The sequence below is a fragment of the Stegostoma tigrinum genome, chromosome 6, assembly GCF_030684315.1.
Source record: "Stegostoma tigrinum isolate sSteTig4 chromosome 6, sSteTig4.hap1, whole genome shotgun sequence".
Classification (NCBI taxonomy): domain Eukaryota; kingdom Metazoa; phylum Chordata; class Chondrichthyes; order Orectolobiformes; family Stegostomatidae; genus Stegostoma; species Stegostoma tigrinum.
This window is the reverse complement of record NC_081359.1, coordinates 1,737,360-1,798,302: the sequence shown is the minus strand read 5'-3', so window position 1 is coordinate 1,798,302 and position 60,943 is coordinate 1,737,360. Positions and strand designations below refer to the sequence as shown.

Sequence of the window (60,943 nt, the reverse complement as noted above, 5' to 3'; positions counted from 1 at the left end):
CTGAATTGTATCGCATCTCAAGCCATAAAACAAAGTAATTTTATTAAGGAAGAGTCTGCAAACGTACTCTTTCCGAGCTTTCTTAAATCCTTGTAGACAGTAATCATTTTGGTAGCTAATGGCGGTTCCCCTGAAGATATGTTTAACCGGCCCGACTTCCCAGACCACACACATGGCAGATGTGTTTTCTGTAATCTTTTAGTTGGAGCTGGTGAATACAAGGCAATATATCAGGGAAAATCTATCACCGTGGGGACTGCTCTCAATTGTTACCGTTTCATTTCACGTTTGTATATTACAGATATGACGAAGTGTTTCAAAAAGTGGATTTGATTTATTTTGGATGCGTGATGACAACATTTGGTACATTTTAAAGTTTTCGCTTGATGGGACAAGGCCATATTGGTAGTGGTGAGATCGACCAAAAGTGGGAAAAAAAATCACTCCCTGTACCCCTCCCCTCCAGACAACAACGGATACGGAATGTACCCATTTCTAAATGGAATTATTTACCACCTTTCTTTAAAATAGAGCAAAATTAGTATGTGTTATAGCCCCATAACTTATCCTGGTCAAAAATGGTATAACGGGAACACGGTTTCTGTCGGAAGAGGCAAGCATTAATATTGTTGCACCAGATCGTTGGATGTTGCCGAATCATGTTTTAAAAATATTTTAATAAATGCTTTCCACCAATATTATTTCATGAAGCTGTGTTTTCCAAAAGTCTCTTGTGATTTTATGATCATGTCCAAATAATAACCCCCTTAAATCATAGCCTGTTCCTTATGGTTACAATGAATCAGTTACTAAGGCAAAGTTATAACTCAAATTCAAAAGGATGCCGTTTTGGACCTGCAATTAAAGTGTAGGTCACATGATATCATGCATTACAGATGTGAAACAAATGATTATGGTAGAAAAACTCTCAAAAGGAACAACTACTCAAAGAAATCACAGCTATCAGGAAAAACTAAAGCAATGATTGGAATTATTCTCTACTCCCAACTTCAACTTCATAACAGATTTTTTTCACGTTTGTTTGTATTATTTATCCTTTCATGCTTTGACTGAGAAGACAAATTCCTTCAGCCAGAGAGTGGTGAGCCTATGGAATTCTCTGTCACAGCAAGTAACTGAGGTCAAAACATTGAATGTTTTCAAGAACGAATGAGATAAACTTCTTAGAGCTCAAGGGATCATGGGGTATGGAGAGAAAGTGGGAACATATACTGGGTTGGATTATCAGCCGAGACCATATTGAATGGCGAAGCAGATTCAAAGGCTGAATGGCCTACTCCTGCTCCTGTTTTCTATGGTACTATATTTAATCATCATGATCGTCCAGCATTGCTAAATTTTAACTCTCACAAATAAAGGAAAGCTTGTAAAATGATTGCAAATGCTGAATCTGCAATAAAGGACACAAAGGCTTGGAAATTTTAAGTTTCTGTATGTTACTGTTGTGTCGAATGGATGCTGAAGCCCCAAGTACATTAGGCAGGAAGCATGCTGCAGTATATTGGAGCCATGTCCTGCAGAACACATGCCTGAACTATTTAAATCATAGAATCAAAATACGGCAAAGACAATAAGGACAACCATTTGGCTCATTGATAGGAAATAGCAAGAACTGCAGCTGCTGGAGTCAGAGTTAATACAGTGTGGAGCTGGAGGAACACAGCAGGTCAGGCAGCATCAGAGGAGCAGGAAAGTTGACATTTTGGGTCGTGTCTCCATTTGACTCATTGCTCCTGGGCTGGTTCTTTTGAACAGCATGCCCTACTCATTACTGTTCACAATATTGTAAAGTTTTTTTTTCACAAGCCCCTGCACCTCTTGTCACAATCCCTAAATCTGTATCCTCCCTACAATATCAGGTAGAGCAGTTTTCCTTTGTCTATCTTTTCTAATCCTGTCATACACTTGTGTACCTCTTATCAAATTTCACCTCAATCCCTTTTGCACTGAGGGCCATAACCCCAGTTTCTCCACCTTAACTAATTCCTGGAACCATTCTGGTGATACTTCTATTTATGAAGTACAAGATTCTACATATTTTTCCAACTAATTTCCTCAAAATGCCTGCCTCCTTCAAACATTTATCTATATGAACCTTCATGCTTTTCACATTCTTATACAGTGTTTGGAATTGTAATGTTTATATTGCTTCTCTAAAAAGGCTTCTTCTCATTTCTCCCTATTAAATTCCATTTGCCAGCTGCCATGTATTTGTCTGTTCTCCTGACCTATCTGTGTCCTGTTGCAGTTTATTTGTATCTTCTTCATTGTCTTCCACATCTGCAAGTTTTGTATCATTGGCAAATATTGAAATTTTATCTTGTTACTGAGTCTTCTGCCACAGTTTTTGCTTATTTATTTTATTAAAGCATTAGTAATTTTGAACACATCAATGAAATCTCCACTTAACCTTCTTTGCTATAAAGAGAACGTCCCCAGGTTTTTCAGTCTTTCCATTTAACTTCAGGGGCGCATCCATAGAACTCAATTGAATCAGTTCTGAAGAGTCAAATTTGACTTGAATCATTAACTTTGTTTTTATCTCACCATGGATGATGCCAGATCTGCTGAGATTTTGCAGCACTTGTTGTTATTATAATAGGTCGCTTTTTTTCTATATTCTCTTGCAGGACATGGGCATCATTGGAAAGGCTGGCCTTCATCTACAATCTCTAACAATTGAATCGTTTGTTACACAATTTCAAAGAGCAGTTAAGAATTAACCATATCTCTATGTGCTTAGACCAAATCCAGAAAGGAAATTAGCTCTCCCCGGGAAGGAACTTATGACCAGAAGCCTTAAGGCTGAGGGATACAAAGGAGAGCTACAACCAAGAAATCTGGAGTGTGAAGGAAACTGCACAGATTCCAAAATAAAACAAAAGCTAGCCAAGCCCGAAAGAGGAACTCATCATGCTCTTGCGTGGTTTGGAGGTGGGTAAAGAAACTAATCTCTCTCGAGAAGTCTATTTTTCGTGTTTGACTGAAAAGTAGCTAGGACCTCTTAAGACAACATGGAAGCTTGCTAAAATTACAAAATCTGGAAAGCTATGTGAATATCTTGATGATACTAAAACTCAGTATTTTCCCAGAAATGGTTCAACCATGAGCCAAGGTGTTGTTGGTTAGTTGAAAAATAATTCAGGAAAGTGATCACATCAGGACTGTCGTGAGCTGACAGAGTAGATTTGTAGGAATATGCCTTGCTGATGCTAGTTGTCTCGGTGAAACTCAAAGATAAAAACTGTTATCAGTCAGCACTACCATACATAAATACAGAACCACTTATAGAAGTGGAACTGTGCAGTTAGGCAGTGTCACATTTGTGTAGGGAATGATGCCTGTTCTTCTGATTGTATCTTCTGACTACTTAAAGTGAAATTTACTGTCTTATTTGAAGCATCATTTGTCTCCTCATCCATATGAATTTTCATTGATTCTGATTTTTGTTAAAGTAAAAGTTACAAAAAGTGAAATCCTGCTGGTAAAGTCCTCATTGGATGGCCATTTGATAAATTCAGTTTCTTTGACTTACAGATTCTCCATGGGAATGAAATACAATTTTCAGCGAACCTTTGAAATGACACCCTGTATACTCAAATCTAGGTCATTAAGTTATAACAAAAATGAGCATGGTTCTAATTCCTGCACCTGGGGAATACCATTGTATACTTGCGCCAGTCTGAAAAATGATTCTGTGCTTTCTGTCTCTTAGCCAAGTTTATATCGACACCATCACTGTGCATTTAATCTCCTGAGTTTTACTTTTATTAACAAGTCTATTATGTGGTACTTAGTTAAACAGCTTTTGAAAAATAATATGCACATCAACCGCACTATTCAAATCAGTACTCTCTGTAGGCTCATTTAAAAAAAACAACCTAATCATATGATTTACCTTGAATAAATCCATGATGACTTTCACTTATTAACACACAACTTTTGTAACACCATTAATTTTGTCTCAGTTTACTGTGTAAACTCTTTTCCCACCACTGATGTTAGACTCACTGACCCAGTTGTCCTTTTCTCCATTTTTTCCTACGGGGATAATATTTACAATTCTCTAGTTCTCTAGAACTGCACCCACAGGTAAGAATGGCAGAATTATTGTGACCAGAATCTGCAACTTCTACAATAACTTTCCCCCATAATTTAGGATGCATTCCATCCAGACCATTGGTATTTTCATTATAGAGATAGACAATAAAAATGCTGGCCAGCCAGCAATATCCATGTCCCACAGTGAATAAAGCAAAAGTGAAGACTACCAGACTTCTAAGCAGCTCCTATGCCTCAGTTTTTATCCTATCCAATATCTGCATTACCTCTGCATGTGTGCAAATGACCAAAATGACCCTAAGCCTGCACAGATGTGGTCCATGAAGTCAGTTGGCTGTGACAAGCTGCAGCAAGCCTCTACATACCTGTGCATGACACTGCTATGTTCCACGTGCTGTGATGTTCACACCAGTGCATGTGCACATGGCCCACTGATGCTAAGGAAAGGCTGGAAGAGTAGGCTGCAGTGAGCTGGAGTATGGGGCTGATGAAATGAAATGCCATCTCTCCAGCAATGTTTACAGAGTAGCTCTTTGTCACCACCATGCATCCAAAGATGGGGGCCATGACAGAATTTAACATCATGCTTGAAAATGAAATAGTTCAATCTGAAGCAAAAGCGCTAAGTTTGTATAAGGGAAATTATCAAATTAAAAAACCCAAATGGCTGGTTAGGAAAATACATTAAAAGACATGACTGTACATGTACATGGGTCATAGGTCTGTAAAGAACCCTTACGTGGCCAACAACAGCTGTGTATTCCTTCGAGGTGCAAAAACTTTGACAAACAAATGGAGTTCAGGCTTGTATAAGATTAAAAGAAAAACTGTATAAAATTGACAGAAGTATTAGTAATTCTAAGGATTGGGAGGTTTTTAGAATTCAGCAAATTAATACCATGAAACTACTAAAGAAGGGGAGAATAGAATATGAATGTAATTCTGCGATAGCAGAAAAAATGAACTGAAAAATCTTCTGTAGAAGGGTAAAGAGGACATCTTTGACTAAAGTGAACGTGCATCCGTTCCAGGCAGAGTCAGGAGAATTTAAAATGGGTCATGAAGAAGTGACAGAGAAACTAAATTATTACTTGGGATAACAAGATGTAGAGCTGGATGAACACAGCAGGCCAAGCAGCATCAGAGGAGCAGGAAGGCTGATGTTCTTCTTCTGAAGAAGGGTCTAGGCCCAAAATGTCAGCCTTCCTGCTCCTCTGATGCTGCTTGGCCTGCTGTGTTCATCCAGCTCTACACCTTGTTATCTCAGATTCTCCAGCATCTGCAGTTCCTACCATCTCTGAAACTAAATTATTACTTTGTCTGTTTTTACTGAGGCAGATACCAGAAACTGGCCAGAACTAGAGATCTAAGTGCATAACAAGAATGAGGAGCTGAAGGAAGAGAACGTTAATATGAAGATTTATATAGGATTTATAAAATGGCAGGGCTGAAAGCTGATAAATCCCAAGGACTTGATATTCTACATCCCAGAATGTTAAAGGAGGTAGTTATAGAGGCAGTCAATACATTGGTGATTTTCTGCCGTAATTCTATTGATTCTGGAATTCTTGTAATACATTAAAAAATAGCAAATGTGACTCTGCTATTTAAGAAGGGAGTGACAGAGAAAACGGGAGACCATAGACATATTAGCCTTAGTAGCAGGGAAATTGCTAGAATCTGTTATAAAGATCAGGTAAACAGGCATTTGGATAGTAACTATCTGATCGGGTATAGTCTGCATGGATTCTGAATGGGAAATTTTATTTAATAAATTTGTTGGAGTTTTTGAAGACATCATAAACAAAACCGAGAAAGGAGAGCTATTGGGCATTAGTATACTTAAAGTTTCAGGAAGCTTTTCAAAAGTCCCGCACAGGAGGCCAGTTAGAAAAATTAAAGCATGTGGGATAACAGGTAATGTACTGCTATGGATTAATGATTGGCAAATGACAGAAAACAGAAATAAATGGGTCATTCTCGACTCAAGAGACTGTGATTAGTGGATTGCTGCAAAAATCAGTACTTTGGCCCCAGCTGTTCATAAGGAATATCAAAGATTTTGAGTTGGTAACCAAATGTTACATTTCAAATCTGCAGATGATGAAAAGCTAAGTGGGAATTTATGTTGTGAAGAATATTTAGAGAGGTTTCAGGAGTATATGGAGAGGCTTGGTGAGGGGGAAACTTATTAGGAGGAACAATGTGCAGTGCATTTCTTAAATGGTAAAAGATTCGAAATTGTTGATGTACAAAAAAGGCCTTGATGTCTTTATCGATAAGTTACCGAAGGCTAACGTGCAGGTGCAACAAGTTACTAGGGAGATTAATGGAACATTAGCCTTTATTGCAAGAGGATTTGAGTACAGTAGTAGTGAAGTCTTGCTTCAGTTGTATAGGAATTTAATTAGACTGCACCTGGTGTATTGTGCACAATTTTGGCTTTCTTCTCTCAAGAAGATATTATTGTCATCGAGGGAGTGCAGTGAATGTTCACCAGAGTGAAAGGTTCCCAAGATGGCAGGACTGTCCTATGAAGAAGCTGAGCAAACTGGGCTTGCATTCTCTATAGTTTTGAAGAATGAGAAGGGATCTCATTGAAACTTACAAAATAATTAAAGCAATAGAGAATGTAGATAAAGTACTTCCCTTGCCCTGGAAGAGAGGACACAATTTAAAAATTTAAGGAGGATGTCCCTTAGGTCTGAGATGATGAGAATTTGTTTTACTCAGTGGACAGCGAATCTTTGGAATTCTTTGCCACAGAGGCCTGTGGAAGCTCAATCTTCGAGTATGTTTAAGGTGGAAATTGATAGCTTGCCGATCACGAATGGTGTACACACTCGTAGGACTGGGGTGGTAAAGGTGTTTAGATCACCTCTGGACTTTCTGTATTGAGCTTGGTCCCCTTCTGTATGACGAATGTTTTCTGGAATTATGATCAGTAGTGCATTCGACTCATGGTGCTGCAGTTCTTGGAGGATAACTTGCTCATTTTGGTGTGTCCTACTACCTGACTTACCACCAGCCACTCTGACCAATAGTAAGGAAGAATCCTTCACCACTGATATTCAAATCATATTTAAATCTCTTCTTTACAGAGAACAGCCCCAGCTTCTCTAACCTATCCAAATGACAGATGGTCCTTATTATGGAGCTATTCTTGGGAAACTTTTTCTGTGCCCTCTCTAATGCCTTCCCATTCTTTGTGAATTGTGATGCCCAGGATTTGGCATAATTGACACTTGATAATTTTGAGATTTTATAAGGCTCTAGTTAGGCCCCATTTAGAATACTGTGTCCAATTTTGGGCCCCACACCTCAGGAAGGACATACTGGCCCTGGAGTGTGTCCAGCGGAGATTCACACGGATGATCCCTGGAATGGTAGGCCTAACGTACGATGAACGGCTAAGGATCCTGGGATTGTATTCATTAGAGTTTAGAAGGTTGAGGGGAGATCTAATAGAAACTTACAAGATAATTCATGGTTTAGAAAGGGTGGACACTGGGAGGCTGCTTCTGTTAGGTGGGGAGACTAGGGCCTGTGGGCACAGCCTTAGAATTAGAGGGGGTAAATTTAAAACAGAAATGAGGAGTCATTTCTTCAGCCTGAGAGTGGTGGGCCTCTGAAATTCATTGCCATGGAGGGCAGTAGAGGCCGGGACGTTAAATGCCTTCAAGGCAGAGATTGATAAATTCTTGATCTCACAGGAATTAAGGGCTATAGGGAGAGTGCGGGTAAGTGGAGTTGAAATGCCCATCAGCCATGATTAAATGATGGCATGGACTCAATGGGCCAAAGAGCCTTACTTCCACTCCTATGTCTTATGGCCTTATAATACTCAGTTGAGGTCAAATGAGTGTTTTATACAGGCTTATCGTAAATCTTAGAACAACATCTCATTTTCCACTTGCAACCTTCAGGACTCATTAACAAGTTCAATAATTTTAGAGCTAAACACCTTCCTCCGTGTCATTTACCCAAACCCACACCACAGGCCCTGTTATCACATGGGCTGCTTTCAGCACAGCCAACCCATTATTGGGTTTCTCCTTCCTTGGCTCACTACTTGTTTATCGCTTGACTTTTCCTCCCACTCGCTCTGTCTCCACCTATTGTCTCACTTTATTATCTAACCGTTACCCCCCCCCCCCCACTGCACCTCTACACCTGCAGCATCCATACCGTCTTTTTCTAGCTACCTCTAGCCTCATCCCATGTCCAACCTTCCCCCTCATCCCTGCCTCCTTGACCTCACACAACCTGTCCATCTTCTCTCCCACCTCACTAACCTCTGATCTCCCTTACCCCTCTCCATTTCTGAAGAAGGGTCCCAACCCAAAACATCAGCTTTCCTGCTCCTCTGATGCTTTCTGGCCTGCTGTGCTTCTCCAGCTCCATGCTGTCTTATCTTTGACTACTCAAGTAGCAGCTTTGTGTGCACAACCCTTTCTCACAGCAGCAAAGGGACTAGGGTAGTAATTGTCTTGTGAGGATGTGTAGAGAATCATGGTAGTTATTGTGGTGGAATAGATGGTATTCAATGTGTCGCATGTGAGGTGTGTGGAAGTGAAGTTTGTAAAGGTGATGAGTGGGAGGAGTAGTGAAGTACGGTTTTGTGGATGTACAGAAATGAAGAGAAGCAGGAGAGAGTATTGTAATGGGTGAGTATGCAGTTGGTGAGGCTGTTGAATTTCTTGCTGGACTGCAGCCACGTCCCTGGATATAAGCAGTGTGTACTGGTCTCTCGAGGAAGTTTGTCAAGAGCATTTTCTGCACTCTGGGGGTGGAAGAGAATTTCCCAACTCCTATCCAGTGCCTGTACAAGGACATCCATGGAAGATGCTGTTAAAGCCTATTGGGTTTCTCCAGCACTTGCTGCTTTTCTTAAAAAATAACTTTTGATTATAGCATTAGCTGCAATCAAATGGTTTCCTATTATTTGGCAAACAGAACGCACCAACTTTGTAAGAATAGCTGGGGCCCATGCGGGTGCCCATGACCACCCCCTTAGTCTGTAGGAAGTGGGAGGAACCGCTTTGCAGAACACCTCCGCTCAGTTCGCAACAAACAACTGCACCTCCCAGTCGCAAACCATTTCCACTCCCCCTCCCATTCTTTAGATGACATGTCCATCATGGGCCTCCTGCAGTGCCACAATGATGCCACCCGAAGGTTGCAGGAACAGCAACTCATATTCCGCCTGGGAACCCTGCAGCCTAATGGTATCAATGTGGACTTCACCAGTTTCAAAATCTCCCCTTCCCCAACTGCATCCCTAAACCAGCCCAGTTCGTCCCCTCCCCCCACTGCACCACACAATCAGCCCAGCTCTTCCCCCCCCACCCACTGCATCCCAAAACCAGTCCAACCTGTCTCTGCCTCCCTAACCTGTTCTTCCTCTCACCCATCCCTTCCTCCCACCCCAAGCCACACCCCCATCTACCTACTAACCTCATCCCACCTCTTTGACCTGTCCGTCTTCCCTGGACTGACCTATCCCCTCCCTACCTCCCCACCTATACTCTCTCCACCTATCTTCTTTTCTCTCCGTCTTCGGTCCACCTCCCCCTCTCTCCCTATTTATTCCAGAACCCTCACCCCATCCCCCTCTCTGATGAAGGGTCTAGGCCCGAAATGTCAGCTTTTGCGCTCCTGAGATGCTGCTTGGCTTGCTGTGTTCATCCAGCCTCACATTTTATTATCTAACCTCTGATGTATCATTGTTCTATTCTCTCATGAGATTACCATGATATGTTTACAATGTAAACTCAGTCAAGGTTTATAATTATGTCATGTTACATTTATTTATTTTGATGAGGCAAATAGTAGAATTGTTTCATGTTAAACATGTTTAGTTTGTGAGGGAAGTGATAGATGTTTTGGTTCGATCCTCCAGGTAAACAGTGAAGAATGATTAGTTAGATTTTTTTGGTTTTATTTATTCTTGTTAAATGTACCTAGGTACAACGAAAAGTGTAGTTTTGCATGTAGTATAGGCAGATCATACAATGCAAAGTATAAGGGTAATGGAGCAGAGTGAAGAATACAATGTTACAGAGAGGATGCATTAAGAACGAGATCAACCTTAAATTTAAAATTTGGGAGGTCCACTCAGAAGTCTAATGACAGTGGGGAAGAAGCTATTCTTGAATCTGTTGATACTTGTGTTTAAACTTTAGCATCTTCCGCCCAATGGAAGAGGTTGGAAGAGATTATAACCGGGGTGGGAGGGCTCTTTGATTAAGCTTCAGTGAAGAAAAAGAACAGATTTAACGTTTTGGGTCTGGTGATCCTTCATCAAAGCTCAGTTTTGACAGACCTGCTGAGCTTTTCCAGCAACTTCTTTTTGTTCCTGATTTACAGCATCCACAGTTGTTTCAGTTTTGATTATGTTGGCTGCCTTCCTGAGGCAGCGAGAAGTATAGAAAAAGTCAGAGGATGGACGGTTGGCTTGCATGATGCATGGAGCTGTGTTCATGACGCTCGTGAACTTGTAGATGGAGTTGCGATGGTATCTGGCCACACAGTCATGAGCATACAGAGAGCATAGTAAAGGGCTGAGTAAACAGCTCTGTGGGACATCAGTGTCGAGATTTATCGTGGAGGTGGTGTTGATCCCTATTCTCACTGATTGCAGTCAGTGGGTCAGGAAGTCAAGGCTTCAGTTGCAGAGGGTGGAACAGACTAAGGTCTTGGAGTTTGGAGATTAGTTTGTTTGGAATTATGGTGCTGAAGGTGAAGTTTTCTCAACAGTCTTTTTGCTATGTTTTAATATATGTTCTTGTGTCCATCCAGACAGTTTCTGTAGACCACGGCTTGTTTTCTGTGTATTTTTCAGTGCACTATTTGTGTTTATTTTCTCTATTATGTCGTAGAGAGCTAAAAACAAACACACACTTGTGTTGTGGATTAGTTGCATATTATATAAGCCATTCATCTTTCATTTCACTTGACTTTTACATGATCATTTCATGTTAATGTAACCCCTCCCTCTTTGTCTGCCCTTCACTTTTGTTATTGTTGCCTGTCCCCATGTGTGCTATTTGTTGTCTGTGTTAATTTGCTAACTGGGTAATCTGTTAATGAGATCTTCAAAAAGACCAAAAAGTCCTGAGGAACTCATTCAGTGACATCCGATGACTGAAATGATTAGCCTGTATAACAACCACAAGCATCTTCCTTTGTGTTTAGTGTCGCTTTAACCAGTGTAGCAATTCTCCTGATTCACAGTGTCATAGAGTAATAAAGTTATAGGGAAAGGGAACAGACCCTTTGTGTTTAGTGTCGCTTTAACCAGTGTAGCAATTCTCCTGATTCACAGTGTCATAGAGTAATAAAGTTATAGGGAAAGGGAACAGACCCTTTGTGTTTAGTGTCGCTTTAACCAGTGTAGCAATTCTCCTGATTCACAGTGTCATAGAGTAATAAAGTTATAGGGAAAGGGAACAGACCCTTTGTGTTTAGTGTCGCTTTAACCAGTGTAGCAATTCTCCTGATTCACAGTGTCATAGAGTAATAAAGTTATAGGGAAAGGGAACAGACCCTTTGTGTTTAGTGTCGCTTTAACCAGTGTAGCAATTCTCCTGATTCACAGTGTCATAGAGTAATAAAGTTATAGGGAAAGGGAACAGACCCTTTGTGTTTAGTGTCGCTTTAACCAGTGTAGCAATTCTCCTGATTCACAGTGTCATAGAGTAATAAAGTTATAGGGAAAGGGAACAGACCCTTTGTGTTTAGTGTCGCTTTAACCAGTGTAGCAATTCTCCTGATTCACAGTGTCATAGAGTAATAAAGTTATAGGGAAAGGGAACAGACCCTTTGTGTTTAGTGTCGCTTTAACCAGTGTAGCAATTCTCCTGATTCACAGTGTCATAGAGTAATAAAGTTATAGGGAAAGGGAACAGACCCTTTGTGTTTAGTGTCGCTTTAACCAGTGTAGCAATTCTCCTGATTCACAGTGTCATAGAGTAATAAAGTTATAGGGAAAGGGAACAGACCCTTTGTGTTTAGTGTCGCTTTAACCAGTGTAGCAATTCTCCTGATTCACAGTGTCATAGAGTAATAAAGTTATAGGGAAAGGGAACAGACCCTTTGTGTTTAGTGTCGCTTTAACCAGTGTAGCAATTCTCCTGATTCACAGTGTCATAGAGTAATAAAGTTATAGGGAAAGGGAACAGACCCTTTGTGTTTAGTGTCGCTTTAACCAGTGTAGCAATTCTCCTGATTCACAGTGTCATAGAGTAATAAAGTTATAGGGAAAGGGAACAGACCCTTTGTGTTTAGTGTCGCTTTAACCAGTGTAGCAATTCTCCTGATTCACAGTGTCATAGAGTAATAAAGTTATAGGGAAAGGGAACAGACCCTTTGTGTTTAGTGTCGCTTTAACCAGTGTAGCAATTCTCCTGATTCACAGTGTCATAGAGTAATAAAGTTATAGGGAAAGGGAACAGACCCTTTGTGTTTAGTGTCGCTTTAACCAGTGTAGCAATTCTCCTGATTCACAGTGTCATAGAGTAATAAAGTTATAGGGAAAGGGAACAGACCCTTTGTGTTTAGTGTCGCTTTAACCAGTGTAGCAATTCTCCTGATTCACAGTGTCATAGAGTAATAAAGTTATAGGGAAAGGGAACAGACCCTTTGTGTTTAGTGTCGCTTTAACCAGTGTAGCAATTCTCCTGATTCACAGTGTCATAGAGTAATAAAGTTATAGGGAAAGGGAACAGACCCTTTGTGTTTAGTGTCGCTTTAACCAGTGTAGCAATTCTCCTGATTCACAGTGTCATAGAGTAATAAAGTTATAGGGAAAGGGAACAGACCCTTTGTGTTTAGTGTCGCTTTAACCAGTGTAGCAATTCTCCTGATTCACAGTGTCATAGAGTAATAAAGTTATAGGGAAAGGGAACAGACCCTTTGTGTTTAGTGTCGCTTTAACCAGTGTAGCAATTCTCCTGATTCACAGTGTCATAGAGTAATAAAGTTATAGGGAAAGGGAACAGACCCTTTGTGTTTAGTGTCGCTTTAACCAGTGTAGCAATTCTCCTGATTCACAGTGTCATAGAGTAATAAAGTTATAGGGAAAGGGAACAGACCCTTTGTGTTTAGTGTCGCTTTAACCAGTGTAGCAATTCTCCTGATTCACAGTGTCATAGAGTAATAAAGTTATAGGGAAAGGGAACAGACCCTTTGTGTTTAGTGTCGCTTTAACCAGTGTAGCAATTCTCCTGATTCACAGTGTCATAGAGTAATAAAGTTATAGGGAAAGGGAACAGACCCTTTGTGTTTAGTGTCGCTTTAACCAGTGTAGCAATTCTCCTGATTCACAGTGTCATAGAGTAATAAAGTTATAGGGAAAGGGAACAGACCCTTTGTGTTTAGTGTCGCTTTAACCAGTGTAGCAATTCTCCTGATTCACAGTGTCATAGAGTAATAAAGTTATAGGGAAAGGGAACAGACCCTTTGTGTTTAGTGTCGCTTTAACCAGTGTAGCAATTCTCCTGATTCACAGTGTCATAGAGTAATAAAGTTATAGGGAAAGGGAACAGACCCTTTGTGTTTAGTGTCGCTTTAACCAGTGTAGCAATTCTCCTGATTCACAGTGTCATAGAGTAATAAAGTTATAGGGAAAGGGAACAGACCCTTTGTGTTTAGTGTCGCTTTAACCAGTGTAGCAATTCTCCTGATTCACAGTGTCATAGAGTAATAAAGTTATAGGGAAAGGGAACAGACCCTTTGTGTTTAGTGTCGCTTTAACCAGTGTAGCAATTCTCCTGATTCACAGTGTCATAGAGTAATAAAGTTATAGGGAAAGGGAACAGACCCTTTGTGTTTAGTGTCGCTTTAACCAGTGTAGCAATTCTCCTGATTCACAGTGTCATAGAGTAATAAAGTTATAGGGAAAGGGAACAGACCCTTTGTGTTTAGTGTCGCTTTAACCAGTGTAGCAATTCTCCTGATTCACAGTGTCATAGAGTAATAAAGTTATAGGGAAAGGGAACAGACCCTTTGTGTTTAGTGTCGCTTTAACCAGTGTAGCAATTCTCCTGATTCACAGTGTCATAGAGTAATAAAGTTATAGGGAAAGGGAACAGACCCTTTGTGTTTAGTGTCGCTTTAACCAGTGTAGCAATTCTCCTGATTCACAGTGTCATAGAGTAATAAAGTTATAGGGAAAGGGAACAGACCCTTTGTGTTTAGTGTCGCTTTAACCAGTGTAGCAATTCTCCTGATTCACAGTGTCATAGAGTAATAAAGTTATAGGGAAAGGGAACAGACCCTTTGGTCCAACTCAACTATGCCAACCAAATATCCTAAAATAATCTAGTCCCATTTTCCAGCATTTGGCCCACATCCCTCTAAAACTATCCTATTCATGTACCCATCCAGATGCCTTTTAAATGTTGTAATTGTACCAGCCTTCACCACTTCCTCTGGCCGTTCATTCCATGAGGCACCACCCTTGGCATGAAAATATGAGTTTATGTCGCTAGTGCTTTTTGATGCCACAGTCAACCAAGTGTTGTCTTGATGTTGAGGGCAGTAAAACTTTCTGCCCCTCAAATTCAGCTCTTTTGTCCACGTTTAGACGTAGCTATAGGCTGTAATAAGGTCTGGAGTCAGGTGGCACTAACAGAACCCACACCACACATAGGTGATCAAGTTATTGCTTCATAAGTTCTGCTAGATAGCACTGCTGATGGCTCTTTCTATTACTTTGTTAATGATCAAGATCAAAACTGATGGAGCAGTAACTAGTTGACTGGATTGACCTGCGTTTGTGCCCACATCAGCCATAGATTGTAGGTTCTAAAAAAAAGGAAGTTAGACATACCCGGCAAGATGTAATCAAGTGTAATTTACTGTAACTGTATAGAAGTGATTTCAGGATTGAGTGAAAATTCAAATTGAGGACCACAAAAGTGAGAATGAGAAAGGAAATGGAAGAGAAAAAAAAAATCAGAAAATAAGAGATGACCCAAAAATCCAAAAAGGTGGTGGACAGGGAAGAAAGGAAACACAAATAGCAAAACATAGTAAAGTAAAAGGGGCTTAAGCATAGAAAATAGATTCTGGTCATTCCAGAAATATTCACATTCTGTAAAATAATACAAGTAATTGAGCCTATAATTGGATTCCAACAGTAGTTCAAGTGCCTTGATAAATTTTGAGAATTCCTGTAATATGCTTCACTGTGGAGGTTTGCTGCATTCTGCACATTATCACAGTCCAGACATGATTGTGAAAGGAGAACAGCAGGATTGGCAAAGAAAGTCATTGTCTGATGAGCAACTGGGTTAATAACTGGCAAGTACTATCCCTGTCACACAAATGCCACACAAAGACCATTTCCAACAACAGGGGTGAAAGAAAGGGAGAAACAGAGAAAAGCCACCATGCTGCCTTTCTAGGAGGGCAACAGAAAGCCAGTGTCAGTTCCACAGCAATATAATCTGGGGGAGGGCAGATAGCAGGCCATGAGTAATATGTTGGAAAGACTGTGTCCATGTGGTCTACCAGTTTATCCAAGGTGAAGCAAAAATTAGAAAACAGTGTCTGGATGGAGGCCACCTAAGCTCCTGTTAAAGCTATAAAGGCCTGTGAATTAGGCTGTGGCTGATGTTAACTGATTTTATTATACTTCTCTGGATCAGATAAGACTTGAACCTGAGGCTGGATTAGAGGCTGAGGGCAGGCTCCTCATACCGCAACAAAATATTGATGTGGGTTAACATTTGCTCGGCTTGTGGTGGTTTAATTACTTTGACCCAGACCTGTGAGTGTTATCATTTCCACACCTCTGCAGGAAGAACTCCTGCCTCTATTTCAAGCTGGTTGCTCAGCACGAGCTCAGTGCCTCCAGGAACATTGTTGATCACTTGCACTGCATCAACGATATTGAGGAGGCACTCGACGATAAACCAGACTTCCAGTTGGGTCTGGGGTCACCACTGGCGCAGTTTGGCAGGCATTTGACTAGAATAGGGTCGTGTAGATGGGGACATGACACTGAACAGGGTGGGATCCAGGGGATCTGGGAAGAAGGCTGTCACATCCTTCATCAGCTAGCATCCTGCAGGGTCAAATTTGTTGCACTGCATGATGAGAACCGGCGTCTCCTGTCACCAGTTAACTCTGACCAGTGGGAGGATGAGAACCTTAAGGGGACATTAATTTATCCACAAGTTCATTGACCAATATGTAAAAATCACCAGAATTAACGAAACTAAGCTGTTAAACCAACAATTATAGTCAGGAAACTATTCAGTAATGATTTTTTTTTACACTGGTCAAACTAGCACAAGGTTTTTGTAGCTACGGTGTATACAGCAATATGATGAGGCAACAGACAATGTGACTGTTGACCATATGACATTCTCTCAATGAAGTAACACAGTATCATCTCCATCAGTGCTCTCAACAAAACATCTCCATGGCAGAGCTTCTACCTCTCCAGCTTGTGTTTCCCTTTTTTTTACATTTTTCAGCTCATTTCATCCGCACTTGATCATTCCTGATCAGCAGCCAGTGAGACCACACAGAATCTGAGCTGTGGGAGCAGGCTGAAGGTTTCAGCTTCAAACACGGTGTCACTCTTCCAGCCCTTGGATAAATACATACAGGTCTGGATCTAGGCAATACCATGTGAGCTATATCAAAAACAAAGATGACTTTCATTTTGAAAGTCTGTAATTCTAATTTTATTTTTTGTGTATCCCAGCTATGTGTCTATAAACATGCCAGGTAAGTAGTTCACGAGGACATAGTGTTGTCAGTAAGACCCATATGTATACTTACAACTAAAGCATGTATGAGCTATTACTAGTTAATTGTCCAAAAAATGTCATGTATTCTATCAATATGCTTTGAATCCTGAGTTTGACACCATTTTCGGCCAGTCACATGACTGTAATGAGTTTGACAACAACAGTTGGGTTATTTTGTTCAGTGTTATAATATTGAGTTTTAATTTCTCCTGGCCGTGCTCTTCTAAGAATGTATATGTTTAGTTTCTTGGTACATTGTATTATGAATGTAGTTTTCTAAAATTAATTAATACATTAAATTGCCTTTTCTGATTCAAGGTAAAATAAAGCATGTGACTTCCTATCAGTTTTGCCTGGTGATAAGCTGATTTGATCTGGTCCCCTGTGTGGTCTAAAACCAAGGTCAAGTCTGATTAAAGTCAAATGCCAGATTTAACACCCAATGAAGGGAGAAGCAGCTGACCTTGCTGCATGCATTCTTACAGGCTTTCAGTCATTCTCACAGACTGGTACAAGAAAATGAGAGATGCTACTTGGTGAAGACACGAAATACTGGTCAGACCGGATTCCCCATTGGAAGAAATGTCACTAATATCTCTTGTAGAGACACACAGCAATGAGGTCTCCAACCCTTCCCGATGGAAGTCCATTAGAGTGTTGTCAGGACAGTTGAGCACAGGGACTTGTAAAAGGACTCTGGAAGACTTGGCCTGGTGTAACAGGGAAAAGACAACCTACTGAAATGTTTGGAGGAATACAGGATTTTAAAACAAAGCTATCATTTTACTCAGTTGTCCTGAGAATGCAGCATAATGTGTCAATGTAGCATGTGGTTATTAGTCATGTGAAGAAGCTAATAGTGAATACATGTTCTGAAGATCAGTGAATTTGTTGCCTACTGAATACCGTTTCGTTGATGGTGATTTTAGTTGGTTTTTTAAAATACATTTTCTTAAAACTTAAAAGAATCACACAACAAGATTTCAAGTTGGTTATTAGCAATTCAAATGCTATGTGTTTCTACGAGGATCCTACAACAACTTTACTGAAGTCATTAACTCCTTTACTTGTTTAGAAGGACCTCGCAAATTTATTTCAGTTAAACATCGGCAAGATCAAAGCCATTGTCATCAGTCCCTGTGACAGAGTTGCTACTGCTTTCATCTGCTTTCCTCACTGACTGAAGAGACCAGAAATGTTCAAGTACAAAATGTTCAACTTGTGGTCTAAGCTCAACACTTCTTCCGTCCTGAATCTCGAACCACTTGCTCATGTATAGTTCTACAGTCCAGTACTCCTTAAGTATCTTTCTCTAGTAATTTCTGGTTGTAAATGGACCTAGAATGTGAACAGTTTAGTGCATTCAGTTGCACGAGGCATCATCAACAATGTCTTACTTCACGTCTATGCATCCACAAGGTAAAAGAACAGTCCTAGGAACAAATACACCTATTTGACTTTACTCTTCACTCCTCTTGCAATGGAAGTAAAATTACCATCATCCGAGCAGACCACGGGCTGCTCTCCCATTAGAGGGAGACAATTGGTGGTAGTCTAACCTGAAAGTCACCACATCTCAGTCAAGGAGTGATATAGAGAAGATGTGACCTTCGTGGTGACCTCAGCCAGTACAGGAATTGAACCCACTTTATTGGTGTCACTCTGTATCTCAGACCAGATCTCCAGCTAACTGACTCCTGCTGCAATTAAAACTGTCTGATCTTTGTGGTCTGTATGACCCAATGGCAAACAAACTAGTTTACTTAACAATTGGGCTGTTAAGGATACTTTGCTGGGCCTATTTTCTAAAGGTCTACAAAAACTAATTGCAGGAAACTATTTATCAGGTTTGGTGTCTGACATGGCGCAGTTTGTAGCACCTTTCTTGTTGAATTTGCACTGTGCAATGGAAATGAAACATGAATATCTCTCTGGTGATAACAGCATTTCTGTTTCCCTGATACACAATCAACTTACATTTATTCTGCAGAAAGCCAAATAAGTCAAGCTGCTCAAACAAATACTAAGTTATTGCCTGCAGTCGGGTGCTCTCAGGCTGGAGTTCCTAGAGGTGCCAAACAATCAGCCTCTACTGAGTGTTTGAACTTGCCTGCTCGCAAGGATGGTCAATTATAGGTGATGAAGGCCATTCCACTCAATTTGGCAGTTCAGTAAGACCCCTAGCAGATCCCCTAATAAACCTTGTAATTGTCCCTTAAATGAATTCCAGATTTTTGTCCTCACTGCTTTATCTGGAAGTTTATTCCATTCACTGACCACTTTCTGTGTGAAGGATTCTCACACGAATCCTAAACAATATATTACTGTTGTGAAACTGTACTCTCGTTCTTGTTCCTTAGTATAATTCAAGGTACATTATATATTAACTTAGTTAGCTCAATTGGTCGCATAGCTGGTTTGCAATGCAGACTGATGCCACCAGCAGGAGTTCGATTCCCAGCTAAGGTGAGGTGACATGAAGGATTCTCTTTCTAAACCTCTGTTTTTGCCTCAGACATGGTGACCCTCAGATTAAACCAATAATCTTTCTCTGATGAGAAGGCAGCCTCAAAGTCCAGTAGTATTATCAAGTCTATGTAGTTAGAATCCTAATAATTTTGTTCTTTGCTGCTCTGCTTTGGTATATTTTAATCAAACTTATTCTGTATTTTGCTCATTGCCCCATCCAGTTTCACACACATTATAATGCTGGGTGCTTTGCTTTAAGGATCTAAACTATTAGGCATTACATGCAATACTCTGTATATAGAACACTCTATCACAGCGCTCCTAATGAGTTCTCATTGTTCAATGCTGTTGAAATTACTTATTCACCCTCAGGGTTCATTTACCTGCAATCCCTGCAGGTTGGAGTTAAAATAACACCTTTCATGAGAAATTTTATGAACATTATTTTGAGTTGCCATTTTCAAGGATGTTTATCAAGCAGGTCTCCTACTTCTGAATCCACATTTACTCCTATTAATGAGGTTATTGATTACCCTCACACCACCTCTGATAATCAGTTGTATGATTTTACTTGGAATACAGTCACCAAATGTATGCAGTGATCTGAACTAATTTAATGCACCAGTTGCCTTGAGAGGCTGACGAATGTGTTAATTGGCAACTACTATATTTACTGATAAAGTAAATGGCAGAACCCTTTGAAGCATTGTTCTACAGCGGAATCTCTGGGTGCAAGTCCATTGCTTCCTGCAAGTGGATAAGGTAGTAAAGAAGGCGTATATTCTATGTTCCTAAAAATGGAGTTGCTGCAGTCTCAGGTTATTTTACTAAGCTAAATATAATTGCTTGAGCAAGAAGCTGTGAATTTTCTATGGTAAAGGTGTAAGGTCAAGCTGATATGAACAAGATTATGGTGCCTGACTGCGAAAGCCACAAGGCTATGATTGAGATATCTGTGCCTAGCTCCAGTATCGAAATGGACGTTAAGAATTCTGCTAACAAGTCTTCAGCTCCTGCAACCTATTCAGAGATACTGTTAGCAGCCTCAAGGCCGAGGAGATGAGATATCAACAATTGACAAGAGTGAATGTATTTTGGGACTTGTACAGTTTGGGGTGATGCTGATAAGTTATTGGATATAAAGATAGCAGTTCAAGATTACACTTGGATGGTCAATACTAATGGTCAGCATAGACATGGTGGGCTGAAGGGCTTGTTTCTGTGCTGTATTAGACATGACTGTATGCTGCAGTGAGTTGTCAGTTATACAGAAAGAACCTACTGAATTGATAACTTCTTGATGTTAGTGTGTGCTTATATGTGCTCCTGATCAATTGTAACAATTATCAGTTTAAGTAAAGAAACTGTTAATCTCAAAGCTTTGTCCCAGGTTATCTGTTCAATGACAAATCCAGGCAGTAAGTACTGTTAGATCAAGGTATCCAAATAGGAACCTATCTATCTAAAGAATGGTAAAGATAACAAATGAGTTGGTCTCAAACCGTGTGCCAGGGAACTGATTCCTCAAAGAAGATATATGTAGGTCACATATGGAAATGACATGGTCTCAGACCAAACACTGAGCACAGTGACCATGTGTTAGCCAGCAATGATGAAGGCGGATGGCATACCAGAAGCAGGTTAAAATTGCTGAACAATCAAACACTAAAATGCAAAGACAGAATCAAGAAACAGCGGAAAAGGACAGTGGTAGAGCAACAACTTCTGTAGCAACTAGAAGAAGAAAGGGGAAGTAGGAGAATCTCAAGTTTGAAAAGCCAGAATGATTTAACCAAGAACAGTTGCTTGAGAACCAGTGAATAAAGACGAAGGATCAGTGAATTGTTGGGCAGTGTCAAAGCAGGAATATTGAGCTGAGTGGTTAGAGGAATCTAATAGGATGTGAAAGTCACAAATAAGGCCACTCAGAAACAATACTCTCACTGACTGTGAAAAGATCAAAAATTATAGATTGAAAAAAGGTTTATTATGGTCACGATTCCCTTTACCAGCTGGGACAAGGAAGGGGAAGAAAGTGATTGAGATTGGGAATCAGGGTCACTCCATTGCAATGGGATTGACCAATAGCCATGAACCTGATACATTAGCGATGGTACATGCCACCCAATGATAGTGCTTGGGTCATATTAGATTGAGTATTGGAAGTACCATGCAAAACACAGAAGTTAAAGAAAATTGTACGCAATTAAAAAAAGTTGGAACAGGAAGAAGAATCTCAAGGACAATTTCCTGGATATAGACCAGATGACTACACCGAAAGGACACAACAATGAAGAAAATGAACTTTTACTTTTCACTTGGAGCCTGCATTATTGGGAGGTAGGGGAATTACAGGTTCAAGAGTATTCAAGTCTCCCTGTATGGCAGCATTTTGAGGTCTCTCACTTTTTAAATAATGTTCTGTTTTTCAGGTTTTTCTTACAAACTAGACAAGACCAAATTTTCCAACATTATACACCATCTGTCAGATCTTTGCTCACTCACTTTACCTATCTATTACCCTTTGCAGATGCTTTCTATCTTACTCAGAAGTTGTTTCTTATCTATGTTCATATTGTCAGCAAATGCAACTACAATACACTTGGTCTTACCATGTAAGGCATTAATGTAGATTGCAAATAGTTGAAGTTCCAGTGCTGATCCCTGTAACACTCTACTAGTTATAGTTTGTCAAACTGAAAATCAACCACTTGTCCTGACTGTTTCTTGTTATTATTCTTCCACGCTAATATATCACCCTCAACACCATGTGCTCTTAACATTTAGAGCAAACTTTTATGTGGCACCTTATTGAATGTCTTCAGGTAGCCAAATACAACATATTCTTATAAGTTTGTCATGTACAAATTCCATTTCACCAACACCATGTTCACTTTGCCTGATTATATTGCTATTCTCAAGTATATTGTGAACATTCAATGTATACATTTAAAATTTGGTCACAAAGAGACTATTAAAATACTTTTACCATGGAAAATCATGTGACTTTTGACATTTTCAGCTCCATGGACTAATGAATATCAAGCAATTACCTAATTAAATATTGACATTGAGAGCAACCTGGGAATTCACACGTCCCTTTATCCTGCATCTCTTCCTCAGGCTAAAGATGAATCTGCAGGTACCAAACAACAAGACAGGACAATTGGAATCACTATGTTTGAATGACTATGAACTTGAAGGAAACATTTTGTTAAATCACATCACTGTTAAATTATCCAAACAATCAACACAATGAGCAAATTTGGAAATAGGTGATTCCTGGAGGGATTCTGCCCAGCCCATTCCACCTTCAAACTCATTTAAAAACCTGCAAATGGAACTATAAGAAAACCTCACACCTCATTGACAATCTTTTGCCTTTCAAAAATTTGGCTTCAACTTTAAATCATCAGCATCAGATAAACTAAGAGGCGTTGCAAAAGAGACAAATATAGTTATAAGCTACAACCATTTAATTTAGCCATAATATGTATCTTTTACGTTGAAGGTACGCTACAGAGGTGGATGATGTAGTGCCAATGCTGTGGGATCAGTAATTGCTGTGTCTCTAGGGATATAAGTTCAAATCCCACTGTGGTGGGTGGTAAAATGTGAATTCAGTTAAAATATTGGAATAAAAAATTGTCCAATGGTCACCATACGGTTATACAGCACGAATGTGGTGAAAATCCTTCAGACAAGGAAATCTGCCATCCTTACATGGTCAGGCTGATATGTGACTCCAGACCCAATGCAACCTTGTCTACTCTTGATAACCATTGGAAATGGCCTATCAAGTCACTTAATTCAAAGGCAGCCAGGAATAGACACCCACATCTAGGAAGAGGGGGAAAAGATGGTGCGATATTGCATTTAAAAATCTAAGACAAGTGTATAGTAATAGTGTATAGTAATAATAAACCTTGTGTAAAGATTGACAAAAAGCTTGCTGCTGGAATTATTTTGTTGTGACAGTTTTATATATAAGAAAACAGACCCCACTCACAAACAAATATTTTAATGTGAAGATAGAAACAAAATACTTATAAAAACTGTGCCATTTCCTCATTTCCCACCGAAGTAAGTCATCAATTAAAGTCATGGTGATGTCCTGAACATTGTGACTTTGGAGTTATTGGTTGGTTCATCGACTTGACTGGTTTTGGTGCAAACATTCTTCTCCCTTTTAGGTGACATTTTCAGTGCTGTCTAGCCTCCATCGAAGCGCTGTTGTTCTGCTCTGAACTTTTATGGTCCGGTCTGCCATAGTGGGTACTCCTGTTTCCGATTTTGCTCCGTAGTGGTATGTAGATGGGGTCCATTTCAACGTTTGTTTATTACATTGGTGTTTGAAAATCAGGCCTCCGGGACTTCCCACACTTGTCTTTATATTGCTTGTCCTATAATCATAAAGAGAAATTGCTGGAGAAATCAGCAGTTCTGGTAACATCTGAAGAGAGAGAAAGCATAGTTGATATTTCAGGTGCGGTGACCATTCTTCAGAACATCCCTACTTGTATGCATGGTGACCATCATGATTGACATAATTGGTAATACCCTCTAGGTCCACCAATGCAATAATGGTATTAGACAAAAGATTTCCTGAGAAACTACATAAGGGTGGCCATATGCATACAGTCTGTCACAGTGGTTCCACAGTAATTTACTTTTCATCAGCAGATGGCCAAAGAGCTGACAAAATGTAGGCGAGCCAGGGTGGCTCATTATCTGTGGATAACTTGTTGCTGACTTTCGGAGATGAAAAATAGACAGTGTGAGGGGCTACTCAAAGAAATGATGGAATTCCTCCAAATGATGAGTTTTAAGGTAAAGCCCAAGAAGGTTCAGATAAGATAGAAGATTGAAGTTCTGTGCTTAATTCTTTGACTGTATTATAGATTAAGCAAAGTGTGATTAATAAATAAATTCAGCCTGTGATGTTTGTGGATCTGACAGGCTGACAGAAACTCAGAGAGCATTATGCTGTCAGGGTAACTCCCTAATTCAAACAAGGAGTGCAATGGGAATAGGACAAGGAGTCTCAAGGTAATTGTGCAGCTAAAAAAAATTTGCATACAGGGCTGGACTTAGAAGCTGTGGACCCTCTCAGGGATTTACATCTAATAGTGACAGCAAATGGACATCACCTTGGAAAGCCAGGCATCCATCACATGGCCTACACCACCGAGATACTGTCTGAGATAGCAAAATACTGATTCCTCTGTGAATGGCTCTCACTTATTACTTTCAGTATGGGGAAACATTTAGTGGTGTTCACCAGCACTCTCCTTATCCATTATACATAGACTCTTCACCCATTATTAGTCCAAGGGAATGGTTTCTACTATGCAAATTGTTAAGTGGCTGTTCTAACTGGAAAGGATGGAAGGATGAACATGAAAAGATTAAGTAGGTCAGGGAGTTGATTTGAGGCTGAAGGGACAGGGAGGGCGAGGCCTGAAGGATCTAACAGCCTTTAATACATCTAAGCTGAACTGCTGGGGCTTCTAACCAGCCCACCTTAGCACTTTCTTATTAGCTGCCTATACTCTGCTCCTGCGGTCAGTGAACTTATCTTCATTCTACACCTACATGAACCCTTCCATGTCAGAGTGGAAATCACAGGAGTTAGGTATTTCCACTGAGATGGTCTGGATGGCTAGGAAATATCTGGGTTTGAGTTCTTCATCTCAATAGTGAAAATCCAGCCCAAAATACATCTTCATTGCCTCTACCAATTCCCCATTTTCCATAATAATTTCTTTAATCGGTCCTTCTAAAGGACTAATGTTTACTTACTTGCTTGTCTTTTATAGGTGCATGGTGTGTGTATAGAATGAGTTGCCAGAGGAAGTGGTGGAGGCTGATACAATTACAACATTTAGAAGGGATCTGGATTTGTACATGAATAGGAAGGGGATAGAGAGATATGGGACAAATGCAGGCAAATGGGACTAGATTACTTTAGGATATCTGGTCGGCCTGGGTGAGTTGTGCCAAAATGTCTATTTCCACGCTGCACATCCCTATAACCCTAGAGACTTGTAAAGGTTCTTATGATCCATTTTTATGCTCCTGGCTAATTTATTCTCATATGCTGTATCTTTTATTTAATTTTTTTTAAAATTAACTTTTTGGTGACTCTTTGTTGGTTTCTAAAAAACACTAAATGATCAGACTTACTTGTATTCTTTGCAACATTATAAACCTTTGTTCAGTTTAATGGTTTTTATACCATACACTTGACCTGCTCAATCATGGGGGCAGTGGTCATGAACCTAATAATAAGGTCTGGTGTTATCAATGTAATATGTTTGGAACTGGAATTCAAAAACACTATTATAAAACTGGTCAAGAAATCACAAAAAATACTTTTGCTTTGTAGGTTTTAAATGCACTGTTTTAAAAAAAGCTGGCTATTAATTAGTTACTATAACAAAAAAGTTCCATTGTAAATAATGCCTGAAGCAAAATTGTTTTAAAAAGTTACACAGAATTGCAATTTATTACAAGCATATATAAATTACATTTCAAATAGATTTTTATTAACTCAGAAACTCTAAATCACAGAATTGTTATAAAATCACAGAATTGTTAAGGTGAAAGAGGAGGCCATTCAGTCCATCTTGTCTGCACCAGACATGTTAAAAAAAATGTGCAAAGGTCTTCAACTGTGTTGAAAGTTTTTAGATGAAAAGAATAGCGTTATATCCAAAATAGTTTAACGAGTAGTGAAAAGGTAAGTTACACTAAATGTATATTTTGTAAGATTCAGATTTTCCAGATATAGTTTATAAATTATCTCAGAAGAAAACTCTTGTGATAAAACAGTCATTAACAAACTTTGCTATTTAGCCAAATGAACAATTTAAGCAACTGTACTTTGCAGAATTTTTAAAGCTGCCTACATTTCTTTCCACTTTCAACTCCACTTGAAAACAAAGATGAACAAAGAGAAGTCCCAAATATTGAAACAAATACTCCTTCATTTTACTTCTTATAACACAGAATGTTTTCACCATAGAACATTTTCAACTAAATAATCCACTTGTAATAATGTTCTAACAAAGGCACTTTAAATGTTAGTTATAAAATAATCCTCCTCCAAAGCAATGGTATAGCACATGTACGTGACGTTTTAGGGGATCCACTATCAGATAGGCAAAGGTCTGTTTGTGCTTGTTTGTTGAAGGGTAGCAAATGCCATAATCATCCTAGTAAAATGACAGACATGAACGTTAGTATCCCTGTTTGTCACATTTTCACATCTTTGCAAATATAAGGAACGAAGCAACACAATTTTGGAAGGCATTAATAATTATGAAATACTTCGGCAAATAATTATGTCAATATTCAAGTAAATAATAGAATCATTACCAACTTCAAAATTGCTTTTATTTTAGGATAAAACAAAGCAAAAATCCCCAATGCCTGAGTGAGTAAAGATATTGCCTGGTTTAGCACAATAACGTAAGATAGGGTGTCTATTGACTAGTTGATTACAGTTAAGTTAGTACTTAAGTAAATAGTGTTGGCATGAGTAGACCGGGGATGCAAAAAAAAGCAACTTAGCTTGGATTGTTTCTAAATAGAGATCACTGTATGAAAGTGCAAGCATGCAAATGTGAGGGAAAAGCATGGCTATAATGGGCAAGTTCTGACTACAGAAGTGCTGCAAGAATCATGGGCGGGGCCTTAGTTACTTACAATCTATATTAATAGCCTAAATAAAGTGATAGAGGGTAGTGTATCTATATTTTAGGACAATACAAAGCTGGGTGGGAATGCAAAAGGTCAGGAAGAAATATGGAGGTCGCAAAGGGATGTAGACATGTTGAGTGAGTGGAAAACTGGCAGATGGAGCATGATGTGGGGAAATACAAGACTATTTAATATGGTCAGGAGAATAGAAAATGTTTATTTAAAAAGGCATAACACTTGTAAATGTTGCTTTTCATTTAAATCTGAGTGTACTCATTCATCAAACGTAGGAAGTTGGTTTACAGCTACAACTAGTAATTAATGGTAAATGGCAGAATTGATCCTTATTGCAAGGGAAATTAAATTTTATAATTAAAGAAGGAATACTTGCCTTAAATACAGCATGGCAAAAGCTCATTAGATTTATTGCTCAGATGGGGTGCTTGTCCTATGATGACAGGCTAAATAAATTGGGTCTATAACCTCTGGAGTTCAAAAGACATTACTGTTCATTATCTATATCAATGATTTGGATGAGAAAGTACGAGGCATGAATAGTAAGTTTGCGGATGACACTAAAATAGGCGGTATTGTGGACAGCGAGAAAGGTCATCAGAAATTGCAGCAGGATACTGATCAGCTGGGGGAGTGGGCCAAGAAATAGCAAATGGAGTTTAATATAGATAAGTGTGAGATGTTGCACATTGGAAAGTCAAATCAAAGTAGGAGTTTCATGGTGAATGGTAGAGCCTTAAGGAGTGTAGAGGAACAGAAGGACCTTGGAGTTCATGTGTGCAATTATCTGAAATGGGAGTCACTGGTAGGCAGGGCAGTGAGAAAGGTTTTTGGCACACTGGTCTTCACCAGTCAGGGCATTAGTATAGAGGTTGGGAAGTTCTGTTGCAGTTGTACAGGAAGTTGGTGAGGCCGCACTTGGAGTATTGTGTTCAGCTTAGGTCGCGTTGCTACAGGAAATGTTATTAAACTAGAAAGAGTGCAGAAGAAATTTACAAGGATCTTGCCAGAACTCAAGGGTCTGAGTCATAGGGAGAGGTTGGACAAGCTAGGACATTTTTCTTTAGCGCAGAGGAGACTGAGGAAGATCTTATAAAAGTGTATAATATCATGACAGGCATGGGTAGGGTAGGGTTGGGGAATCGAAGACTAGAGGGCATCAGTTTATGGTAAGAAGGAAAAGAATACGTGGGAAGCTGAGGGGCAACTTTTTTACACACAGGGTAGTACGCATATGGAATAAGCTGCCAATGGAAGTGGTTGAGGCGGGTACATTCACAACTTTTAAAAGGCATTTGGACAAATGCATGGATAGGAAAGGTTTAGAAGGATATGGGCCAAGTGCAGGGAAATGGGGTTGGCATGGATGGACATTTTGGTCAGTATGGACCAGTTTGGGCCAAACAGCCTGTCTCTGTACTGTAAGACTCTATGACTCTATAAATGAAGCACACCAGAGTTTGAAAGGACTTGGCAGATTGATCCAGGGACGCAGTTTTCCCTGACGTGGATATCTTGAACACAGGGTGTGTAATTTCAGTGGTTGTGGGTGCTCTGCCATGATTATATTTAAGGCTAAGATAAATGTGATTTTGGTCCCTTAGGGACCCAAGGGATCAGTGAAGCAGGAATGAGAACAGAATACAGTAAAGAACATTCATGATCATACTGAATGGCAGTGCACAGTCTATGGACAGAATGGTCTATACCCACTCCTATTTCTTATGTTCGGATCAGATATTATTTTACAATTATTGTCAAAGATTTGACTTGGTAAGAAGTGAAAATACTGGATGGAAACAATAATGAAAAACTAACATCACTGAATTACATTCTTCAGTCTGTTATTTTAACTGAAGGGGGTCGGTTAGCTCAGTTGGCCAGATGGCTGATTCGCAATGCACAGTGATGTCAACCGCGTGGCTTTAATTCCTGCCCCTGCTGAGGTTACCATGAAGGACTCTCCTTCTCAACCTATCCCCTCGCCTGAGACAATGGCAACCCTCACGCTGAACCACCTAATAAAAACTGAAAGAACTGCAGATATTGTAAAACAGGAACAGAGACAGAAGTTGTTGGAAAAAGCTCAGCAGGTTTAGCACCTTCTGTGAAAATAAAATCAGAGTTAATATTTCCGGTCTGGTGACCCTTCCTCAGAACTCAACAAATTCAGGTTAAACCACCAGTTATGTCTCTCTGATGAGAGAACGCCAATGGTCTGAGAAGATGATGGTAACTTTAGCCCAGGTGTTGATAATGTTATTATAAATGGTAATGCTCCCATTATGTGATGGACTGAAATTGCATATGTGCAAATAATATTGGCAAATTTAATGTCTACGTTCTGTCTTTGTAAATTAGTATGTCAGCTACAAACTTAAAGGAAATCAAAAGCAAAAATTGTATTGGAACTGATACTTACACGAGCTGTTACCTTTAAAACTGTGGAGATGATGCGTATATCTTTTGTATCCGGATCTTTCTGTACACTATAGGAAAACAAATTTTGGTTCAGTATTTTATCATGTTCTACCAGACAGCAATGTGCTTCAGTTCAATGACAAATTTGTTTCTGAAACGCTGGTATCACAGCCTTTTTAACTGAGGCTATTTATCAGCAAAATCCTTCCACTTCTCTGGATGAATCTACTAAACCATCTTCTTATTTTTCTGAGATAGTTGCAACTGCAGATGCTGGAGAATCTGAGATATTTACTTTTTCTGTTATTTTTCTAATTGGTTTTGTTTCCTATTGTATTTTGAATTTGTGTAACAGTAGCCAGCGTCACAGCTGCCTAAACAGCTGATTGGATAACACTAGAGACCGTCTGCGGTGGGTCAGCTGAAGCAAATGCATACAGAAAAGAATTTAAAACACAGGCCAGAAAGTAACTATAAAAAGAAAATGAGAAATCAGTTAAATGTGCAAGGCATGAAATGAGCTTGGAGAAGAACACAAAAATCACATGAGTAAGTGATAAGGAATTGGGGGAGCTCAAAACCTATCAGACTTCCAAGATAACAAAGTGTGGAGCTGGATGAACACAGCAGGCCAAGCAGCATCTTAGGAGCACAAAAAGCTGATATTTTGGGCCCAGACCCTTCATCAGAAACGTCAGCTTTTGTGCTCCTAAGATGCTGCTTGGCCTGCTGTGTTCATCCAGCTCCACACTTTGTTATCCTGGATTCTCCAGAATCTGCAGTTCCCATTATCTCTGACCTATTAGACTTCTGTCTTTCCTTTGTTCTGATGAAACATGATGATCCTGAAACATTAGCTCTGTTTCTCCCCACAGACACTGCCTTTTATATGCAGTAGTTCCAGTATTTTCTGTTTTTACTTCAGATTTGCAGCTTCTGCAGCATTTTGCTTTTGTTTTAGAAATAACCATTCGGGTAAAGAGTAAGAATGGATTCAAGGGGTAACAAGGTACATGGGAATTTTCCTGTGTCTTTAAAGGTAGTTGCAATGAGGTTATCTTTCTCAGTAATAGGACGAAGAGAACAACCTCTCCAATGGGGCAAGTGATTGAAGAGTAGCAACAGAATCACCAGATTCCCTCCAGGCTGGAGCCAGTGAATCATAATGATCCAGGAAGTTGTGACGGATGAGCAACATAAACCCATCAGGTGCCAGGTTCCATTCTTTTACAGGTCTGGCAGCATCTGTGAGAGAAATCAGAGTTAACGTTTCAGGTCCAGAAACCCTTCGTCAGTTCTGGACCAAAACCTTAACTCAGATTTTTCTCCATAGATGATGCCAGACTTGCTCAGCTTTTCCAGCAATTTGTTTTCGTTTCAGATTTTTGCATCCATAGTTTTTTTGACTCCCCGTTCTTGTTCTTTTGCAGTATTCTCCTGTCTTGTATATACCTTGCAGCTCCACTCATTCCTTTGTGTCCAAATCCTTGACGTCCCCATCACTCATTCCATTGTTCACAGTCAGTCTTTGTAAACGGTGTCCCGCTCTCTCCACACTCTTTAGGAGTTCTCTTTGTCTGTGCTTTCTCTCTTTTTAGGGCAACCCACAACTAGCTTGTAAAAGTGACTAATGTGGTGGGGGTGGGGTAGGGGTGGGGGAGCAGAAGAGAGTTGTAGGTCATGGTCCTCCAATAGTATGAACTTTATTGGACAATGGAAATATGTACTCACCTCTTCTACTGAAAGGAACACTTGCATGTGTACAGCCTTTTTCACCACATTGAGATAAGTAAAGTGCTTCACAATTAAATTAAAGTACTTTTTAAATGTAGTTACTGTCATAATGTAGGGGATTCAACAGCCAATATGTGCTCAGAAAACTCCCACAAGCAGTAATGTGATAATGACCAGATAATCTGTATTTTATGACGTTGACTGAGGGTTAACTATTGACCAGGATACCTGGTATAACTCAAAAACTGAAGAACTGCAGATGCTGTAAATCAGGAACAAAAGCAGAAATTGCTGGAAAAGCTCAGCAGGTTTGGCAGCGTTGGTAGACAGAAATCAGAGTTAATGTTTTTACCTGATATCTCTCCTATTCATAAACAGCTAAAAGACAAACTGTGGAAGCTTTTCAGCTGGCACTGTTCGGGACTAACCTGTAAGAAACCAAACTTAGAGACAGAACATTAACTGATACGGCATGTGAAGATTGGTTGGACCATGGCTGGCATAGAGATGCAGCAGGAACAGTTAGCTGTCAATCTTAATTAGCTGAAAAGAATACTCAGAGCAGACAGGTAGGCTACTCTCACTGGGATAGCAAGGATTGTCAATCTTCATGACGTTTTTATCAACAAAAACAGATACTTTTCACTTACACAGAAGTGTTTTATATGTTTATCTTTATAATGGTACCACAGGATCTTTTACATCTACTGAAGCAGGCTGCTGGGGCCTTTGTGTAATATCTCATCAAAAACACAGCACCTCTAACAGCGTAGCACTTCCTTATGACTGCATTGGAGTGTTAGCCTTCAGTTTTGGCTTAAGAGTGGAACCTGAATCCAGGACCTTATGATTGACAGCTGGGAATAGCTGATGGCTAAGCCAAGGTGCAACTTGTGGTTGTGGGGTTAGTTGAAGTATTGGAGAGGTAGTGGTGTAGTCATAGTGGGATTTGGTGGGGGAGGGGAGGGTCAGTTTGAATGATTGGGCAGCCAGTCTTGTAGTTACCCAGAAATTAGAATCAAAATTTCTTGTCTAACATTTCCGGAGTAACTATTCAATTATGTATCACAGAACTCTGCAATCTTTGACGCTAGCTCAGAGGATTGAGGAGGATCAGGGAGCATGGTAATTGCCTGTCAGAAGTTTAAACATCCTGGGCAATTAGCACAAAGGTCAGAACATAGGTTTTTCCACATCCTGAGATATATCTTGGATTTTGTGTTCAATATCCAAAAATCCAGAGACTAGAAAAATCAGGACTAAAGCCCCAGTCACTTCCAAATAAGGTAGCAGGAATTGCAGATGCTGGAGTCAGAGATAACAAGGTGTGGAGCTGGAGGAACACAGCAGGCCAGGCAGCATCAGAGGAGCAGGAAAGTTGCTGTTTCAGGTCAGGACCCTTCTTCAGCAGAAGGGACTGTACCCGAAATGTCAGCTTTCCTGCTCCTCTGATGCTGCCTGACCTGCTGTGTTCCTCCAGCTCCACACTGTGTTGTAATCACTTCCATGATGTTTTGTTGCAAAAATTCTGTCACACTGAGAGAGTGGAATAAAAATACCAGCCACATTGAATGCAGCTCATTAGAATTTGCCTGGAATATTAATGATCATTAGTGCTTGTGTTAGTCTCTGCTTCAAGCTTGTTGGTCTTAATTGTCAATCTTCCCACCATTTGGGTAACGTTTTCATATACTGCCAAAAACAGATGGAAAATCCGGCCATTAAAAATATTTTACAGCATTCCCTGTAACATGAAAATGTTCTACAATATGAAAAAGTCTTGACGCCCAAGAGTTATGCTGTAATGGGCTACTTAATGTTACTTTCCCTCGGAATTCAAAGCTTCAATTCATGTTTATGGCTCTATAAAAAAAAACTATACATCAGTCCCAATGAATCACTGTAATTTTCTCATTGCTGAAGAAGGAAAGGGCTATACAGATACGCAATATGCTGTTCAATCTGTGCCAGCTAGGAAAGAGCTATCCAGCCTAATCTCACTTTCAAAGGCTTGATCTGTTGTTTTGTTGAGTCAAATGTATATCAAACACTTTTTAGATAAGCCTTGACCACCCTATCAATGTGCTTTTGACCCACACCACACTCCGGGTGAAAAGATTTCACCTCAACTTCCCTCTAATTCTATAGAAAATTCATTTTAAATTCATTCTATGCCTCTTGAAGTAATGACCTCACTGTTTAAAGGAAAGAGGTAGTCCCAGACATTTGAGACCTGTCATGATTTTATGTGCATCATTTAATTTCCCCTCAGCCTCTTCTGTTCCAAACAAAAGAATGTCAGCCTATCCAATCCTTCCTCGCAGCTGAAGCAATGGTCCAGTCCAAGCAATAGTTTTGTGAAATTCCTTTGTACCCTCTCTGAAGTAATCACATTCTTCTTGATTGGTGAGGGGATTGATGGTTACAGGAAGAAGGCAGGAGAATGGCAATGAGAAATATATCAGCCAGGATGAAATGGCCTAATTTTATTCCTGTGTCTTATGTTCTGTTGTAATGCGGTGGTCAGAACTGTGTGTAGTACTCCAGTTGTGGTCTCATGAGCATAACCACCCTGCTCTTATATTCTATGCCTTAGCTTATAAATATCAGAAACCTTTTCAGGAAGACATTAATGCAACAATTAAAAACAAAAGCTACAGTTACCTTTGTTCCTACTTAGATTTTAAATTGAACAATGCATGAACACTATTAGGCCAGGGATAAAATAAATCTTAAATCAACGGTTGAATTTCCCTTCTAAAGCAGTGACACCAGGACGAAGCTCTGTGTCTAATGCCAACAAACTTTACCAGTGATGGCACGTATAGCTTTGCAATTTGTTACGATATTCACATACTGTTTTCAAGCTTGATTGTGTAACTGCCAAATTCAACTTATTTCTTCATTGATTATTTTTATCATCACATGTACCAAAATACAGTGAAAAGCTTTGTTTATGAGCGGTACAGGCCAATCACAGCAAGCAAAGGATGTATACATCAAAAAGACCTAGAAGCACACAGGTTATATTGCAGGTTACATTATTTGAGGTTAGAGTCCATTCAACAATCTGATAATGGCCGGAAAGAAGCTGTTCCTGAACCTGCTCATGTGTGTGTTTTCAGGCTTCTGTATCTGTTGAACAGATTCCAAATTGTATTCATATTAAACAAGGTGCAGTATCTGGCATAATTAATGTGTTTAATTCGAATGTAACTGCCAGTTTATATCAAAGCTTCAAACAATGGCATTATGGTCGGAGGCTGGTGTATAACGTTTAATTCAGAGTAGTGGGATGAGGGATTCTGAGGTGTATAGAGAGGTGATGACTGAGTGGCATTATCTCTGGACTATGAATCCAGAAACCCAGGTTAATGGTTCAGGGAGCCAGTCATGGCGTAGGGTGGAATTTGAATTCAATAAAAACAATTCTGGAATTAAAAGTCTAGTCATGATGAATCTATTGCCGATTGTGAGGAAAAACCTATCCTGCTCACTGATGTCCTTTAGGAAGGAAACTGCCATCCTTACCTGTTCTGGTTGACATGTGACTCCAGACCAACAGCAATGTGATTGAACTTTCCATTCAAAGTCTGGAAACATTCAGCTGAATGTAATGATATTGAGCAAATGGGATGTGATTCATAGGATTTTGGCAACAATACTGTGGATTGGTGCTCTAGAATTAGCTGCACCCCCAGGCTAACTGTTCCAGTACAGATACAATACTGATATCAACCCAACAATGTGGAAAATTGCCTAGATATGTCCTATCCATAATAAAGCAGGTCAGCTCCAACCCAGACCACCTTCTATCAATCAGCAAAGTCACAGAAGAGATCATTGGCAGTGCCTCCAAGTGGTACTTGCTCTGCAAAAAGCTGCTCACTGACATTTAGCCTGAATTCTGCTATAGCCACTCAGTTCCTAGTCTCATCACAGCCTTGGTCAAAGCATGAACTAATGAACTGAAATGTGGAGATGCAATGAAGGTGACTTCCTTTGACATTAAGGATGCATTTAACTATGTCATCAAGAAGCCTTATAAGACTAGAGTAGATTGTGTTACAACTCACTGGGGAAGCACATCTAGTCCCAAAATACCATCACAAAAGTTAACGTTTTTAAAAGAAATACACAAATTTACCCAATTTTCAGACTCACTGATAGAAAGCACAGACAGGTTCCCGTACTTCACTGTTTACTACAGGGAATTAACTCTAGCTACTAGTAAGCAATTAAACTCTATGATGTGAGCTGTACAAATTGAAACTATAAACCCATTATAAACTTCACCTTACACACACACACACACACACACACACACACACACACACACACAGATACACAAACATGAACAAGGAAAAGAAAACACATGGGCTGAGGGAAAACTGGGAAAGCAGTTCCGTAGACTTTAGTCACATGATGTATTGCATTGGTTCTTGCCAATCTGAAGGTTTCTCCTCTACCTTCTTTTTCCAATTGTTTCCACTGATTTGCAAGAGGCACAGGGAGGCTGGTTCACTTGTGAATGGTCTTTGACTTATCCAATTTGAAGTCACAACTTACAGCATCAGCTGAAGGAACAATCAGTTGGTTTTCTCAGGTTTAAAGTGACTTCCTGCAGAGAACTGAGGGAGGTTTTGGCCTCTGCAGACCTGCTCGTTCTCTTCTGGATTGCTTACCTTCTCTGTGTCTTGTCCGCAGCCCAAGATTTTCAGCTACCTAAGAAACAGTCTCAATTTTTGCAAGGCAAAAGACCTTTGTCAGAGGGCCAAGAAAAGTCTCTCCCCTTCCCCCACTGCATCCCAAAACCAGCCCAGCCTGTCTCTGCCTCCCTAACCTGTTCTTCCTCTCACCCATCCCTTCCTCCCACCTCAAGCCGCACCTCCATTTCCTACCTACTAACCTCATCCCACCTCCTTGACCTGACCATCTTCCCTGGACTGACCTATCCCCTCCCTACCTCCCCACCTATACTCTCCTCTCCACCTATCTTCTTTTCTCTCCATCTTCGGTCCGCCTCCCCCTCTCTCCCTATTTATTCCAGAACCCTCTCCCCATCCCCCTCTCTGATGAAGGGTCTAGGCCCGAAACGTCAGCTTTTGTGCTCCTGAGATGCTGCTTGGCCTGCGGTGTTCATCCAGCTTCACACTTTATTATCTAAGACAATGTTTTGTCAACTTTCAAGTCAAGTCAAGTCAACTTTCCTGCTCCTCTGATCATAGCCTGGCCTGCTGTGTTCACTCCACACGGTGTTCCCTCTGATCCCAGCATGTGCAGTTATCTCTAAAAGACTTTGTCATTGATAACTGATCTCTAGTTCACAAAACAATCAATCAGTTTCACTTGTAAATGATCCTCAGCTCCAGGTTGGCTGCACATTGTTGGAACCAACAGCTACACAAACTGGATTCACAATTGGTATTCAGTTCTTTACTTTCAAATCATGCAGCCATCCTTGTCAATCTCTGGTTTTTAAACAGACCCTTTTCATAGACAAGCCCACAGTTTTAAATTACAGGAGGCTGTGACTCCTACTCCAAAACCACACCCATAGTCAAGATCACAGAGCATTCAGGATGAAAGGAGGTGATTAGCATGGGGTGGGGGAGGTGAGGAAATTTATTGAGTTGGGGGTGGCATAAAAAAGGATAATAAGCAAGTGGAGATGGTGACTGCCAGCAGCTACATGCTGGTCCATGTCCAGTTCTCCTACAAGGCGACAGCCTTCGTTAGCGGAATAGTCCTAGTCCCTTTCCAACCCAATGCAAAATGCAACAGGCCCACCTGCTGTTGTCTTAATGTCAGTGGTGGTGAGCCAAGACCCTTCACTGGACCTAAATTTGCTGCTTAAGGGCATCAATGGAGTAGGAAAGTCAGTCATGGTCTTTGTGGCCAGAACTTTGTTCTGGTGGTGTTGGGAAGGCTGCTGCGTTTGGCACTGCCACTGCCCTTCCTGGCTAAATGCCCTTCTTGCCTGCAAGCTTTCCACCTCTGAGGGCAGAAGATTGTGTCCAATGATTGAGGAAATAAAACTGTAATATACAATTACAACTTTAAAACCAAATACATATGCTTTAAAATGCTGAAAAGTTAATCTTGAAATTTCACAGGTTAAAAAAACTTTAAATTAACTCAAGAAAAAGGTGAATGAAATTCCTCAAAACAATTTCAAAGATATGATTCAGATACAAATCTGCCCTGATTTTAACCATCTGGCACTGTGCTTGAGCACTTAATGGATGTTATTGAAATTCTCAATTACTTTCATTGAGGTATTACCTTAGCTATTTTAAACAGGATACTGTCTAAGCCAAAATAGTTGTTAGAAAATTTAAAGAAAATATATGTTAATTGCTTGCACTGTAATATTCCACATTTACTCCCAGACGTATGAGATAGACTGACACAAAGCAAAATGCTTATGTTATTGTTTAAATAGGGAGATTTTTAAAGCATAACACACTGTGCTACATGCTGTCCATCTGCTTATACAGCAAAGCCCTACAGTTAATGAGCACATATTTAAGCTATAGAACGAATATATTTCACACACTCTTCACGTCTGGCAGAAACTAACCTGACTTAGCTTGGGGGAGTTTCTGTGGGAAACCGGGAAGATCAGTTTTTCCCACATGATATTGAGTTTGGGCTTTGTTTCCCCTTGGGCGGAGAGCACTTGAAAGTTTTAGCTGCAGGTAAATTGTTAATGCGAGCATAAGAGAGAAAAGGTGAGGAACTGATCTTCACTACTGAGCTGGGTGTGTCCAATTGCAAACCCCAGGCAGGGGTGTGAAGGGGTGGGGCAGCTTGATAGACCAGAGGAAGTTTCCCAAAGCTGTTCTTGCCTCCTTTATGTTACCATGTTTTTTGTGCTTGCGATATCTGGTTAGACAAGATTAAAATTGCAAACTAGGCAAAATAAGAAAGTTTGATCAGAGATAACAGGAACTGCAGATGCTGGAGAATCCAAGATACTAAAATGTGGAGCTGGATGAACACAGCAGGCCCAGCAGCATCTCAGGAGCACAAAAGCTGATGTTTCGGGCCTAGACCCTTCATCAGAGAGGGGGATGGGGTGAGGGCTCTGGAATAAATAGGGAGAGAGGGGGAGGCAGACCGAAGATGAACAGAGGAGAAGATAGGTGGAGAGGAGGGGAAGATGGTTAGGTCAGTCCGGGGAGGACGGACTAGTCGTGGAGGCGGGATGAGGCCGGTAGGTAGGAAATGGAGGTGCGGCTTGAGGTGGGAGGAGGGGATTTTCAGGCTCCTTAATATTCAAATAGCTGACTGGCTTCTCACCTCATGTCACATCTCAGTTAAACCTAAAACAGGGCTGATCGGAGGTGGTTTGAAATTTTTAGCATTTTAATATCTCACCTGATTCAACTGACCTTAAATCTCAGGCAGGATCACAACTTGCATTTGTATACAATCTTTGGTGAAATTCCTCAGGTGAGTTTCTCATTAGTGAAGACCAGACATTGAAAGAATATGGAGTAAACAGTTAGGGTACGTAACCGAAGGCAAAATCAGAAAAGTAATTTTACAATCAGTTTTTGAAGGAAGATAGAACAAGACAAAGGAGAATGGTTTAGATCAAAGTGAAACAGTGCAGGTCGGAATGTAAGATAACAAAATGTGGGGCTGGATAAACACAGCAGGCCAAACAGCATCTTAGGAGCACAAAAGCTGATGTTTCGGGCCGAGACCCTTCATCAGAAAAGGGGAATGGGGAGAGGATTCTGAAATAAATAGGCAGAGAGGGGGAAGTGGATTGAAGGTGGATAGAGGAGAAGACAGGTGCAGAGGAGAGTATGCGTGGGAAGGTAGGGTGGGGATAGGTCAGTCCGGGGAGGACGGACAGGTCAAGGGGGTGGGACGAGTTTAGTAGGTAGGAAATGGAGGTGCGGCTTGAGGTGGGAGGAAGGGATGGATGAGAGGAAGAAGAGGTTAGGCAGGCGGGGATGAGCTGGGCTGGTTTGGGATGCAGTGGGGGGAGGGGAGATTTTGAAGCTCGTGAAATCCACATTGATACCATTGGGCTGCAGGGTTCCCAAGCGGAATATGAGTTGCTGTTCCTGCAACCTACGGGTGGTATCATTATGGCACTGCAGGAGGCCCAGAATGGACGTGTCGTCTAAGGAATGGGAGGGGAAGTTGAAATGGTTCGCAGAAGTAATGCAGAAGAAATGTATTCAAGAATTTGCAATTGAAAACGACAACTTTGAATAAAATTAATTGAAGAATGTCATTGTCTGGTTCTTGATTTGAAGATGACTTTTAAGTCAGGATCATGGTTTCTGCTTTGGATCTTCATGTGATTAACAGACTGATTCTCAGCTCACAGATCTTTGGACGTGAGACAAGTGCTAGCATGTGTCAGAGTGTTGGACCTGTTCCTTCTCAGCCACAGTCAGCCTCATTATGAAAGCATTCACCTCAAAGCAGGGATAATGGGAACTGTGTTTATCCAGCTCCACACTTTGTTACCTCAAAGCAGGATACAGCTTGATGGACAGGTTGTTGCTGCCATTCTCAACCAACTCCTCCTACTCATTAATGTCAATGATGCTGTGCTCCAGAGAACACTTTAAAGAGTCTTTGAAGAATTTTCTCTGTCCAACCTTAGAACCCAGGCCATTTGAGTGTTCAGAAAACAGCATCCATTGAGGAAGATACTTCATGACCATCCAAAAATGGTGTCTAGTCCATTGTATCGGAGATAATGGGAACTGCAGATGCTGGAGAATCCAAGATAATAAAGTGTGAAGCTGGATGAACACAGCAGGCCCAGCAGCATCTCAGGAGCACAAAAGCTGACGTTTCGGGCCTAGACCCTTCATCAGAGAGGGGGATGGGCAAAGGGTTCTGGAATAAATAGGGAGAGGGGGAGGCGGACCGAAGATGGAGAGAAAAGAAGATAAGTGGAGAGGAGAGTATAGGTGGGGAGGTAGGGAGGGGATAGGTCAGTCCAAGGAAGATGGACAGATCAAGGAGGTGGGATGAGGTTAGTAGGTAGGAAATGGAGGTGCAGCTTGAGGTGGGAGGAAGGGATGGGTGAGAGGAAGAACAGGTTAAGGAGGCAGAGACAGGCTGGGCTGGTTTTGGGATGCAGTTGGGGGAGGGGACAAACTGGGCTGGTTTTGGGATGCGATGGGGGAAGGGGAGATTTTGAAGCTGGTGAAGTCCACATTGATACCATTGGGCTGCATCCCTTCCTCCCACCTCAAGCCGCACCTCCATTTCCTACCTACTAACCTCATCCCACCTCCTTGAACTGTCCATCTTCCCTGGACTGACCTATCCCTTCCCTACCTCCCAACCTATACTCTCCTCTCCACCTATCTTCTTTTCTCTCCATCTTCGGTCCACCTCCCCCCTCTCCCTATTTATTCCAGAACCCTCTCCGATGAAGGGTCTACGCCCGAAACATCACCTTTTGTGCTCCTGAAATGCCGCTTGGCCTGCTGTGTTCATCCAGCTTCACACTTTATTATCTAGTCCATTGTAATTGAGTTTTGCCTGAATAAGAACAGAAGAAACAGGAGAGGAGGTAGATCATTCAGCGCATTGGGTCTGCTCTGCCATTCAATAAGTACAGACGCGATGTTAGTGAGGAGCATGCTTCAACAGGACACTAGTGTTAGTTCAGCAGTCCTTTCATTGAATCCTGAGGATGTGGTGGAAGAAATAGTGATGGAACTTCTTCAGCACCCGTGTTTATATAGGGGGTTTAGGTCTCACTGCAGTAAAGATATTATTGATGATAAATACTCTGTATACTGTAACCTTTGTTGACTTGTAGAGATTTTTGTGGTCAAAGACTCACTGCTGTAATTTGTAGAAGGTTGGATTCATGCATTCTTTCCACAGATCCCCATCTGGGACAAGTGGAGAGGTTTCGGCAGCCAGGCAAGAATTTGACTGATGCTATCATGAGCTTCTTGCTCCTGTCGGGAACAGCCATGGCAACATTGTCCAGAAGAAATTAGTCCAAACAATCCTCAATGGCTGAAGAGGTAAAGAAAGACTGTGAAGAATATAGAGCTTTGGACATGATAGGGAGATGATATTTGAATTGAATGCAATGAGTGTGGACTTGCAAATGAGTTGCCTCTGATTTGTAATGAAAACATTGGAGAAGTTGAATTTGTAGATGGGAAATGGAGAAAAGTTAATTTGCGAAACAGCAGGGTGTGTGGGGTTCAAACTAAACACATTAAAAGGTGGCAGTAGATAGACTTGGTAATGTCTCAGAATATAAGGTGGGAGGAGAGATGGTGAGTAGAGTTAGAATAGAGCTCAGGGAGCACTCAGGAAAGAGGGTGAGATCAGGAACGATGTTGTCAAATCTCTTGGAGGAATAAATAATGTATCCATTGATTAGAGAGTATTCAGACTCGTGCTCATGTTAAACAAATAATTGAGCATCACAACAATAATCGTGGAAGTGAATTGATGGAAAGTCAACAACTGGTGTTGGCATTCATAAGAAAATTGATGCCACAAATTCTTGTAGGTGTTGATTTTGTGGGGTGTTACCTACAACACGGCCTTACAGACCGCAGGCCGTCTCCAGAGGAGATATTCAGGCTTTAGAAGCAGAAGCAAGACATACTCGTTTTGTGTAGTCATGACCACAGCAGGAAGCCCTCGGGCAAAACACCGTAAAGGTTTATGAGTAACATAGTATTGGCGGTGCCTCAGCATAAAAGCCTTTGGGAAGGTCTTGGATTTGCACCACAGAATGGAAGGAGGAAGGGGTATGCTCTCAGAACATCCAGGAACAAGCCTCTGCCCCAAATAGGACATCAGTCCATTCAGCCCAGCTGCAGTATTCGCTAATCAACAACAAACACTGCAACTGGACACGAGAGCCACTCTCATTCAAAACAAGCAGCAGGAGCACACCAAGAACAAGGAGAATGAAGAATCGGAACGGGGAGGGGGAGGAGAAATAGGGATTAGCAGTAGAGGGAGGAAGATTAAACAGTGTTGCTGTGGCTTTCTGATGCTCAAGGAATATTCATCGTTTCATAATAACTTGAATAGGGCCTAAAAAAATACGACTTTCTGAAACGCTCTGTTACTGTTTCAGCAACACTCTAGCAACATATATTTCAAAAACAAATTCAGAATTTCACCTAAAATAAGTAAACGTTCTCCCCCATCTCAGCAAACACCTTATAGATATAACAGGAGGGAAGAAGTATTTGGTTGTGGGCATATTGTAAGAACTCCTCTTCAGTTAAAATGGAATGGGACAAGTACCTAAGGCCTTAATAACCTACAGGAAATACCTGAAATTTCAAGGAAGCGCACACTTCATGTACTCCAGCATCATACTGATCTCAAAACCCTCTACAAGATTAACAGTTATTGGAGGAACTTTTAGTGAGCCTCCAATAAAACTTGATTATTATGTAACCAATGTAAATGTAGAACAGAATTTATAAACTGGATCTAGAACCAAACATGCCAACATTCTCAGTATTGCCAAGTGCTTCCCAGTAGTTTATCACATCCAGGTAAATTTTACAAGTAGTTTACAAAATTAAGGAACTGCAAAGTAAGAGCTTTTCAACTTGCTCCTTTGTTTCCTATGTGCCATTGTACATAAGATTTGCAATTCCCAGGGAGGTTCAGTGAAATAATTCCTAATGAAGTTCTTTAATTTCCTTCAATGGTCCTCAGTAATAAGTATATTTTCATCATAATTACTGCATGATCCTTTCGCATCTACCACATATTTTCATATTAAAAAAAGATTGTGAATAACCATAAACTGAGTATCTTTGAATGCATTAATTACCTATATATTTCTGACTGTCTGAACACAAGACAAATATTTGCAAAGGAAAAATTCATGTAAATATATAGCGCATAAAGAAATGAAGCAAACAGGAGAATGCTTTGTGCTGTAATATAAAACTTAAAGATCTCCTGATCACCTTAAATTGCTCATGGCTCACCCTTGCAGTTTATTAGATTCCTCAATTTCAGCTTTACATATTATTCTCACACCATCATACTTTTCAACAAACTTTTCATTCTGTCCATTCAGCCACAAACCAATATCCAAGGAAGTGGGAAGCTCTCCACTGAGGCCTATTGTAGTTGAAGGCAACATGATACTGACACATCCCAAACAACTTCAGGGCTCTTTGCACAAAAACAAAGTTGCTGGAAAAGCTCAGCAGATCTGGCAGCATCTGTGGAAGAGAAAACAGAGTTAACCATTCAGGTCCAGTGACCCTTCCTCAGAGCTGATGGTGGCTGGGAAAACGTCAGTTCATATACAGAAAATAGGGAGGTGGGTGGAGTAGGAAGTAAATGAAAGGACAGAGCCCAAAGAGAGAGAAAGACAGTTGGACAAACGAGTTGCTAATGATCAGGCTGGGAGGGTGAATAGTTGTTAATGGGGATTGTTAGTGACTAACAACAGGGGGTGTGTAATGGCAGGCTATGTGATAACAAGGCCTGGTGTGTGGTATGGGGGTCTGGGACACGGGAGAATTTAGGCCCTAAAATTATTGAACTCAATATTGAGTCTGGAGGGCTGTAGGGTCCCCAAGCAGAAAATGAGGTGTTGTTCCTCCAGCTTGCATTGAGCTTCACTGGAACACTGTAGCAAGCTGGAGACAGAGATATTGGTCAGGGAGCAGGGTGGTGCATTAAAGTGGCAGACAGCAGGTAGTTCAGGGTCTTTTTTGCAAGCAGAACGTAGATGTTCTGCTAAGCGGTCGCCAAGTTTACACTTCGTTTCCCCAATGTAGAGGAGACCACTTTGTGAGCAGCGAATGCAGTAGACTAGATTCTTGGAAGTGCAAGTGAAGTGCTGCTTCACGTGGAAGGTATGTTTGGGGCCCCTGGATACTGGGGAGAGAGGAGGTAAATGGGCAGGTGTTGCACCCTCGCCAGTTACAGGGGTGGTACAGTAGGGCTGTGGGGAGGTGTTGGGGGGGTGAAGGAGGTATGGACCAGGGTGTCCCAGAAGGAACGGTCCCTGATCATCAGAAGCCATTTCTGCCACCTCCAGCAAGACGCCACCACCAGACACATATTCCCCTTCCCTCCCTGGTCCGCCTTCCGCAGAGACCGTTCCCTCCGGGACACCCCGGTCCATACTTCCAGCAACTTTGTTTTTGTTCCTGATTTACAGAATTCGCAGTTCTTTTGGTTTTTATTCAGGGCTCTTTGGTCAAGATTACTCTGTAGTTTGGTCAGTTCTTAGGGCTTCAAGACGTAAGGCAAATACAATAGCAAAACAGCAAAATGGATACATCACAAACTGTATCAGAGGTAATGGGAGCTGCTGATGCTGGAGAATCCGAGATAACAAAGTGTGGAGCTGGATGAACACACAGGCCAAGCAGCATCTCAGGAGCACAAAAGCTCCTCCTAAGATGCTACGTGGCCTGCTGTGTTCATCCAGCTCCACACTTTGTCATCCCAGATTCTCTAGCATCTGCAGTTCTAATTACCCTTGAAAAGTCTATACTTTGCAACTCAAAAGAAAATAAACTGAGGACATATTTTTCAAACCTGACCAACTCCTTGTACATTGTTTTGCAGGTTTCCAGATAAGGATCAATTGTATCTTCATATTGGCAGAGGACTCCACCCAGACAGAGATGTTTGAAGATATGAAAGATAAATTCTTCGCGTTCTTTATCACTGAATATTTGATATTTATCCGATTCTTCCAAAAGTAACACCTAAATTAAGTGTGAATTAGTTAAATACAAAAATAAACTTGAGGAAAATTAGGAATAAAACAATATTTGTTCATTAGGTTTTATAATTGATGGTGAATATATAACTTGGCACATTTCTCAAACAATATTGTTTCTATTTTGTACATTACCTTTCAAGGAATTATGCACCGGCACCTCTAGGTCCCATTGTTTGGCAACACTCTAACCTGAAGCACCTAACATGTATTTAAATTAAACTCCATCTGCCACTTCTTGGCCCATTGGCCCATCTGATAAAGGTCCCATTGTACTCTGGAGATAATCTTCTTCACTGTATACTACACCTCCAATTTTGGTTTCATCTGCCAATTTACAAATGACACCTCCTTTATTCACATCTAAATCCATGGACCCAGCACCAACCTTGCAGCACACCGCTGGTCACAAGCCTCCAGTCCAAAACACAACCCTCCACCACCACCCTCTGTCTTCTACCTTCAAGCTAATTGTGCATCCATTTGGCTAGCTCTTCTTGGGTTCCGTGTCATCTAACTTTGCTAATTAGTCTACCATGAGGAACCTTGTCGAACACCTTGCTGAAGACCACATAGACAGTATCTACTACTCTTCCTTCATCAATCTTTATCACTTTTTCCAAAAAAAAATCAGGTGAGGTAAGACATGATTTCCCACGTACAAAGCCATGTTGATGATCCCTGATCAGTCTTTGCCCTTCCTTAAACAAAGGCACCACATGTAGCTCAGTTTATGGCTGGTTTTGCTGGTTGGTTCACCGAGCTGACTGGTTTTAATGCAAACATTTTGTCTCCCTTCTAGCTGACACCTTTAGTGCTGTATAGTCTCTAATGAAACGCTGTTTATACTTGGAATCGACCAACAGTGGCTCACAACCCTCGAATGGGCCATCAGTATCAGGCAAAACAGGACTAGAGCTAAGAAGACACTCAGACTACAGGAAAACTGACACATAGCAAGAACAAGACCGAACCAGATACGTGGGCAAGAAATTTGTCAGACGGAGAGAAAACTGTTCCAATGCAGGAACTTAACTATAACTACAAGGATGCTAACAAAAGAGACTTCTGGCCTGCAGTTGAAGTTACTCTGAAATCTAACAGACTCACAGACAAAACACAACAGGCTATCCTACAAACCACAGTCCCTACACTGAACAGGAAAACCAGTCAAAATGCCTCAACGGATGCTAGACAGCACTGAAGATGTCACTTAGAAAGGGTATGAATCATTTGCATGAGAAGCCGGTCAGCTCAGCGAACAAACTAACAACCCGTTAAAGCACCAAATTTGCTAATCTCCAGTCTTGGCTGTCAGCAAGGGGCCCAGCAATCACTTCCCTAGTTTCCCACAGAGGTCTGGGGTATACCTGAACAGATCCTGGGGATTTATCCACCTTTATACATTTTAAGATGTCTAACACCTACTCTTCTGTTAAATAAAAACTTTTCAAGGTATCACTATTTATTTCTCCAGGTCATTTGGCTTGCATATCCTTCTCCATAGTAAATACTCATTTAGTAGCTCACCCATCTCCTGTGGTCCCACATATAGATGGCATTTAAGGGGCCCTATTCTCTCCTGAGTTACTCTTTTGTCCTTATATTTGTAGAATCTCTTTGGATTCTCTTTAACCCTATTTGCCAGAGCTATCTCATATCCCCTTTTTGCTCTCCTGATTTCACTCTTAAGTAAATTCCTACTGCCCTTATGCTGCTCCAGGGATTCACTTGATCTCAGCTGTCTATACCTGCCTTATGCCTTCTTCTTTTTCTTGACCGTTGCCTCAATTTCTCTAGTCACCAGCTTTCTCTCCATCTACCAGCCTTGCCCTTCATGCTAACAGGAACATACCTTCTTTAGACTCTTGTTATCCCATCTTAGAAGGTCTTCCACTTTCCAACCATCCCTTTATCTGTGAATAAGCCCTTTCACAATCAACTTTTGAAAGTTCTTGCCTAATACTGTCAAAATTGGCCTTCCTCCAATTTAGAACTGTAACCTTTAGATCATTCTATCCTTTTCCATCAGTATTTTAAAACTAACAGAATTATGGTCACTGGCCCCAAAGTGCTCCCACTGACCTCTCAGTCTCTTGCCCTGCCTTATTTCCCAACAGTAGATCAAATTTTGCTCCTTCTCTCGGAGGTACATCTGTATGTTGATGAAGAAAATTCTCTTGTACACACATAAATTCCTCCCCATCTAAGCCCTTAATACTATGTCAGTCCCAGTCTATGTTTAGAAAGTTAAGATCCCCTATTATTCTTACAGATATCGGAGATCTCCTTATGTTTTTGCTTCTCAATTTCCCACTGACTATTGGAGGGTCTACAGTACAATCCCAACAAGGTGATCATCCCTGTCTTATTCCTGAGTTCCACCGTATGACTTCACTGGACGTTCTCCCAGGAATATCCTCCATAAGTAAAGCCATAATTACTTGTGCTAAATCACAAAGTTGTGGTTAGTTTCAAAGGGGTAAGGAAGGCAAATACTGACAGTTCACCATCTTAACTCCACAAAGTCTGGGCCAAGTTTACTGTAAGGTGGAGTGTAGTAAAACCAGGTGTATTTATGAAACATTTAAAGGAAGTGAAATGTTTCAGGGAGTCTCCAGGAGCCTTATTAAAAAAAAATTGAATGGGCCAAAAAATACGCACAAGCTCGATTGAAGATTTAGGTTCAAAGGGTTATGTTAAAAGGAGAGAAGATGGGTGGATAGAAAGGAGGAAATTCAAAAGCTCAGGGCCTCAGTAGGTGGTGGAACTGCCATCAATGGCAGAGACATTAAAATTGGAGATGCTCAAGAGTTTGGGATCAGAGAAGAAATGATATCTTAGAGAATATTTCGTACATATTTGTATATTTATACATATGGTATTAAATCAAATTTTGTATGTCACATTGTTCTCAATGAGTTAAAGGAAAAATTGAACGACAAACGTTATGTAATGGAAAGAATAAACACTGACCTCTAGTGTGATGCTACTATGGCTGTAAGAGGTATTTTGTCTCGGATTTTTTTTGAAGAGACGTTTGAGCCTTAGGTGCTGTCAATTTGAAGCCAAGAAAGTAAACAGCTTGTGAGACCTTGTTTCTTTTAAAAGAGTTGGAACAACAGAAGTGGCATGAATGGGTAGGGTCAGGGTCCCGTGGAACCAGGGGTTTTTGTAGCTTTCAGCAGTTGTTGGGGATTGAAGTTGCTTGTGGGAGCTGCCATACATCTCTCTCTACCATAATTTTCTCTTTGTGTTCTTTCCTCCTAGATTGGAGACAAATTGCATGTAAAACAATCTATTTTAATGGATTTGCCTTTGCCAAGGGTGTGTTTATGGGACATCACTACATTGAAACAGTTATTGTTTAGTAGTTAAATAATCGATTATTCTGTTAAGTTTTTGAATAGCGTTATACCAATTTTTTTTTCTCATCTAACCGTAGAGTAAGAATAAAGTGTGCTTTGCTTAAAGCCAAGCAGTATAATCAAATTACACCTGCAACATAGCATGTTATACTGGCCTTTAAATAAGTTAAAAGTTAGGATCTAAGCTATCTCCTTAATATATTTGAGGGGGGTTTGGTTTGGTCCATTACATTAGATAGTCCCCAATCAGTTAACTTTTGAATTCAATTTATTTTTGAATAAATAATTCACAATACTGGCTTCTCTGACAGCTTGTATATTTCCCATTTCAACCAGCAATATTTTGAATGTGATGTGATGTGATGAGAAAGTTGTGGGTAATCCGTGGAAGTTTATTGTTCCCTTCTTATTTGAAGGAGAGAAATAGCCTACAGTTTCAATTTTTCAAAAATATTCTGCACGCCTCAACTTGTGTTTGATGCTTTCAAAATATTTCTTTTAATAACCAGATTGTTCAGGTCTGGACGCAGAGTCTCTGCAGCTAAGGGTGACATTTTGTGATTTCCCCAAACTTTGACTCAATATCTTCTCTTCCATCTCTCCATACTCATTCATGCTTTGTATATAATCATGTTCTCTGCTGTGGATGACATATTATCACTACCCAGAGATAACTACCTTTGTTGATGCTTGGGACGATGAGGGATGTTTCAGAAATGCAGTGCTGCTAATTTTGGAGGCAGTGTGGCTAGGTACGTCATCATTGTATATATTGGATTGAAAATTCTGCTGCTTCCTCTGTCTGACAGGAAGGTGGAGGAAGAGGAGATGCAAGGATAAATGGCTGACAAGGAGATTTTACATGTGACCTTCTGTGGAAAATGTTATTTTAGGCTTTCTTAGAAATTTGTAGCGTACATATGATCCAATAGCCAGAGCAGTAAAATAAACCAAATGCCACAATAAACTCCCAGCTTTCACCAGCTTTCTGATTTTCCTACATCTAAAACACTTCTGTACATCCCTCTGGAAACTCTAAAGCTTCTCCTTCATACGGATAAAGGATGGAGGTCGAGAAACCCGAGGGTAAAGCTAGCGATCCTCTCTGTTGTAACAGCCACTTTTCTTTCAAAAGGAAGCTAACAGAATGCAATTGTAGGTATTGACGCATTATCCATTAGTAATGAATCAAATAAAAACACAAAAGGTAGTAGTAATGGGGTTCATCTAAGCATGGTTGCAAATGATATAAGTTGAACTGTGTAATCTTCTCTCGTTTAATGCAAACTCTTGAAGCATTTTATTCACAGTGACAAAATGCCTTATGGTGTGCAACTGAGGCAGGGAAAAACAACCGTGCAAATGAACACCCTTAAAAAAGGTCAGTTCAAGCCGTGATGACATTATGCAGTTGGAAGTTGTGCTCAGAGCAGTGATTATGAAGTATACAGTCCCTTAGACTGAAGCTTGATAATACAAGATATTTAATTGTTTCATGAAATCAGGCATAGGATGCTTTTAGCACAGTCACCTGTTCACATGTACTCCTAGAGACCCATTTTCTCATTCTCAGCTCTTATCATTCCTTACTCAGTTTTTATTATTCCTTACTCATCTTTTCTTCTGTCCTGGCCTGCTATCCATAATCTCCTTGTTTACCAACCCCTTTCGGCTTTCTCTGTCTCTGTCTGCTCATCCCCACTTATCTGCTCAAATCCACCTTCCTCAAACCGCCACTTCAGTTTCAGCATGAAGCATTTTTTTTTCTAGCAACTATCAGTTCTGACAGTGTCATCGGACTCAAAACATTAACTCTGCTTTCTTCCCACAGGCCTGCTGAGTTTCTCCAGTCAATTTTGTTACAGATGATTGAAAGCTTGGTCAGAGAGATAGGTTTACATGTGCAGACAGAGAGGTGAAAGTAGAGAATAAGCTCTATAAATTGCATAATTATACAGCTGCACTGTGGTCTGGGATCCCATTAATCATATTTCTTTAAAATAAGCTACATAAATACTTTCTTTCATCTGACAAATACACTGCACTTGCAAAGCTCTCCATCTTACAGCTAAGCTAAGAAGTGAAAATTAATCTCTGTTGTGGTAGGCACATTCAGGTACTAGAACCAAAAACAGCAATGTTTCATTTGTGAAACAAGCAATATGTTCACTTGCATCATTAAAATGAAATTGTGTAGAGATGCCATGAACACAAAATGGCATTTTCTGTTCCACAAATACCTTACCTGCCGCAGCTGATCAGAGATAACAAAGTCCTCATAAAACTCATCCAGACACTTTGTAATGTGTCCTGTTTCTCGCACAATCCCTTCAGTGTACAAACAGTCAAAGGATAATATTGAAAGTTGATTACAAGGAACCTCTTCAGCCTCTATTTCCTTAACTTCTTTCCCTATTTAGACAGAATTAAAGATACACGGAAACAAGTCATCAATATCTGTACATATTTACAAAGAAGGTACAAACAGCAATTGGTGTTCAAGCAAAATCCATCTCAATCACATTGAATTTAACTAAACCAAGTGGTGTCACTCTAACAACAGTAATGTTGTGTAATAACATTATCCATACCTAGAGTTGTCCATTGAGAAGGTAAAGGGGAGAGTACTTTTAGATTAGCCAAAACATTTGGATCCTGGAAAAATGCCTATTGGATTAAAAAAGGCATAAAATGAAAAAATCTAATGAATAGATACCAATAACTATTTGTCAATGGATTTCTCACACATACTTCTAAATATATGTTTACACAACTATAATTGCAATTCAAAAATAACTCATTGGTCATGAATTGCTTTGGGATCCTGGAAATATAAAAGGCCCTAACTATAAATTTATTTTTTGCCGCTATCAATTCTAACATAGCAATTTGTGTTGGCTGTCTCGCCCTAGAAGTACTCTTACATTCTTCGTCAGAAGGTTACAGTTTCAAATCCTACTCTAAGTCCTAGAGTACAAAATCTAAATTGGCGATGCAAAACCCAACTGAGGAAGTGTTCTGAGCTAATGGGAACTGCTGATGCTGGAGAATCCGAGATAACAAGTGGGTCTGGGCCTGAGCCGTCAACTTTTGTGCTCCTAAGATGCTGCTTGGCCTGCTGTGTTCATCCAGCTCTATGCTTTGTTATCCGAGGAAGTGCTCTGTTGTTTGCATGGCAATCGTTCAGGTGGGGCATTTTACTGAGGCTCTGTCTGCTCTCTGAGTGAGACAAAATTTGGAGGGTTTTCTTTTGAAAAAGAGCAGAGAGGTGGGATTTGCCACTATTTATCTCGTAATCAATAAGATAAAACAGATGATCTGGTCATAACCATATTGCTGCATAAATTGAAATCCATATCTCCTACATTAATTACAAGAATAACTAGTAGCATTTCAAAGTGACTAGACTGGCTGTAAAGCACTTTAGGATCGCCTAAAATCTTAGAAGGCACAATATGAATACAAGTCTTTCTTTCTTCTAATGATCTGTTCCACTCTACATTGTCCTATTCTATTGCTTCTACGAAACTGAAATAGTCACATTATTTTCTACAAGTTTACGGCTTTGGTTGGAGAACCGTAACATTCAAACACATACTTACACCCTGTTTTCTCTCACGTTCACTTGACTCAAAGCAAAGAACAACGGTATAGTTTCTAAGATAACAAAGTGTGGAGCTGGATGAACACAGCAGGCCAAGCAGCATCTCAGAAGCACAAAAGCTGACGTTTCGGGCCTAGACCCTTCATCAGTGAGGGGGATGGGGAGAGGGAACTGGAATAAATAGGGAGAGAGGGGGAGGCGGACCGAAGATGGAGAGAAAAGAAGATAGGTAGAGAGGAGAGTATAGGTGGGGAGGTAGGGAGAGGATAGGTCAGTCCAGGGAAGACGGACAGGTCAAGGAGGCGGGATGAGGTAGTAGGTAGGAAATGGAGGTGTGGCTTGAGGTGGGAGGAAGGGATGGGTGAGAGGAAGAACAGGTTAGGGAGGCAGAGACAGGCTGGGCTGGTTTTGGGATGCAGTGGGGGGAGGGGACGAACTGGGCTGGTTTTGGGATGCGGTGGGGGAAGGGGAGATTTTGAAACTTGTGAAGTCCACACTGATACCATTGGGCTGCAGGGTTCCCAAGCAGAATATGAGTTGCTGTCAATGGTATCGTTTCTGCTCATTTGCACTAGTGAGAAATCTGAACAAAATCCATCAAACCAGTGTAAACAATTAGTGAACTGGAACTGAGCTAGACCGAAAACATTTGTATTTTCTGTGACCTTTCACACTGGTTGAAGATTCTGCGTACCTGAACAACCCTTATTCATAAAGTTAAACAGAAATTCCTAGAGAAACTCAGCAGGCCTAGCAGCATCTGAGCAAAGTGTTTCCCTCCACAGATGCGGTCAGACCTGCTGAGTTTATCCAGTACTTCTTTGTTTATTTTACTTTCATAAAATTGTTCACATGCCCAGGTCAAAGACATGAAATTCAAACAATTGCAATGTTGGAGGAAGTGTCTTCCAACTAGCCAGTAGTTCTCAAACCTGGGTCTGTGGATACCTTTTGGAACCAATACCTCTGATTAAACTCTGCACTTCCTCTGCTCCTTGCTGCTTTCTCAGCTCCCTATTTCTCTCGACCTCAGTTTTCTTTTTTCCCTTGCTCCCCTTCTGCCCAGGACCCCTACTTACTCCATTGCTGCTTCACAGGTGCTCCTTTTATGATTTCACTGAGATTTCTGCTCACCCTGCGCTCCTACCTTAAGTTTACATGTTTTGCAGTGAGAAGCAGGCACACCCAGTGTTAATATTTTCTAATCAAATTGAGATGTTATTACACACCTCTATAGCAGCTGGGATTTGAACCCAGGCCTAACTGGCTCACAGGCAGGGACATGAGGCATTATCATTGCATCACAAGTGCTCTTAATTTTTACTTGTACCAGTATTTTTAATCAACCTGTTCAGAGATGTTATATGTGCCTCTGGAGCAGGTGGGACTAAAACGCATGGCTTTTAGTTCAGAGGTAGGACACCACAAGTGCCCCCTTTAATTGTTAAGGTGTATTAATTGTAGTCAGATGGTGAGTAATAACTAGAATCTACTTGTATCCCAGTAGACTGACTGGAAGTTGTTGTGGCGCTGTGCTGAGATCCCATGGCTCTCTACCAGGTTAAAGTCCCACCTGACCCAGATGTATGTATCAACATTTCTGAACAGGATAATTAAAATACATTTTAGGCACTTGAACATAGAACATAGAACATTACAGTACAGGCCCTTCAGCCCTCGATGTTGTGCCGACCTGTCATACCGATCTCAAGCCCATCTAACCTACACTATTCCATGTACGTCCATATGCTTATCCAATGACGACTTAAATGTACCTAAAAGTGGTGAATCTACTCCCGTTGCAGGCAAAGCGTTCCATTCCCTTACTACTCTCTGAGTAAAGAAACTACCTCTGACACCTGTCCTATATCTTTCACCCCTCAATTTAAAGCTATGCCCCCTCGTGCTCGCCGACACCATCCGAGGAAAAAGGGTCTCCCTATCCACACTATCTAACCCTCTGATTATTTTATATGTCTCAAGTTGAGCTAGAAGGTACATCCTTGTAATGTGTAATTGTCTAAAAAAATTTTAAAAATGTGTAAAGATTTATTCTGGTTCTAATTTATTCCATTCTACTTTCCATTTCACCGAGGGGGTGGCTCAGTTGCTATCACTGCTCCCTCACAGCAGCAGGGACCTGGGCTCAGTTCCAGCCTCACACAACTGTTTGTGTAGATTTTTCCATCCACAGTCCAAAGATGTGCAGGCTAGGTTGATCCACCATGGGAATGTCAGGATTGGGATAGGGACAGGGATATGGGTTGGGGTTGGGGTTGGGGTCTGGATGGGATGCTCTTTGGAGAAGACTTGATGGGCTGAATGGCTGCCCTCACACTGTAGAGATTCTATACACTGTCTTTCTGGAATGTAACACCCACCTGACAGGGAGTTGTGGGGAAAGTTTTTTATATATAAAAATGAATCACATCTTTATATAATGAGTATGCTGTTGCACTGTATTTAAGGTGGAGGTGGTGATTTGTGTGTATACACCTGTGAGTTGGGGGTGTGGTCCTTGAAGCAAAAAAGCCTTGATCTTTTTGATCTAAGTCACTGTAAATAATGTCAGTTACTGTTGTCACAACATATTGAAAATCAGAACATACAGCAGGAGTTTAGTTTATCTACGTCTGAATCCAACATTATATTTCAAAAAATTTTTTCACCAAGTTTTGAGAAATAAAATCTGCTAGATACGAATAAGCTCAAACATTTACTGGGTACAAGATCCATACACCAAAGAAGTCTTTTCAAAACTATACGATCCCCCAGAAAGATTCTGTAAGCGGACATTAGAGGTGAAAATACAAACAGCACCATAACTCCAAAAATACTATTGAAGCAAATGTGAGATTCAGTAATGTGTGAGATAGAACTTACCAGTACAAAACTGTCCTTTTCGTAAGACTGGAAGCATTGATCAAAACTGAAAACCTGCACGGTAATCCTTCCATGCATTGACCTGACATGATGGAAAATTCCAGAAAGGGGAAATTTTTGTGAGAACACGATTTCAGGATTAGCTTTTTAGAAGAGTAACGAGTGTTTTTTTATTGTGGCCTAACAATGGTGAATTTCTTTGAGTTACATTGTCAATTCGTTACCCAGAGTGGCCTGCCTGGCCGCCTGATAACCGTAAACAATAATAAAGATAGCGTTTAAATAAACAAAATAAGTGAATACATTATTCGGTAACTCTCTGCCCCTTTCTCTCTGATCTCTGTTGTACATACACATTGTTCCCAGTCTCAGGCTCTCATCATTTCTTTCCCATGGCTTTGCAGACTTTACCATTTCATGAAGAGGTCTCTGATTTTACTGTCTTCCAGGAAGTTGATCTTCTTGTTACTCAGATGTCTGAAAGTAAAAGGTGGTTTCACAGCCCTTTCTGCAGCCATGGCTTCGCCAGTGTTTATTAGTTGCTAGGAAACGCCCAGCCGCGTTGAAATTCTTCCCTGGATCCCTGTGACCAATTTCTATCGGTTCCTGATCGCCTGCTTTGTGCAACTGGGCACCAGGTTACCCCTTGCATGGCAGGAGGAGCTCATAACCGGGAGAGAGAAAGCCACACACACAGGCAGTCAACATCATTCGGGGCGGGGGGGGGGAATGGATAAAGCACAAAATTCGGAATTGGTTTGGCAATACCTAATTAACCCAAACCTGTCCATATCCTCTATAGAGGGGAAGGGTATACTGCTGATTGTGTAAACTTTTCAATGGGCTCAGAAATTGAAACCAGCAGTTATTGCTCGTCAGTAAATGCCGTTGAACGTGGGTGACTTCTCCCGGGACTAGCTGAAGACACTCAAACATATTGATGTGGGTCTGGAGTCACACTAAGCCAAGCCTCAAGTTTCCTTCCCCCAAGGACATTCATGAACGTTGTATCGATGGTAGTTTGAGGAGGAAAATATTAGCAGGTATTGGACATGAAATAAAGTCAGAATATTAACATATATGCAGGTGCATTGCACTGTGAGCCTACTTCGGGCTATTCTCTCATCAGAGAAAGAGGAGTGACTGGTGGTAGGTTATCCTGAGGGTCACCGCACCCTCAGGTGACTTTGAGAAGGACAGTCCCTCACAGTAACCTCAGCCAATGCAGCAACAGAGCCCACACTGTTAGTGTCACTCCGCATGCCAGAGTGACCATCCAGCTAGCCGGCCTCCGGAGTACACAACTCTACATCACACAAATTCGTAAAAGGTGGCCACTCATGTTCCTGAAAAACTCCCGGGCGACCTCAGATTACTTTGGAAGGGTAAAGTATCTCTTAGGTTTTAAGTAACAGGTGAAACTCTCGGTTTCATGCTACTACGATTAAGAGCGGTGTTAGTTACTCATGGGATGTCCTTCTTTTACACAAATGAGGGATGTGATAGAGGAGTTTCAGTGTCAGACTGGTAAACCATGATTCCCAAAGGCTGGCAGATTGTATCAAATACCATATCCTTCAGCTGTTCACAACAAGTGAGTTGCTAACTGAAACCAAAAAGCCTGCACTTGGAAAGCTCACAAACATTAGACGTGGTTTTGGAAATGGACAACATCTGCTGAATAATCCTGAAGATGTGAAGAATTTCACGAATATCCAATTTAAGGCAATCCCTCGAGCTTGCACGTGTGTACAAAACCCTACGCATAGGCAGTCCCTGGGTTGTGAATGGGTTCTGTTCTTGTGTCAGTTCGCAAGAAAATTTGTGCACAAGTCGGAACACCGTTCAGGGCAATATAAATTCGAAGTACAAGAAATATTCATATCTCGGATCTTTAACATTACATCCCGTACATACGAGTATTGGTCAGTCAGGCCGTTATAGATCGGGAACCCCTGTACATAAAACCACAAGGCACGGTTCTTAGTACACCGAAAGAAATTGTGCATGTATTGCGTCTGTTTCAATTCACTAAATTAAGAGGTAGCCTTTGCTGGTGGCGCAATACCCGAACCAATTAGAGTGAACCTGCCACACCTATCAGTGCTCTTCTCTTACAAAGTAGAAATGTTGTTTTTCTCCTTCTCTGGTATTTTTCTCTCGAAGAGTGTAAAACAAAAGGTTTGACAAAATGCATACTTTTTCATGAATATTCAGCCATGACAACTATTAAGTACAATGTTAATCATCCCAGCTTAGACAGTTCCATCTCTTTCCTGTCAGTAATACGCTTGTATTAGAGATATTTAAAATGTAACATTTTGGTATTACAGTTCAGTAATATTCAATATTCCCTGACTTCTAGTAATGGCTCTTATATCTAATTTTTGAGGCATTTTACTGTATTAAAGGTGACATAAAATGCAAGTTGGTCTTGAAGTCTGAGCACTACATGTATCAGTGGACATTTTACAATGAGCAAAAATATGCAATAATATAAGTGCAGGTTTTATACTCTGAACTAAACAACCTTTCAGCATTTAAATACCCATTCACTGCATCCCAGCATTTATTAAAACTTCTGTCAATGGTTTCACTTTAGCAGATCTTTTAGATGTTTAGATCTTTTCTTTGTGTGGGTTTTATTTCCAGAATATTTGTTTTTATTGGACTTAATGTATTCTTCCTGTCAAAGCACACCCACTTCACACAAATCAATAATGATATTTTCCCAGAACAATCCCAACCTGCAACTTATTTTTAATGTGTTAATTTATGTCGTTGCATTCTGCCCAAATATTAGCTATAACCCAAGATTTATCGTTGTCTGCAAAGTTTGACATACTGCTACATTTTCCAAGTTTAGTTTGTTAATGTTAAAAACCCGCATTTAGACCTCAGTGCCTCAGATCTGCAGCTTCAAGCTCTTCAATTGCGACAAACACATTACTATACTGTGGTCAGTTCTACGTCCTTGCTTCCCTAATTACTGTCAATTTTGATACTTAATTAAGCCTAACCCTATTTCTAGCCTCAGGCTTATTTACATACTCATCACTAAACTTTCCTTCAACATTCTGTCCATAGCCTGTAAAATTTTATTTTACTTCAATAAAAATTCCATTTGGATACAAGGCTTTGTGCTTGGACACAGCCCAAGAGCCCTTTTACAGGCCTCTCTTTATTTTTTGATCCAATGTGATGTCCACTAACATTCAAACACCGGACAGCTGGCATAAGAATACAAATGATAGGGAACATGACAGAAGTTTAAGTAAACTCCTGTGAAGCATTCCTCTATGTTTTATATAGATATTACATTAATGAGGTTATTGAAGTGTTGTTTTTGAACTTGTACGTAACTACAATAGGGCGAGCACTATTGTGACCTCTGTAAACTTGCAGGAAAATTAGAGTGTTCAGAGCATGCTCCCCAGTGGATTTCTGTTTCCGTTTCCTATCATCTGCCCTGCTGTTAAGGATTTCAGAAACTTCTAAAATAAACAGCAATGCACAACATCCAGAAACAGATGCCCTGCCTACTCTGTTGTACTTTTCTTGAGGAGGTTGATATGAGTTGGACTAATTAAACCATCTCTGATGAAGGGTCTAGGCCCAAAACGTCAGCCTTTCTGCTCCTATGATGCTACTTGGCCTGTTGTGTTCATCCAGCTCTTCACCTTGTTATCTTGGATTCTCCAGCATCTGCAGTTCCTGTTATCTCTAATTAAATCTTCTGGAGCTTTTTATTTGTGTAGCAAACAAATTGTAGTCACAATGATTTTCCAGCCTTTTCTCCTTTGTAAGCTCAACCTCTTTGAACTAAATCCCAGTAATGTCAATTGTTAGAATAGCAGTTTAAATAACTGAGATTGTCCAGTGTTAAGGATCCACAAAAAGGCTTTCTTTAAATGAAATTGGCACAAGGAACTAATATGGAAATGAAACAACCATCAGGTATTAACTAACTGTGTGTAAATCAGTCTGCAGTGCTACAAGAATCCGATACATTGTACCTTCGTTTTGGGACAGCACACCTTGCTCAGGCTAGCATTGGATCCTGATGCAATTGCTCAAATATGAGAGAGCTTAATTAATGTAGGTATACCTGCTGTAAAGTTTGGGCACCAAAAGCAATTCATTGGGCGATTCTGAAGGGTTTGGCTTTAAAGAGAACTTCATAGAAAGAGGAACAAATCACTGCTTCCTATTATCCATTCAGGAGGTCAAGAAATGATGAAATTCTAGACCTTGACTTCGAGGAGTCCATCTATTAACAATCAACGATTTAAGGAAGATTGCATAAAATTTCTTTCTCTGAGTAAAAGTTTCCCCCCGAAGCCTTTTGATCCAGAATCACCGTCTTATGGATGATGTTTCATCTAATTCAGGAAAGCAGGAAGAGCTTTATCATTGCAGTCAAGAACAATCTCTGATCAGCTGGGACTACTCCGGTGCTGCTATCCAGGGAGCCAAACCATGAGTTCTGATGAGGTGTAAAAAGAAAGTCTAGATAGTTGTCTGTTCCAGACACTCTTAATGGTCCTGTAAAAGCCACAAGAGGATGATTAAATGCAACACATTTTGAATCTCCTGCTTGAGTTCACTTTGTTCTGATAATACATAGAACATATCTTTTCTGGATCACAATATTTGTGAACCAGATAAACAGGCCAATAAGATTAAAATTGGTAAGGAAATAAAGGCCTACACAAACTGAACACTTCAGAACTGTTGGACAATGACCATAAAATTCCAGATAAAATATTGTCAATACTAGAAGGTGAAGTACAAGTGAGACCATTAGACCATAAGACAGAGGAGTGGAAGTAAGGCCATTCGGCCCATGAAGTCCACTCCACCATTTAAATCATGGCTGATGGGCATTTCAACACCACTTCCCTGCACGCTGCCCGTAGCCCTTGATTCCTTTTGACATCAAGCATTTGCCGATCTCTGCCTTGAAGGCATCCAACGTCAATTCATTTACAGATGCAGAAATAAGGGGCAGAATTGCAACCTTATAGTGAGAGAACAAGCAAACAGAATTATTAAACTCTTAATTGTGTCATGAATATTCATAATATATTAATACTATTATTTGAGATCACAGGTTCTAAAATGGAAGAAAAGTAGATTTTAGTTTTTTGCTTCAATGAATTAGAACAATGAGTTTCAAACTGCATTCACAAAAAGTCATGTGTTTTCAGCTATAGACCCAGCATGCATGTGAGGAAATAATTTCTAATGTATTTGCCACAAGAGAGAGAGAGAAGAAACAAGAATCAGCTTTCTGCATGGGAGAAAAGGCCCATAGCAGCAGAAGTGCTATTAATATCAGTCTCTAAGCAGTCAGGGCTGGGGAGAAATCCTCAGGTGCTTAGAAGTTAGTGAGAAGAAAGCTTCAAAAGCAAGTCTGTGAAGGTGTCAGAGAGGAAGTTATCGGACAAGGCTGTTAAAGACTTTATGTAGAAACTTACCATGCTCTGGATGACGTAGACTCTGGTGAGATGATCGGTAGAATTGAGTTAGATATCCGGCAAGGCCAGTTTCAATATGGAGATTATTTTGCTGCATCTTGTTCACTCTTCTCAAGTGACGTGGCAAGATTCTCACTAGGCCATGACCAGTCCCTAGCATATGATCATTATTGATTGTTAAATGGCTCATTAACAGCCCAACTTGGCATATGATCTTTATTGATTTGATTTGACTTATTGTTATCACACGTACCTGAACACAGTGGCAAGTTTTGTTTTGTGAACAATACATGCAGATTATAACATACAAGGACATACAGATCATAGAGTGTTTAGATAGAGCAAGGAATACAAGGTTAGAGAGATAGTAGGAACTGCAGATGCTGGAGAATCTGAGATAACAAGGATCTAGGCCTGAAACGTCAACCTTTCTGGTCCTCTGATGCTGCTCGGCCTGCTGTGTTCATCCAGTTTCACACCTTGTTATATCAAGGTATACAAGGTCACAGATGCACAGGAGGTGCTCAAGCAAAATCAGCAATAGATTCGAAATTAGAGAGGTCCATTCAGCAGTCTAACAACAGCAGGGAACAAACTCGTCCTGAACCTTTTGGTACGTGTATCTTGTGCCTGATGGAACAGTTTGGAGGAGAGCATTAATAGGGTGGGAGGGGCCT

General features: G+C 40.6%; 1 protein-coding gene across 4 annotated transcripts; it reads right to left on the bottom strand.

The window, feature by feature from the left end:
- Positions 1-23,324: 23,324 nt before the first annotated feature.
- On the bottom strand, positions 23,325-55,373 carry cfap300 (cilia and flagella associated protein 300). 4 transcript variants are annotated; one of them, XM_048533056.1, is made up of 7 exons: positions 55,198-55,373; positions 54,787-54,868; positions 50,891-50,966; positions 50,545-50,711; positions 44,750-44,917; positions 29,461-29,527; positions 23,325-23,722 (listed from the first exon to the last, which is right to left on the bottom strand). In XM_048533056.1, coding segments are annotated over exons 1-7 (669 nt in total). In that variant the 5' UTR covers positions 55,305-55,373; the 3' UTR covers positions 23,325-23,720. The 4 variants fall into 4 exon arrangements, with proteins under 4 accessions (XP_048389013.1, XP_048389011.1, XP_048389010.1 ...); XM_048533054.1 differs by having other exon boundaries at positions 44,745-44,917; positions 55,198-55,369; XM_048533053.2 differs by lacking the exon at positions 23,325-23,722 and adding an exon at positions 25,796-26,536 and having other exon boundaries at positions 44,745-44,917; positions 55,198-55,364.
- Between the last annotated feature and the right edge of the window lie 5,570 nt (positions 55,374-60,943).

Coding starts and splice junctions, on each gene's coding strand:
- cfap300 (XM_048533053.2), bottom strand. CDS start 55,304: ATGGCTGCAGAAAGGGCTGTGAAACCACCTTTTACTTTCAGACATCTG. Junction 54,869..55,197: donor AGAGACCTCTTCATGAAATG/GTAAAGTCTGCA, acceptor CCATCATGTCAG/GTCAATGCATGGAAGGATTA. Junction 26,537..29,460: donor TTTTAAAGGTAACAGCTCGT/GTAAGTATCAGT, acceptor TCATTTTACTAG/GATGATTATGGCATTTGCTA.